Source organism: Dermacentor variabilis, chromosome 8 (genome assembly GCF_050947875.1).
Source record: "Dermacentor variabilis isolate Ectoservices chromosome 8, ASM5094787v1, whole genome shotgun sequence".
Classification (NCBI taxonomy): Eukaryota; Metazoa; Arthropoda; class Arachnida; order Ixodida; family Ixodidae; genus Dermacentor; species Dermacentor variabilis.
The window spans coordinates 79,305,375-79,377,240 of record NC_134575.1 but is presented as its reverse complement, the minus strand read 5'-3'; the positions used below and the strand labels follow the sequence as shown (position 1 = coordinate 79,377,240).

Here is a 71,866-nt window from a genome sequence, read left to right as displayed (position 1 = left end):
GCCATGCCCTGTACCTTGTACTTGTACCTTGTACTTGTACTTGTACTTGTACCTTGTACCTTGCCTTGTACTAGAAGGGCAGCAAGGCTAAGTACTTCAGTAAAATGGGGCACCAGTCTGATCAAAGTCACTTTCGTCACCTGCGTCTTAAGAGGTGGCCTGCCATTTCAATTAAAAGCGATCCTACAGAAACGATCGGTTCGGCTTATATATAGTGACCAATATATATATATATACCCACTTAATAAGCACCACTCGCTCACGAGGTTCTCGCTGCGGTTCACACTACCGTGCACGAGACAAAAGACCAGCAGAGAGGTAGCAGCATAAAAAAAAAGGATCTCCCCTCCGCCTCCCAGTGCGGTGTAGCCGCAGTTACTCCTCCGGGCCTCACTTTCTGTGCTGCTGACAAAATAGCACCCACCATGATGGCTTGACGGCTATGGCGTTGCGTTGCTAACCTTGAGGGCGCTGCTTCGAATTCCAGCCGCGACGACCGCATTTCGATGGCGACTTAGATTTAGGCGCGCGTTAATGAACCCCTGGTGGTTAACAATGACCCGAAGTCCCATACTAAGGTCTGCTTCATAATTATATTGTCCACCGACTATTCATACTCGGGGGCACATTAGGTCCATAGCATCGCACAAACGCATCGTCATCGCACAAACGAGCGTTACAGGTCCCCCGAAGATTTCAGGAAGCGAGCAATATTCCCGGAACCTATTGAGTAGAGTGTTCGTCTGTGGCAAGCTTACTCTAAGTGAATAATATGACCCGACTTTGTGCGACCTTTGTGCGAATCCAATGTATGTTTCCTTATGTGCCCTCACTTTTGTCTAGTTACATAAATTTCAAGTGGGCAGTGTGCAGATATACACCGTGTTGCTTTTATCTTAAGGTATCAAGTATGCATCCATCATTTCTCAGAACAGCACCCAGTTTTTCCAGGTTTGGCTACTTGCGCCAATGTTGCCACTTTTGTAGCCTTTTTAGCTTAGAAATCTGCAGCGCCCGCACTGCCTGGCTACATTGCAGCTCAATATCATGTATCGCTCAATGTCGCTTTTCACTCTCGTTGTCATCTACTACTACATAAAACTCCCGCTATGTCTCAATTTCACACTAATATTCAATTATTTCCCCGTATCTCCATTGCGCAACACCGACTGTAGTGATCAAGAGGACCAGTTCCTCACTATTTTTCTATCTTTCAATAAATTTTTCTGATCGACGACCTCGTTCAGATGATTTTTGGTTAATAAGAATAATTATGCGGCCGCTCTCCTTGTTAGGAATCAGGCATCCGTGGTTACACGGCAACGTTTACGCCAACAATTATCCTGCCTTCGTCTGCGATACTCCACCACGCATTCATTAACACTTCCCCTACCAACTTTAAATGCAAAGGCCTCGAACCCGGTAATGAAATCTTTTCAATGAATACTAACAAACGTTAATAAAACAATGATTCGGGTGCTACTTCCGCACGCTTCACAAACACCAGGAATATCACGACCATAGTACGAACGGGTTCTAAATTGCCATGTATATACGGGACCCAGCTAACGTTAGCCAGGAACACATCAACGAAAAGAAAAAGATCCTAAAACAATACAGTGCAAGATACGGTTTTAAGACATGGCCTATCTTTCTGTAATTTTTTTTTCGTTGAACAGCATGGCTAACGTCAGATGGGGACACACGGTATATAGAGCTTCTCACTGCGTAGCGCTAGTATATAACACAGAAAGTGGAGGTACTATGCAACGTGAGAGCGTACTTTATTGGTCGGTAGTATACTCGTTTACTCGAGGCTACACTCATGCTGGGCACTGATCTTCGCGGACACAGTTGTTTTGGGCATTGCGGTAGAATCCCTGGGCGCAGTAGCAGCCACGCTGGCAGTCGAGGGTGCATTCGGGACCGATGGTCTTTTTCTCGCATGTGGCCTCCGCGCAGGAGCTGCTTACGCATACCTTCCACTCCTCGTTCTCACGGCATGGCTGTCCAGGTCTTCCTGCACAGCGGAAGGAGAAGTCATTGCGCTCATGTGGCTCCGAATACTAAAGAGAGAGAGAGAGAGAGAGAGAGAGAGAGAGAGAGAGAGGCAAAACAAGGACAGGGAGGTTAAGCAGAGAACATATATGGATGGCCACCCTGTACCAGGGAACGGGTAAATATATGTGATAGATGAGAGAAACAGGGCAGGGAAAGAAAAGCAAATAAACGCGCACAACAATACCGAACTATTTCTGCGGGCACTGTCACACACTTTGGCAAGGCGTTACATAGCCATAGTCTACAGAGGACGTGTGTTCGTAATACTATTTCTATACCCTATACGTGTTCAGACAACTACCTTTTTGTTTAGAAAACGTGTTTAGAATGCTGCCTTTACAGCAAACAGTTTTTTGTAATACTTATTTTAAACAAATAAAGACGCTGCGGAATACCATGTTCAAGAATATAGCTGTTCGGAAGACCGCACGTATGCTTGAGACAGCACATTTCAAAATTAATAACCGTCGAACGTCGCTCTACAGTTGCGCAATGAACGCTACCTGGTGTTTGTTTTCTTCCAGAACATGGAAACATGGCGATACGGACGATATTAGCCGCATTCTAAAGACACTCGAACCCTGCCCAAGCGTTCCGTACGGCCGAGTTAGTCCTGCAGCTCGTAAGGCACCGCTAAGTTTGGCGTCGCGATGGAGCAGACATCGGCGCGGCTCGCGTTGCTTCTCAGCGGAGATCTCGGAGGCTCACGCATGTAAGTACACGTCGTGCTGTACTCGCTAGATACTATCGCAGCACAAGAACGCGCGTGTTGCGAGAAAAAAAGAGTCAATTCTATGCACGGATCGCTGCAAAACGCGCCGACGAGCTCCCTATGCCTTTGTGCCTTCTCTTTGTTATAACAAAGTGGCATTCTTTTTACACGGTTTTATTTTATTTATGTTTGCTTTTGACATGCAGCTGCGTCTATGCTGCGGACTTGGAGTTCGATTTGCTGCAAGGAGACAGTTCCAGCCAAGGGTTCTACGACGCTCACTCGCGCATACTATCGCATTTTTGACATAAAATATTTGTACAATCGGATAGAGGGGGGGGGGAGGGGGTCGTTTCTTAAAAGCGCATGTAACGACAACATCTTGTATCGTTATTTCTTATATATTTGCTAAATTATCCCCCAGGCGCTTTACTTTGTGTACAGGAAAGACGCCATTAATCAATTGTGCATACGCCGCGTGAGCAGACAGCGTCACTGTCGCGCTCCGTATGACGTAATCGGAGCTAAGTTTAGCCTTTAATTCGGAGTTCAGATAGGCAAAGCTCGGCAGTACGTTTGTTGATCCCAACTCGATTGGTTGCGTTTGGGACATAATTCACTCAGCCACACTAAGTATAGACCATCTAACTGAACCCAGTGCTCATCAGGAGTCACAAGGCCCCACACGGGTGCGCTTCGTTGTAGAAATTTCGAGCTTGCTCAACTATGACCATACCCATTACATATACTGAAACATACGCACTCTTTTTGACCACGACGAAACGTGTCCATTTTTCGAAGGGAGCGTAAGGCCAAGTGATTGAGGCAAGCTCACGAAGTCCCAACCAACTTCTAGTGCGACGGGCTTAGGTGCCGCAGGGCAGTCTCGCACGCCACCAATATGGCGGTCATTCCTTTACCATAGTGCCCAAACACAGTCCGCAGAACTAATGAGCCCACTACGAACAGGCAGCAAGAACGATTGCAAAATTAAACCCTAGCACACCAACCAATTGTTGCATAAGTCAGGCATGTAACCTTCCTAATACTTAAATTTGGTTACGTCTAGCCATTTCTCTACCCGGGTGCTAATATAGCCTGAAGCACGCGCAAGCTATTTCACGCTATGGCCACCACTCGTGGCTTGGCTTGCGAATGGGTTCCAATAGCGGGAGTCAACACAACGACGAGAGACCCCAGATGCACGGAAAATTGTTCATTTACAGTTCAAGCTTCATTCATCTTTCTCTTTTTCTCTCTGGCTCGCGGCTGATATTGATTACACCAAAAGCCTTCCTTCTTTCGAGCCGTCGAGATCAGCTCAACAGCAGCCCATGGCAAACTTCCAGCATAAAAGAAAAACTAAACATCAGGCTCAGTGTTTCTCAGTTAACGAAATTAAACCACTGAACCATCATTTGCGATGAAATACCGCTTGTCTCTGCTTCTGCTACCTCTATGTAGGACGTCTTTTTCCACTTTTTTTTCAACAAGTTCCTTTTATAAGTTGTGCGAGGACAACTATATAGCTCAACAGTTCGTCCATCATTTCATAAGCCCATGTAAGGACGGCAACAAGGTATGGACTAAACAGATGAACCTTCCATTTCTGTGCTGTGTTTTGGGGTCCTCAATTTGCTGTTAAGTTATGGATATAGAAGGCCAACCTTAAACTTAATTTTGGATGCCTGATGCAGCGATCCTGCGTCAATATTTCGTCGCTGCGCAATCGCGTTTACGCCAACGTTTCCATGCTCGGCAATCACAATTTCACCAATGAAGTGATGACTATAGATTTCGCCACAACCTCCCAGATAACGCCGCCTCTATCCACTGATATCAAAATACACGCGCATGAAACTATAGTCCTCCAGGCTACTGTCAGCTGCACCAGGAACTTGAAGGGTTCAATGTCCTCTAATTATGTCTTTAAATTCAGACTCGATAGGGAAGTGCTCGAATTCTTTTGCTGAACCCTATTTGGCAGCAGACGTCACAAAAAAGTAGTTCGCGTAGTTTCTAAAACCAAACACTAAAGCATGCACCAAACGCTATTCGATGCACCGTGGAAACTACCGGCATCAGGGTGTTAACACACTCAGGCGTTGTATTATGAGAGATAGCCCAAATACCATCGTGCTATGTAAATGTGCCTCTCTAAGTCGGGGTATGTATTCTACAAGGGAAGCATTCTTGGCATTAGTCAGATAAATGTACAGTACCGAATGGCAAGAACAGATTTTAGGTGCCGCCTTTCATGCAGACTCGGCGAGGCACCTCACTGGTTATGGCGTTGTGATGCTGAGCACGAAGACCTTGGTTCGTGTCCTGGTCACTGCGGCCCGATTTAAACGGGGTGGAATGCAAAACCTTCCAATTACCACGCTTTTAGCCCACGTAAAGTGATTCTAAAATTGTGGAATAAATATTACTTTGAATTAATTACATTTTAGAACGCCTCAAATGTTTTGCATGAGCGGCGGCTTGTTGAGCCAGAAAGTACAGGCAGAGACTAATGACAGGCGGCGACGCCCAAATGAGCACTCGGCACCAACTTCTCGCAACGCCATGAATTCTCACAGCGTCCTTTATGCTTTACGTTATTGTCGAGTGGTAAAAACGAGTCCCATTGTACGTCAAATAAACGAAGGCCAACTTTTTTTGCCTTAACAACAACCAAGATTCCAAAACATAATTCAAAAGTTGTGACGTCATAACGACGTACTCGCGTGGCGGTTTCGGCCTGAAACTGACAAAGCGAAAATGGTCTTTCATTCACTCCGCTATATTAATAACATTGCACCACGCTGAGCTGGTTCAGTGCTTTTCATTAGCGTCAAAACTTATTTGGAACCCTTTACTACGACAACTCTCACAGCGCACATGCGATTACTAGAGACGTTACGCTCCACAGAAGCACTCTTTCATGTGGAGTTGTTGCTTTTTATTTTCCTACTGCTGCTCGATTACCCGGCGTTTGCGGCAGACGCACGATAGGTGGCGCCACCACAGACGTCAACTGCAAACCCTGCAGTTGAGGGTAGCTCCTAATGAGTAATCAAGTGCGCCTAATCACTGCTGTTGCTCGCCTCCCATTTCTTCAATAAAGGGCACCCGTTTCGACTTTCTTTGCGTCGTGGAGCGTGACGTACTTCCCCTTCCTTGTTGCGGGCACTCGTCCAGCCGCACGCAGTTTCGTTCGCTGTTGCGGTAGAATCCATCGGCGCAGTAGCATCCGTAGCGGCAGTCGGCCGTGCAGGCGGGCCCGATGACGGGCCGGCTGCAGGAGGCCTCGGCGCAGCTGCTACTCACGCACTGCTTCCACACCTCGTTGAGGCCACAATCTTCAACGGCCGGCAGGAACTTGGGCAGCAGCGTAACCACTTCGCTGTCTGCACAAGAGCGACGCATTTGGGGACACGGAGAAACGGTCATCTCTATCATCATCATTTAAGTTTAGTGCGGAACAATAACCACTCCCAAAGATTGTCAATGGTGCGATCTGGCAATTGGCAACTTCACGCACTTTTCGGCATGATGTCCGTTTCTAACTTCTCTCATGTCAACTTGGGCGACTCAGTATGTGACAATGGGTATGTGCCCGCACGGACAATTTGAGAATGGATGACTACAAATACAAAGGAGGCAAAGTTGCATTGAAGCGTTCGCGAATGTTAGTTAGGCAAATGAGTCTTTATGTCGTAGTCACAATGCTCGACACGGGCTTTCGAGAACAAATAAAAAATGTAACTGAAGAATAGTTCCATGATCCGATAACGGCATTTTCTTACAGAAAAGACCCATGTGCTGAGGCGTTTATTCATCTTAAAGAATAAGGCATTAGGAAAGCTCCGCCTGCAAGTATTACTTCTAAACTATCCACGAGTCATAAAGTTGAAGGTGGCGACATATTCCTTAATGTTCGCACCATGGATTTAAGCTAGAAATAGCTGAGTCATGCTATGCATGTAGCTATTTTCTTATAGCTAAATGTAGAGCATGACTTAGCTATTAGCTTAGCTTAACTGTGTGTCGATCCTTGGCATAAAATTATATCCTAAATTGAAGTTTACTTATCATAAAGCGTTTGTAAAACAAAAAACAGCTTTCGGCATAAGAACTCTTGTTAAATCACGTGCATTCTTTTCAGAACACGAATTCTTATCTTTATACTTTGCGTTCATTCATAGTCATATCACCTATGGTATTGCTTCCTGGGGAAACACAAATAACTGCCACCTCTCGTCTATTCAAGACATACAGAACCAGGCTATCCGCACAATCGCCAACAGTTCCTTTTACTCAAATGCTCTCTCGCTACTACAGGCTAACTTTACACTACCTGTATCTGGCTTTTTGAAGTACCATTAAGGTATTCTCTTTTTTAAGTTACTTAACAAACAGCTTGCTTACGAATTTGTAAACTACATATTACTCACTAACTTAGCATCACTTAGCACAGCACAGTTCTCAAATTAAGGTGGCTGCAAGTTGCCTTGGCATGTGTGCGCGTACGTCTTACCAGAACTCGGAGCGCAGGTCGCCAACGCGGCCGTCAGCAGCAAGAGAAAGCACTTCATCCTTGAAGCTCGTCGACGTCTAAGCTCGGAACTTTAGGGCACGAGTGGTGATCGCTGGAACGGTTGCGCCCCTTTTTGTTCCCTCCTCAATATATCGCGGATGCAGTCATTACAGGGTACGCGGTGCTAAATATTGAAATCTCTTCTCTCAATCTTGCGCTGTGGCTGCTGCGGTTCCGAAGGGAAGTCCGCCGTGTATCTTCGCTTGCACACTCGCGGTAGGCGCCGGACCGTTCGTTTATTCTGCTTCCTGCTTATGCCCTTGTACGAGGTTTCGAAGTGCTGTTTCAGTCAGAGTAATTGGCCGCTCAGATATAGCCGTTCCGCCGGCTGCGATCTAGCGACTAGACAATACAATTGTCCACGTGTCTTGAAAATGAGCTATATCTAAGGCACTTGCACGGTCAAAACATAAAAAGAACAGGCCGGTGACCCGACGGAGGAAGTCACTAATAGGAAGCCTCAACCGCCCATCGGTTCGAAGCCTGTCATCAGGAGATTAAAACTGTGCTTCATATATTTGTTGCTCCTTTTCTTTTGTTGTTTTGTTATTTATCTGCGTGGCACTGTATAATAGAAAAACACGACGTATTTTCTCTTTCACCGTAACGACGGTAACTTCTACTGCACTTTCAGGACAGCACCAAACAGACAGTGGCTCGGCGGCAGTAGCGTTCTCCTGATGCGCACAAGGTCACGGGTTCCATCTCCAGACACAGCGGCCGCACGTCAAGGAGGCCAGAATGCAAAAACACAATGGCTCGCATGTGCGTCAAAGAAAACCAGTCTGTTGAAACTGCTCCAGAACCTTCCACTAGATGGGGTTTCTAGTAGCCTGTCCCTTGCTTGCGGGACGCTCGCGGTGTCCTTTTCGAGTTGTCGCCGTTGTCAGGGCTGATTTCAAGTATACAATAATTCCAACTACCCTGTAACCTTATACCATAAGGGAAGGAGCCACGCAACTGCCACACGGGGCATGTAGGGCGCGTGGTATTTCGGCGTATCTGGTACACCTTTAGTGTTTGGCTGGTTTGAACCGGAAAGCGGAAACCGGAAACCGGATGCTCAACGGTTCTTTGGCCGGACGGTTCTTCCACCAACTCCTTGGGACATACATGTTACTCGGTCGGTCCAGTCTGGTGATTGTATTGGGGCGTTTACAGTTACATGCTGTTTCAGGTGTGCGGCAATCTGCATTTAGCCTTAGGGTAACCTGGTTAGTCAGAGAATGGGTTTTTTTAACTTTGGTCATGCGAGTCAGTATATAAAGTACCAAGTTCTGTTTGCCTTCGCCGTGAGTACATCAATCATTACTTCCGTTTAAGAAGCGTATAGCCGTGGAAAATCGTACGTTCTTTAGGCTTCTCAGCACGGAGTGACACACCGTACGAGACTGCGTAGTTTTCTGCTTGTAGTACAACGAACATCAGGAAAGGGAATTAGATGTCGCGAAGCTGTGGTGGGTGCGCAGTGGTCATATTCTTGCCTAACGCCACCAATTATCTAATTCTATGTGGTGTTGGCATGACATGCCGTCGCAAGCACTCTATTCAATTGGCTGCAGAGAGAATATAACGCATTCCGTAGACTGTACATTTTACACAACGACAAACACTATAATGAACATTACCGCCCACGCGTCGTGAATGCAGATCTTTCAGAAAAAGTTTACGTACGACGCCGTGAATATACTGGTCCGTGGATTACCACGTTTAGATGGCAAATAAGAAACGTGCATCAGTTATAAGGAACTCCGCACAATGACTGTCGTTTTAGGCAAAGTACTACCCCCACACTGACCAAAACAAGCGCGCGCCTCGTGATCGACTGCGTACCAATTTAGCCCTTCGATAATATAGAATATAGCGCTCTGATTGTCTTAAAGCCACCTTCCGCTGCTAACTAGGATTGTAAGCGATTGTCGAGTACAAAGGAGAAAGTTCGTGGAGAAAAATACAATGAGTGAAAACACGGCTCCATGCAAGCCACGCGAGCGCTATCAAGGCGAAGTGACGCCGCAGTTTTCCACTTTTGACTGAACAACGTCACAGTGCCAGCGTTTCCAGTTGTGACTCCAGTTACGCTTCTAGTAAGGACCGACGTTATTTCTAATGGCATCGCCTTTGAATCGGGGCAGCAACAGATGACCGCCTAGCTTGCTCGAGCTAATCAAATTTTACTACACCAATCGCTGTCTAGTATGTTGCCTAATTTTACGTTATATTTATTTTCTTTATTAAAATATCGATTTCTATCATGTATAGCGTACCCTCGACGCTAAAGACTCCGGTTCAATCACTCTCTCCTCTGCCTTCTTTTCAAGCAATACTCGAAATGTATCTCCCTAATCTCGACCGACGGCCAGTTAACGCTTCAGTCAACTGTGCTTCTGTATATGATTCTCCAATCTCATAACATGGTTCTTTAATTTTGCGGGCACAGCCTAGTCCCCGAAGATGAATAATCATGTTCTTAAATTCAAGCTCCTACTCGTGCAGAAGAGGCGACACGACCCTGTCATGGACAATAAAATCTCTTTGAACGGACATAGTATTCTCCTTACCTCAACCATCAAGATTCTCGACATGCGCCTTCCAAGGAAACCGCAAAAACAACCGGCTCATCCAAAGAATAGATGCAACAACCTTCCAAATAGTAACAATGCACCGAATCATTGCCAATCAGAAACACGGCATGAAATAACAACACATGATACGCCTGGCACAAGCCTTCATCGTTTCTCGGATAACCGACGTCACCCCTTAGGCCATCCTTCAGGATGGGTAAAGGCAAGACAAACACAATCATCCGAAAGGCGTACACACAATCGCCAGTTCTACCTGCGCCTGCACTCAACTACCCATTCGCTAGCACTCAGCATGTATAACATCCTAGAAGAATAGATCGAAGCCAACCTCACTGTGCAGATAGCGCGCCTATCCACCACTACCACTGAATACCACGTACTGCGACGTCTAGGCTATGCACCCCCACAAGCCACTGACACAACGGTGCAGATTCCACTGGACATTCGATCACTACTACCAACTCCGCCCCTTTCTGGGAACATGAACCACAGGCAGCCCAAGCAGAGAAGACACACCAGAGCCCAAACTCTAGAAAAACAATACGGTGGTACAAGCACCAGGGTGCATACGGACACTGCCGACTACACGCGTGCATGCACCGAAACCATCGCTACCCGCACATCCATCCTTAAGAGCATCCCTTTAACAAAATCCACTAGTCCCAATGCGGAAGAAGCTGCGATCGCGTTAGCCATCACTCTTATAAAAGCTGAGACCATAATCACTGACTCTCAAGGGGCGTGCCGTACGTATATGACCGGAAAAATCCCCAAGACTGCAATGCATATCATAGCAGAGAACACACCCCCCCGCTACATAAACCTATCAATAATCCGAACGCCTGTGCATTTCTTACTCCTCGGTAATCGAGTGGCCCAAGCCTACGTCCGAAATCTTGCAAATCGGGCACCACTGCAGGTTGACGACCGAGCGGAACTACGCTCTGATTACTTTCAAGGACATCGCTATGCAATTCATGCTGTCCCGACTGGCATAACGGCCGGGAACCGGCACGCTGTCAAAGAACAAGAGGTCATTTTCCGTCAACTACAGACAAACACGTTCATACACCACCACGAAGCTATACCCCATCCACCCCACATTCTACAGCCCCCTGTGCAGACACTGCAGCCAATTCACTAAACTATATCACATGGTCTGGGAATGCCAGAACAACCCAAACCTGGATCCAGTACCTAATCCTACCAACGAGCAACGGGAATGTGAACTTGCCAGCAGTATCCTAAATAGTCAGCTATGGCTGACAGAAAGCACGAAAACGACGGGTAGAACTAGCGGAGCCTGGACTAGGGACTCCGCCCACCAGCGAGATCTTTATTCAAAGAACTTTTCCTTTTCTTTCATTTCGTTGGGTGTTCACTAGGACAATCTATGACTGGGCACTACGTAGTGAAAGGATGGGGGAGGGCAGGATAATTTATAATAGTTTGGCCTGCCCCTTTAGTCCCCTTTAGCAGCCAGCCTTGCCACCGCTAAGGAGTATGTAGTGTGACAGCGATGTATTTTTCTCCTTCCTATTCTTGGAGTTTTAGCGGCCGCGGGCAATGACCACATTTTGAGGAGTCTCGGTCTCGGCCAATCACGATTTATTTGGTCAGTCAAAGCCCCATCAAAAGTTCTGTTGTTTCCCTTTTCTTATTGTTCTTGTTCATGTTTCCCAAAAATGGTTCATACCAACTACGGGGACTAGCCAATAAGCAGGCCAATCCCACATGTTCTCGACTGCTCTCATTGTCGCTTTCAAGATATGGCACGTGCCCATGACGGGGGATTGCCCAAAAAGCAGGCCATTCCCACTTGTTCTAGATTGTGTTTGTCGCTTTAAACATATGACACGTGTCCATTACGGGGGATTGGCTAAGAAGCAGGCCAGTCCCACAAGTTCTTGACTGTTGTTTTTGTCGCTTTCAAGACATGGCAAGTGCCCATGACGGAGCATTGGCCAAGAAGCAGGCCATTCCCACTTGTTCTCGATTGTCGTTTGTGTCGCTTTCAACATCTCGCACGTGCCCATAACGGGGGATTCGCCAAGAAGCAGGCCAGTCCCACATGTTCTTGATTGTTGTTTTTGTCGCTTTCAACATTAGGGCACGTGCCCATGACGGGGGATTGGCCAAGAAGCAGGCCAGTACCACATGTTCTCGATTGTTGTTTTTGTAGCTTTCAAGGTATGGCACGTGCCCATGATGGGGGATTGGCCAAGAAGCAGACCAATCCCACATGTCCTTGATTGCTGTTTTTGTCGCTTTCAAGATATGGCACGTGCCCTGAAGGTTGATTCGCCAAGAAGCAGGCCAATCCCACATGTTCTTGATTGTTGTTTTTGTCGCTTTCAAAATATGGCACGTGCCCATGACGAAGGATTGACCAAGAAGCAGGCCAATCTCGCATGTTCTTGATTGTTATTTTGTCGCTTTCAAGATATGGCACGTGCCCATGACAGGGGATTGGCCAAGAAGCAGGCCAATCCCACATGTTCTTGATTGTTGAGGTTTTTGTCATCTTCAACATATATCACATACCCACGACGGAGCATAAGACAAGAAGCAAGCCACTCCCACATGTTCTCGATTTTTGTTATTGTCACTTTCAACATATCCCGCATGTAAGTAGGCGACATTTATTTAATTTAAATTATAGCTTTATGGAAAACTTGGTTTGCAGCTGTTTGGCAGAATGCTTGCGCTAAGCTTCATTTCTTCAAGGGGGTTGAACGCTTTGCCATCTGAATATACTTGATTCAGACAATCTTGTTGTTGCATGTTTATTTTCCTTGTTTTGTGTGTTACCATGGCCAGGTGGCGTTGCAGCGAGTTCAAAGTTTTCTTGACCCTGCAAAGAAGTCATATTCTTTTTATTCCCTTATTCAGTATGACAACTACCAAGCACCCATACCTGGCCGATGTTCTGGCAGCGTGGCATAAGAGATGGCCTTAAGATAATAAGAATTCCTTACATCATTATTTAAATAGTTTGCATATATTATCGTTTAGACCCCCGAGAATGAAGTTGCTATGTCAAAGGCTTCTTGCTTCTCATGCTTCAAGAACATTTCTGAAGACGCCGTCTGAGGTTAATGAACTCTGGGGCCAGTACTTCCGCCCCAAGGTTCTGACTGGTGTTGCAGAAATAGCAAGGCGTGGTAACGATGAACTTAGCGGCAGAACTTGGCGGCTGGGCGCGCTTATATTTCTACTCTGCCTTTTTTTTATTTACTAGTTGTAACAAAGTATCATTATTTCCTATGCTGGCGGTGCCTTCTGGACACCAAAGTGGCAGCGGAGGCACCAAAACTGAAACCCGCACTAGTCCGTGGGTTGGGGCTGGCCGAGGATTGCGCGTTCCTGTGTTGTACAAGATCGGCTGGCCGCTGTCGCCGGCGACAGCCAATCTTGTATGCAGGCACCCCCTGGCACGCTCCAGCTATGGCGGCCCCAACCCACGTTGGCCCGTTGCATATGCCTTCCTGGAGCAGTACTTGTTAAAATTGAATTTAGCCACGCGAAGTGAGCACCCCGCGACTTCTGTGACACCAGTGAGAACCTTGCTACTTGTACTGGAGCTGACACCACGAGTGAAATTTTGCAGGGCCACCTACGAGGTTTGAGGTATTTTAAAGCGAGGCTTTCTTTGAGGCTTGCTTCAACTTTTCCGACGCCACCACCACTGCTGCTGCTGTTATCCTGCCGAATAAATCATGCCGTTGGTCCTACTACATGTAATCTCATAACGCCGTCGTCGTCGTGCCATTGTCATACCTGCTGGCTCCTGGCTACAGTTCCGGACGATTGGCTGGTAGAAGGGTTATCGAAAACAAATACCCTATATAATGCTAACTGAGGCTGCCCCGGCCCTCAGTCCCCAGCAGCTGCGAAACAACTGACCACAGCGGCGGTCAGACCTGCGACGCAGCAGAGGGTGCAAAGAATCACTGGCTCCGGACAGGCCGCCATTAGAATATGAACCTGGCAACGTTTAACGCTAGAACGTTATCTAGTGAGGCGAGTCTAGCAATGCTATTGGAGGAATCAGAGGGCAGTAAATGGGATATAATAGGGCTCAGTGAAGTTAGGAGGCCGAAAGAAGCCTATACAGTGCTAAAAAGCGGGCACGTCCTGTGCTACCGGGGGTTAGCGGAGAGAAGAGAACTAGGAGTCGGATTCCTGATTAATGAGAATATAGCTGGTAACATACAGGAATTCTATAGCATTAACGAGAGGGTGGCCGGTCTTGTTGTGAAACTTAATAAGAGGTACAAAATGAAGATTGTACAGGTCTACGCCCCTACATCCAGTCATGATGACCAGGAAGTCGAAAGCTTCTATGAAGACGTGGAATCGGCGATGGATGGAGTGAAAATTAAATACACTATACTAATGGGCGACTTTAATGCCAAGGTAGGCAAGGAGCAGGCTGGAGACAAGGCAGTGGGGGAATATGGCCTAGGCACTAGGAATAGCAGGGGAGAGTTATTAGTAGAGTTTGCGAAACAGAATAATATGAGGATAATGAATACCTTCTTCAGCAAGCAGGACAGCCGAAAGTGGACCTGGAGGAGCCCGAACGGCGAGACTAGAAAGGAAATAGACTTCATACTCTGCGCTAACCCTGGCATCATACAAGATGTGGACGTGCTCGGCAAGGTGCGCTGCAGTGACCACAGGATGTTAAGAACTCGAATTAGCCTAGACCTGAGGAGGGAACGGAAGAAACTGGTACATAAGAAGCCGATTAATGAGTTAGCGGTAAGAGGGAAAATAGAGGAATTCCAGATCAAGCTACAGAACAGGCATTCGGCTTTAACTCCGGAAGAGGATCTTAGTGTTGAAGCAATGAACGACAATCTTGTGGGCATCATTAAGGAGTGTGCAATGGAAGTCGGTGGTAACTCCGTTAGGCAGGATACCAGCAAACTATCGCAGGAGACGAAAGATCTGATCAAGAAACGCCAATGTATGAAAGCATCTAACCCTACAGCTAGAATAGAACTGGCAGAACTTTCGAAGTTAATCAACAAGCGTAAGACAGCTGACATGAGGAAGTATAATATGGATAGAAGTGAACATGCTCTCAGGAACGGAGGAAGCCTAAAAACAGTGAAGAAGAAACTAGGAATTGGCAAGAATCAGATGTATGCGTTAAGAGACAAAGCCGGCAATATCATTACTAATATGGATGAGATAGTTCAAGTGGCTGAGGAGTTCTATACAGATTTATACAGTATCACTGGTACCCACGACGATTATAGAAGAGGGAATAGTCTGGAGAAATTTGAAATCACACAAGTAACGTCGGAAGAAGTCAAGAACGCCGTGGGAGCTATGCAAAGTTGGAAGGTAGCTGGGGAGGATCAGGTTACAGTACCAGTGGCACCCTCGACGATAATGGAAGAGAAATTAGTCCAGAGGAATTCTAAATACCAAAGGTAACGCCGGAAGATGTAAAGAAAGCCTTGAGAGATATGCAAAGGGGGAAGGCTGTTGGGGAGGATCAGGTAACAACAGATTTGTTGAAGGATGGTGGACAGATTGTTCTAGAGAAACTGGCCACCCTGTATACGCAATGCCTCATGACCTCGAGCGTACCGGAATCTTGGAAGAACGCTAACATAATCCTAATCCATAAGAAAGGGGACGCCAAAGACTTGAAAAATTATAGACCGATCAGCTTACTGTCGGTTGCCTACAAACTATTTACTAAGGTAATCGCAAATAGAATCAGGAACACCCTAGACTTCTGTCAAGCAAAGGACCAGGCAGGATTCCGTAAAGGCTACTCAACAATAGATCATATTCACACTATCAATCAGGTGATAGAGAAATGTGCGGAATGTAACCAACCTTTATATATAGCTTTCATTGATTACGAGAAAGCGTTTGATTCTGCAGAAACCACAGCAGTCATAGAGGCATTACGGAATCAGGGTGTAGACGAGCCGTATGTAAAAATACTGAAAGATATCTATAGCGGCTCCACAGCCACCGCAGTCCTCCATAAAGCAAGCAACAAAATCGCAATAAAGAAAGGCCTCAGGCAGGGAGATACGATATCTCCAATGCTATTCACAGCGTGTTTACAGGAGGTATTCAGAGACCTGGATTGGGAAGAATTGGGGATAAAAGTTAATGGAGAATACCTTAGTAACTTGCGATTCGCTGATGATATTGCCTTGCTTAGTAACTCAGGGGACCAATTGAAATGCATGCTCACTGACCTGGAGAGGCAAAGCAGAAGAGTGGGTCTAAAAATTAATCTGCAGAAAACTAAAGTAATGCTTAACAGTCTCGGAAGAGAACAGCAATTTACAATAGGCAGCGAGGCACTGGAAGTCGTAAGGGAATACATCTACTTAGGGCAGGTAGTGACGGCTGATCCGGATCATGAGACGGAAATAATCAGAAGAATAAGAATGGGCTGGGGTGCGTTTGGCAGGCATTCTCAGATCATGAACAGCAGGTTGCCATTATCCCTCAAGAGAAAAGTATATAAAAGCTGTGTCTTACCAGTACTCACCTAGGGGGCAGAAACCTGGAGGCTTACGAAAAGGGTTTTACTCAAATTGAGGACGACGCAACGAGCTATGGAAAGAAGAATGATAGGTGTAACGTTAAGGGATAAGAAAAGAACAGATTGGGTGACGGAACAAACGCGAGTTAATGACATCTTAGTTGAAATCAAGAAAAAGAAATGGACATGCGCAGGACATGTAATGAGGAGGGAAGATAACCGATGGTCATTATGGGTTACAGACTGGATCCCAAGGGAAGGGAAGCGTAGCAGGGGGCGGCAGAAAGTTAGGTGGGCGGATGAGATTAAGAAGTTTGCAGGCATGGCATGGCCACAATTAGTACATGACCGGGGTTGTTGGAGAAGTATGGGAGAGGCCTTTGCCCTGCAGTGGGCGTAAGCAGGCTGATGATGATGATGATGATGATGATGAGGCTGCCCCCGGCTGCAGATGACGCACGTGAGCGCCTACATGAGCTCGCACACCAACCCGCCGTCGTTGTCATGCAGTCGTCATTATTTCATAATTGCCATGCGGTCGTGGTAGGTGCTTCGTCGTCAGCTTCTCATAGTGACTGCACTGTCGTCATCCCAGTATCGTCATAATATTGTCGTCATGCCGTCGTCGTCATACTATAGTAATTATTTTGGCATCGTTCACCTATTGTCGCCATGCGGTCGTCGCCATACGAGCTACGTCATTCTCTTTGTCACACCGTCGTCATCACACCATCATACCATAATTTCACTATCAGCATCACGTTCTCATCACGATTTTGTCATAATCCCTTCGTGGTCGCTCCAGCGCCATCATCCAATGGTCGTCATGTCTTCGGCATCACTTTGTCATCGTCGTACAGTAGTAGTAATGCAATTGTCGCCAGCGCATTGCCGTCATACTGTCGTCCTAATGCCGTCGCCGTTGTTTCATTGTCATTTTACCGAAGTGATTCCCATCGTCATCATGCCATTCGTTGTCACTACAGCATCGTCATACCAATGTCTTTATGCTATTGTCGTCATGCCGCCGACGTCATACTATCGCCATCATTCTAAAGATCGCATCACGTTGTCAACACGCCGTCGTTCTCATCCCATGGTCACATTGCCATCTTCGTCACAGAGTGGTGATTGTTCTTTAGTCTTAATTTTGTCGTGGATATTCTAGGTCGAGATTAAGAAGTTTGCAGGGACGGCATGGCCACAATTAGTACATGACCGGGGTTGTTGGAGAAGTATGGGAGAGGCCTTTGCCCTGCAGTGGGCGTTACTAGGCTGATGATGATGATGATTCTAGGGTCGTCGTGCCATTTTCGTCATGCCGTCGTCGCCATTTCATCGCTGTCCTTTCATCATCCAGTTACCTTCATGCCTTCGTGGTAATTCCATCGTCTTCATGGCTCCGTCGTCATGCGTGCCATGTGCATCATCGATCGCAATAAGTTTATGTCAAGCAAGGTGATTTATGTAAAAATACCTCCAACTGGGTCGGGATATTTCTACGTCCAAATGATCCAAAAGTCGGAACATGAAACATGAACATGAAATCTTCCTCGCTTAAACCAATTGCTACAGCGCGAGGGATAGCCAGATTTTTATCCCTGTACATTTGCCGGTTGCGCCTTAAAACCACGGCGCTGCAAGTTTGCTTTCTTTTCCTTCCCTCTTCTCCGCCCTTAAACTGGCTCTCTTAACTACTACACGCAGAGGCAAGAAACAGCGCGCGCTTTAGATCCTATAGATGAGATGAATATTTACAATTATTATTAGGGTTATAATTATATTCGAGTGCTGATTGCCGTGTTATAGTTTGTTAACGAAACTACCCCTCAATTCTAAATATTGTAAGGCAGTTTGTCGTGTGCGTATCATGGCCACGCATGCTTATATCGCCTTTCCGTTTCTCTACCACGGTTGCGCTTTAAAACCACGGCGCTGCAAGTTTGCTTTCCTTTCCTTCCCTCTTCTCCGCCCTTAAACTGGCTCTCTTAACTACTACACGCAGAGACAAAGAAACAGCACGCGCATGCGATCGCATAGATGAGATGAATACATATATATAGAAAAGCATCAGTCATAGCTCTCGAAGTATAATATAATATAATATAGAATAGCTCTCGAAGATAGCTATTCCGGCGGCTAGCTTCCCACGCTATGCGTGCCGTCCTCGCACCTGTTAAAGCTTTTCCTAGACGCTAGAACTATACTATTCCTACGCAACCTTGAGCGATCGGAAAGCGCGTTTTCCACGCCTGACCGGCGGAGAGGGGAGGCTTCGTTCCGGCCGCGAAGCTCTCCACATCCCCGTAAGGAGCCTGGTGGTGGTCTCGCGCTGACGATGCCCTCTCGGTGAGCGCATATTTCCCCCCTCATCTTTTAAGAGATGCAATACATACAAGCATTTGTCTCGCAAACCAGATTTATTTCAAGGGAATTTTCCACGTCTCAATTATTTCTCTCGTCGTATTCGAGTGCTCATTGCCGTGTTATAGTTTGTTAACGAAGCTTCCCCTCAAGTCTAAATATTGTAAGGCAGTTTGTCGTGTGCGTATCATGGCCACGCATGCTTATATCGCCTTTCCGTTTCTCTACCACGGTTGCGCCTTAAAACCACGGCACTGCAAGTTTGCTTTCTTTTCCTTCCCTCTTCTCCGCCCTTAAACTGGCTCTCTTAACTACTACACGCAGAGGCAAGAAACAGCGCGCGCTTTAGATCCTATAGATGAGATGAATATTTACAATTATTATTAGGGTTATAATTATATTCGAGTGCTGATTGCCGTGTTATAGTTTGTTAACGAAACTACCCCTCAATTCTAAATATTGTAAGGCAGTTTGTCGTGTGCGTTTCATGGCCACGCATGCTTATATCGCCTTTCCGTTTCTCTACCACGGTTGCGCTTTAAAACCACGGCGCTGCAAGTTTGCTTTCCTTTCCTTCCCTCTTCTCCGCCCTTAAACTGGCTCTCTTAACTACTACACGCAGAGACAAAGAAACAGCACGCGCGTGCGATCGCATAGATGAGATGAATACATATATATAGAAAAGCATCAGTCATAGCTCTCGAAGTATAATATAATATAATATAGAATAGCTCTCGAAGATAGCTATTCCGGCGGCTAGCTTCCCACGCTATGCGTGCCGTCCTCGCACCTGTTAAAGCTTTTCCTAGACGCTAGAACTATACTATTCCTACGCAACCTTGAGCGATCGGAAAGCGCGTTTTCCACGCCTGACCGGCGGAGAGGGGAGGCTTCGTTCCGGCCGCCAAGCTCTCCACATCCCCGTAAGGAGCCTGGTGGTGGTCTCGCGCTGACGATGCCCTCTCGGTGAGCACATATTTCCCCCCTCATCTTTTAAGAGATTCAATACATACAAGCATTTGTCTCGCAAACCAGATTTATTTCAAGGGAATTTTCCACGTCTCAATTATTTCTCTCGTCGTATTCTAGTGCTCATTGCCGTGTTATAGTTTGTTAACGAAGCTTCCCCTCAAGTCTAAATATTGTAAGGCAGTTTGTCGTGTGGGTATCATGGCCACGCATGCTTATATCGCCTTTCCGTTTCTCTACCACGGTTGCGCCTTAATACCACGGCGCTGCAAGTTTGCTTTCTTTTCCTTCCCTCTTCTCCGCCCATAAACTGGCTCTCTTAACTACTACACGCAGAGGCAAGAAACAGCGCGCGCTTTAGATCCTATAGATGAGATGAATATTTACAATTATTATTAGGGTTATAATTATATTCGAGTGCTGATTGCCGTGTTATAGTTTGTTAACGAAACTACCCCTCAATTCTAAATATTGTAAGGCAGTTTGTCGTGTGCGTATCATGGCCACGCATGCTTATATCGCCTTTCCGTTTCTCTACCACGGTTGCGCTTTAAAACCACGGCGCTGCAAGTTTGCTTTCCTTTCCTTCCCTCTTCTCCGCCCTTAAACTGGCTCTCTTAACTACTACACGCAGAGACAAGAAACAGCGCGCGCTTTAGATCCTATAGATGAGATGAATATTTACAATTATTATTAGGGTTATAATTATATTCGAGTGCTGATTGCCGTGTTAAAGTTTGTTAACGAAGCTTCCCCTTAAGTCTAAATACTTTAAGGCAGTTTTCCTAGTCTCTAAAGCCGCTCGAGTTCACGCTGCTCCTCTGGCGGCCATTTTTCCAAGAAATTATGCCTTCCAACCACTCGACTGTCGCGGACAACACCAGCCCCTTTCCACAAAAGTATGAGGCTCGGAGCAGGAGCTATAGCGCTTGAAAGTAACCGCTGGCTTGACGAACCAACCGACTGAGCTACCTTTCCGGGCAACATTGAAGGATCACGAGTTCAAATCACAAGTTATGTTCCTTTTTTTTCCTTTCTTTTTTTTAATGTCTTTCCCTTCATTTTATCACTGTACGGAAACCCTCCTAAAAGAAAAAATTATATATCCTCAATTATGTGTGGCCACACATGTGCAGGTCATAAATACCAGGTTCTCTAGCCGAGTGCCATCCATGCGGTATAACCGAGCTCAGATTGGCCCACCTTGACTGATCAAATTGGGCACCACTGTAGGTTAAATGAGGCGTACAACTCCTGCGGGACCCGCCGTGGTTGCTCAGTGGTCATGGTGTTAGACTGCTGAGCACGAGGTCGCGGGATCGGACCCCGGCCACGGCGGCCGCATTTCGATGGGGGCGAAATGCGAAAACACCCGTGTACTTAGAATTTGGTGCACGTTAAAGAACCCCAGGTGGTCGAAATTTTCGGAGTCCTCCACTAAGGCGTGCATAATCAGAAAGTGGTTTTGTCACGCAAATCCCCATTCTCCAATTTTTAATTTAACTCCTGCGGGGACGGTAGAGTATCCGTCTCCAGTGCAAAAGGACCGTGATTCAAATCCCGGTGCAGCGCAATTCTCCATCGGAAAATACAAAAAAAACGTGTGTTGAGAAAATTGCACAAACAGGCCTGGAGTGCGGCCTGATCCCGGTGACCAGAACCGGTAACGCACTCTCTCACCAGAGCAGGATTGACCACCCTGGTGCAGTACTGGGCCACAACCTCCTATATGAATACAACAATCAAACCCCGGCCCTCAGTCCCCAGCAGCCGCGAAGCAACTGACCACGGCGGCGGTCAGATCTGTGACGCTGCAGAGGGTGCTAAGAATACCTGGCTCCGGACAGGCCGCCATTGGAATCTGAACCTGGCAACGTTTAACGTTAGAACGCTATCTAGCGAGGCGAGTCTAGCAGTCTTATTGGAGGAATTAGAGGGTAGTAAATGGGATACAATAGGGCTCAGTGAGGTTAGGAGGACAAAAGAAGCATATACAGTGCTAAAAAGCGGGCATGTACTGTGTTACCGGGGCTTAGCAGAGAGACGAGAACTAGGAGTCGGATTCCTGATTAATAAGGAAATAGCTGGTAACATACAGGAATTCTATAGCATTAACGAGAGGGTGGCAGGTCTTGTTGTGAAGCTTAATAAGAGGTACAAATTGAAGGTGGTACAAGTCTATGCCCCTACATGCAGTCATGATGACCAGGAAGTCGAAAGCTTTTATGAAGACGTGGAATCGGCGATGGGTAAAGTCAAAACAAAATACACTATACTGATGGGCGACTTCAATGCCAGGGTAGGCAAGAAGCAGGCTGGAGACAAGTCAGTGGGGGAATATGGCATAGGCTCTAGGAATAGCAGAGGAGAATTATTAGTAGAGTTTGCAGAACAGAATAATATGCGGATAATGAACACCTTTTTCCGCAAGCGGGTTAGTCGAAAGTGGACGTGGAGGAGCCCGAATGGTGAGACTAGAAATGAAATCGACTTCATACTCTGCGCGAACCCTGGCATCATACAAGATGTAGACGTCCTCGGCAAGGTGCGCTGCAGTGACCATAGAATGGTAAGAACTCGAATTAGCCTAGACTTGAGGAGGGAACGGAAGAAACTGGTACACAAGAAGCCAATCAATGAGTTAGCGGTAAGAGGGAAACTAGAGGAATTCCGGATCAAGCTACAGAACAGGTACTCGGCTTTAACTCAGGAAGAGGTCCTTAGTGTTGCAGCAATGCACGACTATCTCATGGGAACCATTAAGGAGTGCGCAATAGAAGTCGGTGGTAACGCCGTTATACAGGAAACCAGTAAGCTATCGCAGGAGACGAAAGATCTGATCAAGAAACGCCAATGTATGAAAGCCTCTAACCCTACAGCTAGAATAGAACTGGCAGAACTTTCTAAGTTAATCAACAAGCGTAAGACAGCGGACATCAGAAACTATAATATGGATAGAATTGAACAGGCTCTCAGGAACGGAGGAAGCCTAAAAACAGTGAAGAAGAAACTAGGAATAGGCAAGAATCAGACGTGTGCGTTAAGAGACAAAGCCGGCAATATCGTTACCAATATGGATGAGATAGTTCAAGTGGCTGAGGAGTTCTATAGAGATTTATACAGTACCAGTGGTACCCACGACGATAGTGGAAGAGAGAATAGCCTAGAGGAATTCGAAATCCCACAGGTAACGCCAGAAGAAGTAAAGAAAGCCTTAGGAGCTATGCAAAGGGGGAAGGCAGCTAGGGAGGATCAGGTAACAGCAGATTTGTTGAAGGATGGTGGTCAGATTGTTCTAGAGAAACTGGCCACCCTGTATACGCAATGCCTCATAACCTCGAGCGTACCGGAATCTTGGAAGAACGCTAACATAATCCTAATCCATAAGAAAGGGGACGCCAAAGACTTGAAAAATTATAGACCGATCAGCTTACTGTCCGTTGCCTACAAAGTATTTACTAAGGTAATCGCAAATAGAATCAGGAACACCTTAGACTTCTGTCAACCAAAGGACCAGGCAGGATTCCGTAAAGGCTACTCAACAATAAACCATATTCACACTGTCAATCAAGTGATAGAGAAATGTGCAGAATATAACCAACCCTTATATATAGCTTTCATTGATTACGAGAAAGCGTTTGATTCAGTCGAAACCTCAGCAGTCATGGAGGCATTACGGAATCAGGGTGTAGATGAGCCATATGTAAAAATACTGGAAGATATCTATAGCGGCTCCACAGCCACCGTAGTCCTCCACAAAGAAAGTAACAAAATCCCTATAAAGAAAGGCGTCAGACAGGGAGATACGATATCTCCAATGCTATTCACAGCATGTTTACAGGAGGTATTCAGAGGCCTGGAGTGGGAAGAATTGGGGATAAAAGTTGATGGAGAATACCTTAGCAACTTGCGATTCGCTGATGATATTGCCTTGCTTAGTAACTCAGGAGACCAATTGCAATGCATGCTCACTGACCTGGAGAGGCAAAGCAGAAGGGTGGGTCTGAAAATTAATTTGCAGAAAACTAAAGTATTGTTTAACAGTCTCGGAAGAGAACAGCAGTTTACGATAGGTAGCGAAGCACTGGAAGTGGTAAGGGAATACATCTACTTAGGGCAGGTAGTGACCACGGATCCGGATCATGAGACTGAAATAACCAGAAGAATAAGAATGGCCTGGGGTGCGTTTGGCAGGCATTCTCAAATCATGAACAGCAGGTTGCCACTATCCCTCAAAAGGAAAGTGTATAACAGCTGTGTGTTACCAGTACTCACATATGGGGCAGAAACCTGGAGGCTTACGAAAAGGGTTCTGCTGAAATTGAGGACGACGCAACGAGCTATGGAAAGAAGAATGATGGGTGTAACGTTAAGGGATAAGAAAAGAGCAGATTGGGTGAGGCAACAAACGCGGGTAAACGACATCTTAGTTGAAATCAAGAAAAAGAAATGGGCATGGGCAGGACATGTAATGAGGAGGGAATATAACCGATGGTCATTAAGGATTACGGACTGGATTCCAAGGGAAGGGAAGCGTAGCAGGGGGCGGCAGAAAGTTAGGTGGGCGGATGAAATTAAGATGTTTGCAGGGACAACATGGCCACAATTAGTCCATGACCGGGGTAGTTGGAGAAGTATGGGAGAGGCCTTTGCCCTGCAGTGGGCGTAACTAGGCTGATGATGATGATGATGACATTTGCCGTGCTGGGCAGTTGACTGCTATGAATCATGTGCGATACTGTGTAAATTAGGTGACGTTATCCCTGCAACGTCGTCGTTCACGCTGAAACCATCGACGTATTATTTGTTCCTTTCCACGAACCGCCAGGTTCTTGGCGCACACTCTTTTTTGTGTATTGTAGAAATACTGGATACACATTTCGCTAAGCACCCCACTATTCGAGTACATGTCTACTGGACCCTGGGTACTCGGTATACGAGGTAACGAGATGACACGCACCATTTCCCGCGTTATTTTTTCGCGTCCGTCCCTGTGATAGTCGTATTGGCTGAACCGCACGTACTGGCGTGGTTTTATCGTCGCAAACGATTCATCCAAATGAATTACAGCTACATTGTTTATTTCATCCACCGTGCACATCAAAGCGTCAAGGCGCGATTTTCATCAGGTGGGCCTACATCCACTCACTGGTATCACCTTATATACTGCACGTCCTAACTGTCGCGACAGCGTCTCCTACCTGCGGTATAGGCGCGGTGGCTTCCCTGGCACTCCTCACACCTTGTGGACTGCCCGGGAGTCTACGTGACTGTACCGGACAGTCTTTCTCAGCTTCCTACACCTCACAGACACCCAGCCCTAGATGACGTAGTTGGTGGATTCGTCCCCTCGCACCATGCGGGTCCTGCATGCGGCCTTGCATTGTGGCTAAGCCTGCGTTTCCTCCGTGGCGCTTGAGCCGTCCACAAGTACATATAATGATTCCAGGAATACAGAAGTCAGATCTACCGGCCCCTGCTCTAAAATAACTGAGCTTACTCCTGTTGCATGAAAAGTACACCAAACACGTGCACATCTATACCGAAGAATTGACTACGTCGTCCAGTTCTGGTGGTGCGATGGTTATACCAACGTGAGGAACAACACTGTGGTTTGAGAAGTCGCATGTCAGGACCTCAACGGCGGCAGAACTAACGGCTCTGCGTCATGCACTGTAATTCATTGATTCTGAAAGACGTAGAGAATGGGCTGTGTTCTCTGTCTTAAAATCGGCATTACAGTGCACACAGTCAGTTCTCCGACGCGGATGTCATGAACAGCTGACATACGAAATCGTAAAACTTCACCATCACGTCCAACAAAAAGGTCACGAGGTTGTCTTTCAATGGGTTACCTGGCCATTGTGGAATCAGTGGCAATAATTCTGCCGATAACGCTGCTCGCACATCACATAAAGAAGAGCACAGCGTTCCAACTCCGCTTTCGAGGACAGACGCCGCAAGGCAGCTTCGACACCTGGCAGGCAGTCTCTCACTGACCGAGTGGAACTCGCCAAACTTAAGACTTACACGACTGTATCGATTAAATCCCTAACTGCAACTCCGACCTCCATTCGGACTTCTTCGACGTGAAGCTACGCTTCTCTGTCGCCTTTAGTAAGGAGTTGCCCTCCCACAGGCATACTCTACATTAATTGGAGTGACCGACAGTGCAGCATGCGAGGTCTGCGGCGCCAAAGAAAATATCGACCACCTGCTGCGCCGCTGTCCACGATATGCCCCGGAAATACAAGAACTTGCTAACGTTTTCCAAAAACTGGACAATCGGCCGCTTTCCGTGCAGGTTCTGCTGGAACACCGGCCCCACAGCTCGTCGGCCCATAAAGCGGAAAAGGCACTTTTGTGCTTCTTGAGGACGACGGGCTTGTGTGAACGTCTGTGACTATTAGTGCAGTTACTATTAGACCACACGCGTCAGCGAACTCACCGCTAATTTCCTTCTTCCTTCCCTCCTCTCTCTCTCCCTGTAATCATTGTTTTCCCCTTTCCTATTCTCCCGGTGTGAGGCAGCCAACCGGACGTTATTCTCGTTAACCTCCCTGCTTTCTGCTTTTCTCTTTCGTTCTTTCCTGGGCCTTGCATGTACTCAAGGCATGTTCCATCCCTTTTCCTCTTCCCTCCCCTGCCAGCCAGCCTGAACTTGGATTTTGGAACAGTCATGTTTATCTCTCTCTCTCTCTCTTTTTCTCCCTATTGTGGATTTGTGCCATGTTTGAGGCTGACAATCATCATTTTCATGTGCACGTCCTTTGTGCCACTGAAGCTGTTTTCACGACCATGACAACAAACAAACTCACGTTAACAAACCGGGATCCTTCCAAGAACAATGTCTATCCTATGAACATCATGTCATCCTCGTCCCATACAGTATTGCTCGTCATGATATCCGAAATACATGCACAAATGCCACTGCTCTGAGAGATTGTGTGGAGCGCTACACCTTGCAGTAATTGCCCAGCGCTGCTGTAACGTCATTGCAACATTTGATCCCGCAGCTGAAAGGCTTCCCCTGCTGGATGCTAATATTCGTTTGCCAAATATTTGAAGTTTCATTGGGCCCATGTTTTCGTGGATAACAGAGTATATTACAGGAAAATCATAGTCGCACTTAGCGACCTGCTCTCACGTGTATACGTTTCGATTTCTCAAGGTTGCTGTCCGTGAAAGGTACTACACACTGCATCCATGCCCTTAGAAAGCAGGTACGTTAGGCATATACAGAGGTTCTCTTACTTTTATCAATGCTGGATTGAAATGACGCCTCAGGAGTAGCACTTTATCAACATGGATGGATGGATGGAGTAACTTTATAGAAAGGTCCTGCGAGCTACGGGGCGCAAAGTCCCATAGAGCGGGCTACTCCCATGTTGGGACCGGGAGTTGTAACTCCCTGGCCGCATCGTGGGCTCGCTGGACGGCCCAGAGCTGCTCCGCCAGGTCCGTGCTGCGTAATGCGTCTTGTAGCCTGGCGGAGTCTTGATCCTTGTTTGCGTGGGTCCGACCACACGGCCAGAGCAAGTGATGTACGTCTAGTGTTCTATGGCAATTTTCGCAATATGATGTTTTGTATAGGTCAGGCATGTAGTGGTGTAGTCTGTTCTGCGTGCGCTACGTGTTTGTTTGAAGCATTCTGAACGTCAGGGCTTGAGGCCTGGTGAGCTTATTGTGAGGTGTGCTGTATATTCTGCGGTCTAGATAAAAGTGCTTTATGATCTCGTTATATGTGGAGGGAGGGTCCCGATTCTCGCTGGGATGGTCACGACCAGAATAGGGGCGTCGCGGAAGGTTAGGTCTCGCGCGCTCCTGTGAGCCATCTCATTGAGATTGCGAGGGGCGTCCTCGATCTCTCCGAGGTGTGCCGGGAACCAGCAGATGGTGTTATGCTGCAGCGGTGCGGATCTATTGATTATTTGTAGTGCTTGTCTTGCAACTGCTCCTTTCTGAAAGGCTTTGACGGCCGAGCGTGAATCGCTGTAGACGTGGGTGGTAGTCGGGTCTGTGAGCGCGAGTGCAATGGCAACCTGTTCTGCTATCTCGGACTTGTGGGTCTTGACTGTGAGAGCGTTTCTCACTTGACCTTGCTTATTGATCGTGGTGGCAACGAAGGCTTTCCTGGTTGGGTACTGTGCCGCGTCAACGAAACAGGCTAGGATCTTCTTATCACGTATTTCGCGTAGGATGAACGGTCCGCGTGCCAGCCTTCTGGGTTGATGGTGCGCCGGGTTCATGTTCCGCGGCAGTGGGCGAACCGTGTAAAAGTTGCGTGTGTCCGTCGGAACGCTTTGATATAGATTCTCGATTACTGTGGTGTCATGACCTAGTTTTGCTAGGATGTCTCTACCCGGTTTGGTTCCAGAGAGTCTTGTCCATTGAGCCCGTTCTTGAGCTTCGGCGATTTCTTCAAGTGTGTTGTGTACCCCCAGTTGCAGCAGGAGCTCTGTCTCGGTGTTCTTGGGGATTCCCAGCGCTAGTTTGACTAGCTTCCTCAGTTGTACATTGAGTTTGTCCTTCTCCGCTACCTTCCATCTGTGCATGGCCGCCTCGTAGGTGAAGTGGCATAGCGCAAAGGCGTGTGTTAGCTTGAGAAGATTTTCTTCCTTAAGGCCGTGTTGTCTGTTGGCTACGCGTCGTATGAGGTTCAATGCATTATTCGACTTTGTCACGATCTTCTCCACTGTAGCGGCGTTAGAGCCGTTGCTCTCAATGAACATCCCAAGGACTCTGATTTTGCTGACGTGTGGAATGGTTTCTCCGTCTTTTGTTCTGAGAGTAATGACGTGTGTGTCTCTGATTTCGTTCTTTGGTTTGGGACCGCTCCTCGATGGTTTGTAGACGAGGAGCTCCGACTTCGCAGGCGAACATCGCAGGCCGGTGGGAGCGAGGTATTCCTCGATCACGTCGATCGCTTCCTGCAGAGCGCTTTCAATTGATCCCAGGCTACCTCCGGGGAGCCAGAGCGTTACGTCATCGGCGTATATCGTGTATTTGACGTTCTCGATTTGATCCAGTTTCTTGCCTAGGCCAGCTAGCGCAAGGTTAAAAAGCGTCGGAGAGATGACAGAACCTTGCGGGGTGCCCCTGCCTCCGAGTTTGTATATCTGGGACTTGATTTCCCCTAGACGGAGGGTGGCCGTTTTGTCGCTCAGGAACAATTTTGCATAAGCGTAGAGTCTTGTGCCGAGGTCGAGGTTGGAGATCGTGTCGAGTATGTAGTCGTGTGATAAATTATCGAATGCCTTTTCGAGGTCTAGCCCTAGAATTACTCTCGCGTCTCTCGTGTCTGCGTCAATGATCTGATGCTTGAGGAGCTTCATGGCGTCTTGGGTGGATAGCCCGGGTCTAAAGCCGATCATTGCTGCGGGGTAGACATCTCTATCTTCGAGATGTTTCGAGAGCCTGTTTAGGACCGCGTGCTCGGCTACCTTGCCGACGCAAAACGTCAGCGAGATAGGTCTGAGGTTATTGATGTTGGGCGCCTTGCCAGGCTTTGGGATGAGCACGATAAGGGCCGTTTTCCAGTCTTCTGGTAGTGCTACATTCCTCCAGATTTTGTTGATTTCCTCTGTGAGGGTTTCGATTGAGGTTTCGTCGAGGTTACTAAGTGCCTTGTTAGTTACGCCATCCGGCCCCGGCGCGGACTTGCTGTTTAGGTTCTGAAGCGCCGTGCGCACCTCTTCGGTTGAGAAGTCCCGATCAAGCTCTGGGTTGGCTTTGCCGCGATATGCATCGGCGGTCGTGCCTCTAGCATTTTTGGCCAGCGGGAGGTACTTGTCGGCAAGACGGTCAATGAGCTCATTTTCCGTAGATTATGTAGCGAAAAATCGCTCCATCACGGCGATATTCACCCACAGACGTGCACCTTAAGAGGAAGCTTCAGCTCGGGTGCTCCTATCTAAATACATGTAAAAGGAGAATTCGTTTTTCTCGACAACCACTGCACCAAATTTGGCGAAGTTGGTTGCATTTAAAAGAAAAACTTAAAATCTAGTCACTGTTGGTTTCCAATTTTCGATTTACGTCGTCCATGTTTTATTAAAAATTGGCAACATCAAAAATTTTCAGAAAACGAAACTATCAAGTTTACAACTGTGTAACTCCGCGACAAAACATCATAATACGATTCTGGGAATTGCATCTAATAGTACATCTAAAGCGGAAAAAATTGATATGTTACATATGACTCTCAAAAAATTGAGTAATATCCAAATACACCTTTTGCAGAACCTTTGTAAACGATGTAAAAAAATCACATAAGATGTAAAATGACATATCGTAATTGTTCGCTTTGAATGATCTAACGGATGCCGTTTACAGAACCGCGATATCTCTTCTTGATGCAGAGCTATGAATTTGTAAACTACGTTCTTCTATTTTCTTCAAGCTTCGGAAATTTTGAAAATTCTTTTAACAAAATTCAGGACCTAACTCGAAATTCCGCTTCCAACAGTCACTAGAATTTAACTTTCTCTCTCAAATGCAACAAATTTCATTAGAATTGGTCCAGGGATTATCTCAGAAAAACGTTTTTGCGTTTTACATGTATTTGAACAGGCTGCGTCGGAGTTGGGTCCGAGCTAAAGTCGCGTGGTAAACGCCTCCATGGTCGCGTGGCCTCTTGGATGGGAGACGGTGGGTGAAGCTGAATGTATAAAAAGACTCTTTGGTACCAGTGTATTGCATTCGCGCCTTTGCCATGATACCGAAGTGCATTCTCAACGCCAAGAAGCCCCTTGCCGGGCAAGCACGTATTAGCTACACCGAAAAACCCAGTGCAGGGCATGAACTTCCATGCGCATTACCCCAAAGTAAGCTTCGCTAAGCTTGGTGACGTGCTGCCAACCTGTTTCAAAGATGATGCTCATATCACCATCAGCTCTAGCAGCAGCTGTGGGCTCACGCACCGACACAGAATCACCCTTCTCAACTTATGCTTACGCTGTGTGCGAAATGGCACGCCGGTACCAGTAAGCTATCTGATTCGCAAGAACCAGCTAGTACTTGCCTTGACTGTGCACATTACGAGACTGTGAAACACTTGCTCCTTCGTTGCCCGGCGTATTCTGCGGCGCTCTGCCAGTTGCCGGAACCTGGGCCTTGTCGTAAACGCCGATGGCGCGCAGCGCATTCCCAAGGGCACAGCAAATCCTGTGAGGGCGCCCAAGCTAGCCTGGAGATTCTTCTGCAGTCGGCATTGCTAGCGGGGTGCATCACAACGGTTAGTGGTTGAGCACTGCCTTCGGAGGGCCTGCTGAGTTCCCAGTGCCTTGCGTGAGTACATGATGTTGAGGGAATTCTCAACCGAACACACTTGGAACAGATGGTATCTGTCACTGCTCAAGCTCTACCTTTGAAATCAAGGAAAGGTAATACACACATAGAGACGACACACATCCGTAATACCGTCGAGGTGACCCTTTCTGTAAAAAAAAAAACGAACGGCGCGGTACATATCTCCCTTCTTCTCAGCCCGGAACACCGTTCCGAGCTGGGGGGTTTGTGCTCCGGCAGCAACTGCGCATTTCACGACAGGGCGCAAGGGCACTCGCGATCGCGGCTCAATCTGGCGCGCCATATACGAAGGAAAGCGGGGAGGCAGTGCGGGTGGGAGGGGCGGCGACTTCAACTCCGCCAACAAGTGCGTACGTTGTACTGCCGCGCGCGGAAGCGCGCGCGCCCTATCTTAAGTGATCTGCAGACGGCTCATACCTTTGTGCGCTGTGTGTTCTCGCCGCTCTTGCATTGAAGCGATGGATGGCATGAAGGTCACTTCGCTCGCTGCTGCTGCCGCGCCTACTCGCACCATCATTTGGATAGCGTGTCCACGCTCATCGAGTGTGATGTGTTCATGTTGGCTCGTGCACGCTGGCAGCATGCTTGTTAATTCATTTAGTAAGCGAACGTTTCCAAGTTCATACGGTCGATAAAACTGCTATCCTTACTTCGTATAGCTGTGCATTAATTTGCTATCGCAATCGATGCTTCGCCTTGCTGGTGAAGCTGCAACTTTTTTTGTTGTTTCCGATTGATTACAATAAACGAGTACAAAAATGAAGAATCTTTGCTAAGGCATATACGTCAATCACATTGTATCTACGATAACGAATGGTAGAAGAACAGACTGATTAATTTATTGATCGTTGGATTGATTGACTGATTGATCGATTTCTGGGTTCCACGTCGAGAATCAACAAACACTTGGGCTATAAAGTGCTGCGTAGTGAGGGCTATCTGTTAACATTACCTCGGGTTCATAACTGGGCACTTAAAGCGCGATACACAAACTTTTTTTTTCATTCCACTCCCTTCGCAATGCGGCCGTGGCTACCGGTAATCGAACCTGCACCATCGGTCTCAGCAGAAAAATGTCCTATCCAGCAAGCAATCACGGCGGGTGAATGCATGTTACCGTAGGTGTCACTATACGAAGCCCGGCTTTGGCCGTGGCGCTGATATCGTGGCACTATCTTTACAGCGTACTCAGCGCCACGGCCGGCAATCCCATTTCCACACTCTTAAACAAATGTACACCCTTTGGGGTGTATAGTTGCCACACAACGATAATCGTCATCTGTCTTGCTTGCGTTTCCTTTCATGAAAACGCTGCGCTCGCTACTTTCCTGTCGAGAATGCTCGATTATGCTGATAACGCACATGCCGTTGGTGACTTGGAAGTACCGCGCTCACCGCGTTAAAAAAAGGAAACGCGGGCAAGACAGATGACGAGTATTGTTGTGTGGCAAGATACGACTCAACGGATGTAATTTTGTTTAAGAGTGCATGCCGAAGCGGATGTTGAACGCAATGTGTCGCGCTATATGTTCATATATGTACATTCAACACACTTGACGTTTTGTGCATTTATTGGTTACATAACCACGGTTCGTTGTTCCATGGTCTCGTTGTCCGATGAAGCAGTGGCACGATGCTTTCGAAGGTGTTCTCGTGCGCAGAACTCCTGGACAAGAATGACAAGCACACAAAATAAGTTCCGCGACAACGTAAAAAGAAAAAAAAAGATGCAGATTCAGCGCACACTTGTTGGAATCTATGTGAGTCGAAGCTACCGTGAAGCGGTTATTCAAGTGCTGTAGACCTAAGTGCGATATGGGTCAACTGTCCTTATTGTCAACCTGCGCGACGTGTAATCTCCCACAACGTTCCCGTTTGCGCATCGCGTAGGTCGCAGTTTTGATGTCATGCGGTGTTTATGTTTAAGGTCCACACCGTTCGCAAGCGATGTGCCAAAAAAAAATGCTGGAAGCAGTTTCTGCGGATGCACACTGTGAGACGACGACGCAGTGACGTCACGGGGACGAAAGTGTCGAGGAACTAATGGCGAGAAGATGCACAGGGATGTACGACGCCCAAAGACAGGTTGAGTGTTGTTCGCCCGCTTCACGCCAACGTTTCCGGCCAAATGGAAACTGGCTCTCGCGCTCGTTGTTTTGCGTGAACGCGCTCTTACTAGCGCTAGCTGCGCGACGTCGTTTGAGAGAGCTACTTGGCTTAGGCGCGAGTGAAGTGCGTGGACGAATACGTGGGGGAGTGTGTGTGTGTGCGCGCGTGCCGCACATCTATGTGCACGGAAAAAAATAAGAGTAATCATATCCTCATGTTTCTTGCCGTAAGAAACAGTTTTCTTAAATACACAAAGAAGACGATGTGACATCGCGTCCTTGCTCGCTGTGTTGATGGTACGCCTTTGGCTCTCTTCCTGCCATCGCGCGGTGTTCGGAACACACTTCGCTGGCTCTCATCGTCGTCTTGGAAGGCGCGCCCCCACGGCGACGCCGGCGTTATGAGAGATGCCGTGGCGGTGTGCTGAGGCTTAATTTAGAGAGCGTGATGTTCTATAACCTGCTCCAGATGTTCGGCCCACATGAGAGTTTTGCCATTGCGCCCCGATCGGGCCGCGCGACCCCGAATCGAAACACGCGTCCTCGTGCTCCCAGGCAGAATGGCGTAGCCACTGAGCTACCGAGGCCTGTGCGAAGGATCCAGTTACTTAATTAGATTTATTCAAAGTATCTGAGAACGTTAGAGGAAGGAGCAGTAGAGTATGAACATTTACAGATATGAAAGCAGAAAATGCAAATACAGAGACGGGAAAAGTTTAGAAAGAAAACAGGCCTTTGTACAGTATGGGGAGCAGAAATGGGCAACAGCAAACAACCTATTTATGTATTTGTTTTACAGCCAAGCTTTTAAGGGCTAGTTCCCCCAGGATCGTGCCCTTTTGTAGACGCAAAATCCCGAAGATAGTGCAATGCCGGGCCGACCCGCGCCGGAGGTGCAGTTCACCATTAAGGGGCCCACATACGCACCTTCCCTGGTCATCCTTTTTCACAGACAGGGATGGCACTGAGCTTTTTTTTCTAGCACAGCCACTCAACTTCCCGTTGTGCCTTATTTTTTACAGACTGGAAGGGCACTGAGTTTTTTTTCTAGCACCACCACTCAACTTCCAGTTGTAGCAACGCAAGATACTAGTCTAACAAGGATACGTTGGCTGAACTAGTTGACGTCTGCTTTTCTGCCCCCTTTCTACATAAGCTGCCAAAAGCTATAAAATTTCGTGGCATCTCTGGTCTAGACTTTTGCTCGCGACGGTATACAGAGTGAAAAACCACCCACCCCAACGCATGTCCTTTTTTCACATGCTCAATTTGACGCCCCGGAACTTATTTATGGGCTGGAATGCTAATGAAAATGTTATAGTGACGTTTGGAACAAACTTCAAGTAGTGTGTAGTTCCCATGACCAATTGCTAATAAATGAAAGGTATGTCGAATCGTTTTCTTTTTGATCACTAACGTCTGTACTCTTATGGCTAGATGTAAATGTGTATAAATTCCTATACAATCTTGCTCCACGCGCAACTGTGTTTCAGGCCTTTCGTGGATGTGGACACGCCGCTTACCGATCAAGCGGTGCGTCAAAGCGACGACGCACACTACACCGGCGGGCACTGGTCCTCGGTGACGCACTTCTTCTCCGCGTTTCGGTGGAAGCCCTCGGAACAGTAGCAGCCGCGGTTGCAGTCTGCCGTGCAGGCGGGGCCCAGGGTCCTCTTCTCGCACGTGGTCTCGGCACACGAGCTGCTCACGCACACTTTCCACTCCTCGTTGGGGCCGCACGTTGGGTGATCCTCCGCTGCACGAAACGTTACCCGTGTTACCTTTGAAAAAAAATTGGAAGGGCGGGGAGGGGGAGCGAGGGGTCTGACTCTCGTTCGGGAACGGAAGTCAACGGCAGGGGTGCGCGATCGGCAATCTTTCAGGCCGAATCAAATGTGAATCAAGTCGGATTGAGTATCGAATAACTTTACAGTAATTAACAGGCGTGTGCACTATCATTGAACAAACATCCGGGCATTTATAGCGTTAGAAATCTTTACAGCAGTTTTTTTCAGCTAATGAAACGACTGACATTACTTTGTATGGCTAATAGTTTTCATTACACAGAAACCCCTCATGATCGACAGAATGTTTTGATTTTTCGGTTTTCTCTTTCTACATAGTGCATGTTACAGTCACTATATAGAGGTCTTTGTAGCTCTCGTGCGCACCTTTTTTGCTTGTTTATGGTGGCACATCCAGTTCTGAGAGTATGCCGCGTCACTGAAGCAGTTAATTCGTAGCTCCTTTGGCATTTCTGAAAAGGAGAACTCAACGAATGACACGAAAACGAAATTTTTATGACAGCCGCTAGGCGCAAGGGTGCTAAACCACGCAGGGGCCTCTCCCGGACATTTGTGCGTTTCCGAGTGCACGCTATCGATAGACTCGCGGCGGATAAAAAAAAACGACTTCAGACTGAAAGCCGCAGCAAAACAGCAATGAAAGGACCGGAAAAAGAAAGAGAAATAATACAGTAATATTCATTACGAAAATCGGCAATCCTGTGATATGTTGATAAATTAAGCAGTTTGAGAGCACTTTATGTGCGTTTTTGTTAGAACATATTTTCGGACACTTTGCATAGAAAGGTGCTTGGTGTATGTAAACTAAATTTTGTGAACATATCAGTGCTTCCAGTAAGTTTGTAACTTGAATGAATATCCGCAAGCTAACGAGAGTTTAGCAAACAAATGCCCATGTAATAGTGAAGTTGCACTAGGTGAAACAGAAAAAAAATTATTCTCCTAAGTGTTTCGCCTATCTACACATTTTTAGCTCAATTTGTGCAGTAGACTAGCCTCCGACTTTTGCAAGATTTGAAGGCTCTGCGACTAATAGTCGTGACAGGAAGGTACACTTATGAAAAATAAAAAGAATTATTTAGAATGAAATGTTTTTTTTTAAGAATCTCTGCTTTATAGACAGCTCAACTGTAACTGATACCACTAAGAATATTCAAAAAGCACAACCATTATCATGACTCCTCTGCTTGCAGTTCTTTCATGCCGCCTTTTAAAGTCTCCCTCCACTTTAAAGATACCCACATGAGAGAGCAGAAAGTTGGGCTAGTTGGTTGAAATGCATACTGAAAAGTTTGCACGGAGACATGGGAACAAGCCAAGAAATAAGTCCGAGAGCTCGTCCTTGTTTTTTCTCGGCTTGTCCTCGTGTCGTCGCGCAAATTTTTTTCGGTAGACCCACATGCCCTATAAACCGTTATCTATTAGCATCGTATGATCATATGCCATTATTGATTGGCCTCCGCAAGTGCCACGCCGGCAGACGCTGACTTCTGTTCTGGTAGGCACTGGCAGGAAAACAGAGTGCGAAAGTATTAATTTGACCATACTGCTTGACCGCACAGTAGCGACAACAGCTACAAGGGCTGTTCTGGACTATTTGAAAAGCGCCGGACTACATTCGAGCCTTTAAGGAAATTACTGTGTTACGTGGCTAGTGTATATATGCATCCCCTCCTCCTGTCCTCATTACCATATTTCATCACTTTGTCTGCTTTCATTATTCATCTGTGCACAGTAGCAAGCCAGAGTCTAATAGCTCAGGCCGACCTGCCTGCTTTTCCTATAATATTCTCTCTCTCTCTCTCTCTCTCTCTCTCTCTCTCTCTCTCTCTCTCTCTCTCTCTCTATCGATCTATCTATCTATCTATCTATCTATCTATCTATCTCTCTCTCTGTCTCTTGGCTATCAAAGTTGCGAGCTACCGAGTGGTTTTACATAGATCGCTTCCCTCATTAAGCGACTTGCTCTTCAGAAGAGTGCAGAACTCAACCACTCTCGACACTCAACATGGCCCACGTCGAGCTGTCGCCTGAACTTGATACCTTTATTATGCGGTAAGTATCCCCGAACTAGCAGGCCAACCACTTCTTAATTGCAGCAGTCCTGCCCAAAATAACAGACAAAAGATTAACCAAGTGTCGACGCTGAAGAAGACAAGGCGAATGGGCATGGCCGTTCAAGAACGTAATTCTAAATGTAACTGTTCTCATGGAGAACAATTACCGCCACTATGGTGAAAAATAATGTTCTCTCATAAAGGCATTTTGATAGTTCTTTTCAAGTTCGCATGACACTCTAAAGTAAGAAATTTCCGCTTTTGTTAAGAGGCTACAAGATAGTCATGTCCCAGATGCGCCAAATCCGTGTGAATTCCGCTAAGATTACCTTGCCTTCAAAAACACAAGCAAACCACGACAGCACACGGCACGGCCTTACCGGGCTCTGGCTCCTCCGGCCCGCACTGGTCGACCGTGACGCACTTCTGCTCGGCGTTGCGATAGAACCCTTCGGCGCAGTAGCACCCGTAGCGGCAGTCGTACGTGCAGCCGGGGCCTAGGATGCGCTTCTTGCACGACGTCTCGGAGCACGTGCTGCTCACGCACTCCTTCCACACCTCGTTGGGGCCGCAGTCCTCGGGGTCGGGAGGGAACTTGAGCAACGGCGCGACGCCTTCGCCGTCTGCGTACATGTGCCAAGGGTCAGTGATTATAAGGTCTTTTTCTCGTTTTATTGATTTGTTGATTGATTGTGACGTCATAATGCAACACAGTGGCTTTAGGAAATCTGTAACGGACAGCTCCGGATGAGCTGCAGTGACCTCGTACCGACTCCCACTGTGCGTGCGATCTTCGGGATTTTTATAGCGATGCTTTCTTTGCAGATCCTCCCAGACTTTGCTGACCGTGGCTGCTGGGTGATGCTGCTCTCTTGTAGAATAGCCTATACTTTTAAGAAAATCATACCATTACGTGCCCAATGGTGGCATCGAACCTTGGGCCGCCAACGCAGCAAGACCCCCATGCTCTAAACATTAGGCCACAATCGTACAAATACCAACGCCAACTAGCCTCTTTGAGCTGGGCGTGTCACATTCGAAACAAGGGCGAACGAGACCAAACCAAGCAAACCAAACGAGCGAGACCTGACGCGAGCACACGGTAGTACGAAACGAGCGGCCTGGCTGAGACCAGATACGATTGCATGAAACCATTAAAACCAGATACATCCGCATGAAACCAGTTTCCCGCGTGCAGCTATCCACTGAAGGGACCGCTCTCATAGGTGTCTGCTGTTCGAAGCTCGCGCCTTTCATCTGTCGATCCGCGTTCGCTCTTTCATCTTACGCTCTTGTGCTCGTTCGCTCGGTTACGCCGCCGCCACCGACACCCACCGCAGGAATGGTCCCCTCCCCGGTTACGCCGCCACCACCGGCACCCACCGCAGGAATGGTCCCCCCCCCCCCCCCCCCATTTAGAACTTCGCTCTAAAAGAAGCATATAGCACTTGGCTATGGTCGATTTCATAACTGCTTAATTAATTCATTTTAGTTGTCTCGTTGACCGCAAAGCAGGCATGTCCCGTTGTTGAGTTTCAATTTCATATGTATATTTATTGCGATAGAAATTATAGGGATACTCCAGGCGAGTTTCCGTCGTCGGCGCCGCAGTGATGTTTCGTAAGATGTCAAAGTGCGATAATATTGCGGCCGCGCCTTGTATGCAGTGGGTGCGAGCCGAGCGAAATGGTGGCTTTATGCTGCGGTATCTTCTCCCGCGCGCAACAGCGCAGGGAGCGGGGAAATGTGGGCGCGCTGAGAGGGATGCGGGCAGGTTAGAGCGCGTCTCCTCTTCTACTCCAGCTGTGCCATGCGCATTCTAGATTGGAAGCGACCTGCGCTGCATTCGAAAGGAAGCACACCTGAGATAGATGATGGCTTCGTGGGCACTGTGTTCTCGCTTACCTAGTTCTTCGTGATTTTATTACGACGTTTTGTTTGCGAATCCTCCCAGACTTTCCTGGCCGTGGCTGCTTGGCGATGCTGCTCTCTTGTCGAATAGCGCATCACTTTACTTTTAAAAAATGGCTATTCCGCGCCGAATGGTGGGATCGAACCTTGACCCGCCAACACAGAAAGATATTACATTACATTAGGCCACAATAGCACAATGTACTGGCCGGGCCACGATGCCCGGCCAGTACATTAGGCCACAATAGCACGATTACTTCTACCGTGCCAACGCCAACTAGTCTTATTGAGCTGGGCGTGTCAGGTATCGTAGCATGGGTGTATGAGAGCACATGCGAGCGCGTATGTTTCTTTTAGCCAGAAGCCGCAGGAATGAAATGGGCAAACTTGTAGTATTTGACACCCACGAGAGAGAAAGCTTTGGTTCACATAGATGTCCTTTATATCTGCATCTTTAATTCAACGTTATTAGTGTCAAAGTGGAAAAAAGTGTGTCTGTGACGTGTCGGAAGCCTCTTACGTCGCAAAGGTACAGAGAGGATGGGGAAGCTTAGAAGCGCTGGTATAGAGTTATATATATACAGGGTGCCCAAAGTTAGACTTTCCGGCTTTTAAAAAATGCGAAGAGGAGTACATAAAAGCAATTTGTCTACCTAGGTTATGCGGCCAGGGGGTCCCAAACTGCGAGGATAATTGTCGTCGTAATGTCAGCACTTAAATTTGATAATTAACTTTTTGTATACTGCAGTTAGCATGTATGTTTATGTTGAAAACTCAGATGCGGTGCGATTTGGTGACCATTTTGTACAATTTTAGTAACGCACCTGTGCCCTGAGATATGCACGTCTGAAATTTCAGCCCAAGCCATCTAATTACGCATGCGATGCCCCTCCCTAGTATGACGCAGCTGTTGCGCATGGCGCTTTGTCCGACAAAAATGTGGGGCGATAGGCGACGGTGATTACTTTTCCTTCTCGGCCACCGTTTCCGTTCTGGGCCAGTGAAACCGAAGAATGACTGTGCGGACGACGCGAGACCAGCACTGTTTCTTTGAGCAATTGCTAGAGAGTGGGTGACGAGACGCCGTGCAGTTTTAAGACTTCTTGTGCACTCAGGTGCAGCGATACTGCTCTGCTTTTTTTATATAATAATGGAAGCTTTGTTTGCAGAATGATTGAAATTAATGCCATCTCACAACATAAAGCGACAGCGTCAGCTGCAATACAGCACATTATTAACCACTAACGTTTCCAGGGCGCCTTGCACATGGCGGAAAGAGAACTTATGACCCTGCATTGTCAGCGCTTAGGAAACGCGAGTTGATGGCCCGTATTCTCTATGTCGCCTATTTAAAACTAAAATGCATCTACCAGTTTTCATGACACAGCATGAAATTGTGTCAAGGTAGTCAAATTAAATTTATTTACGCACAGCTCCGATTCCGGCATTACTTCGGAAAAGTGGGAATAAAAGAACAACAAAAAATCAAGTACGGTGTAAATCCATGGCCTACACACAAACAAAACATACAAACATTTTAGAAATTTGCTTTAAATATACCATTGCTTACACAATATTAGTTTCGAGTGCTATGAAATCTTACTCAACTTGGAATTATGACAATCGCCATGAAACTAACGGTTTAAAAATGCTCGAAATGCTTGCCTTCCACCGCAACACCCCACGTGAACCGCTCTCGCGTGAAGTCGACAACTCTGCGCAGTATTTCCGGGTCGATGCTTCTACAGGCGGTAACTATTCTCATCTTCATGTCATTGACACCTGTGGGCTCAACTGCGTAAGCGCGATCTTTCACGTATCCCCACAAAAAGAAGTCCGGTGGAGAGAGATCAGGGGATCTCGGCGGCCAAAACGTCTCTCCTTCGCGTCCAATCCACTGCCATGGAAAGTTACAGTTTAACCAGTTCTTTGCAGTGGACAAGAAATGTTGTGGGGCCCCGTCATGCTGGAACCAAACTTGCCGTAGTTCGTTGAGAGGGAGACTCGAGGCAAATTTATCGACATCTGTCCCAGACTGATCCCTTAGGACCTAAATAAAGTTCTTCATACCATACCAGCAAGAATTTCGTGTGCATAATTCTTTCCATCGAGGTTCCCGTCGAAGAAGTAAGGGCCAATGATTCTGTCCCCAAGTATGCCACAACAAGTATGGCAACTTGCGCAACAGCACACACCACTGTGATACGATCTCGACAGGGCGAGGTGGGTCTTCACCGCAGGGACCGAGATACGACGACGAAGTCGGGCATCATCGTCGTTTCCCGATTCCTGTGGCGAAGACCCGGAGTACCCGGTGGAGATCATATCAGCTGGTTGTCAGTATTGGGATACTGCACCCTTCGTCCTGGCCCCCGTGATAATCAGAACCGCTCGAGACTCGGATGAGAGTCACAACCATGTACAAATGAAGTGAATACAATCTGTTCTACCTTTTTTTTCATCATCACGATGCCCGGCTTCGTCCTTGCTCCCCGATTACTGCGGTGAAGATCCACCTCATCCGGTCGAGGTCGTATCAACTGCTTGTGAGCCCCTTCTTTCCTTGGTTTTATTACATGCCAGTCCTTAAAACGCAGCGCAGTCCTGTAGAGACTGAGCTATGCCACACATGACTTTGAAACAAACATTTCAAGGAGTCCACGGAGTAAATGTACCAGTTGCGGTGCACGGACTGATAGCAGGGGAACTGTCCGCCATTGTTCGGCGCTGTCACAGAATAAACTGTTTTTTTTTTTTTGACTATACGCAACCTCTTCACGCTTTGCTGCTTCGCACGTTGGCCCTCGCAATAGAGCAACAAGCTCCAGATACGAGACCATCATCGAGATGCTATGGCGTGTTTTCAGCATCGTCTGGCCGATTGTATACGTTTGCTTTCTGCCGAAGTACGCTTTTTAGCAGATTTAGGAATCTCTGGCGGGCTTTAAAACAAAGCTGCTTCCACGGACCTTCCCGTTCATTGTTCATTTGCTGTTGCTTCTGCGGCGGCGGCTGTCTTCGCCGCTTCTTCTGTGGCGGCGGCGGGTGTCTTGTCTGCTACTGTTGGTGCTGCGGCGGCGGTGGCGCCAGTGGCGGTGGCTGTCTTGCCTGCTGCTGCTGCTGCTGGTACTGCTGGTGGTACTGCTGTAGCTGCTGCTGCTACTGCTGGCGGTACTGCTGTAGCTGTTGCTGCTACTGCTGGCGGTACTGCTGTAGCTGCTGCTGCTACTGCTGGTGGTACTGCTGCAGCTGCTGCTGCTGCGGCGGCGGCGGCGGCGGCGGCGGCGGCAACGGCGGCGGCAGCGACGGTGGCGGCGGCTTTCTTGCTTGCTGCTGCTGCTGCTGTCATCACTGCTCTGGCTGCTCTTGCGGCTGCGGCTCTCTTGCCTGCTGCTGCGGCGGCTGGTGCTGTCTTGCCTGCTGCTGCTGCTGCGGGGGCTGTCTTGCCTGCTGCTGCTGCTGCTGCGGGGGCTGTCTTGCCTGCTGCTGCTGCTGCTGCTGCGGGGGCTGTCTTGCCTGCTGCTGCTGCTGCTGCTGCTGCTGCGGGGGCTGTCTTGCCTGCTGCTGCTGCTGCGGCGGGGGCTGTCTTGCCTGCTGCTGCTGCTGCGGCGGGGGCTGTCTTGCCTGCTGCTGCTGCTGCTGCTGCGGCGGGGGCTGTCTTGCATGCTGCTGCTGCTGCGGCGGGGGCTGTCTTGCATGCTGCTGCTGCTGCGGCGGGGGCTGTCTTGCATGCTGCTGCTGCTGCGGCGGGGGCTGTCTTGCATGCTGCTGCTGCTGCGGCGGGGGCTGTCTTGCATGCTGCTGCTGCAGCGGCGGGGGCTGTCTTGCATGCTGCTGCTGCAGCGGCGGGGGCTGTCTTGCATGCTGCTGCTGCAGCGGCGGGGGCTGTCTTGCATGCTGCTGCTGCAGCGGCGGGGGCTGTCTTGCATGCTGCTGCTGCAGCGGCGGGGGATGTCTTGCATGCTGCTGCTGCGGAGACTGTCTTGCATGTTGCTGTTGCTGCGCCGGCAGCTGTCTTGCCTGCTGCTCTGCTGCTGCAGCGGCGACGGTCTTGTCTGCAACTGCTGTTGTGGCGGGGGCAGCGGCGGCTACTGTGGCCGATTAACTGCTTACACGTCACGTGGCATAGAACGTACATTTGTCTGCGTTCACCTATCTTCGCCACGTGTCTTCACAAACGCCATTTGAACATCACCCTCGCCCACGTGACATTACTGAGTCAAGTCTCAGAGTGCGCAGTTGCATGAAATTCTGTCACCTTTCCAGCATGACGCGTAAGCCGTGTAGCACAAACATAAACATTACATAACTAAGATAACCTGCCGTGGTGGATGTGCGGCTATGACGCTGTGGTGCTAACCACCAGGCGTCCGGATGAAATCCCGGCCGCGGCGGCCGCACTTCGATGGGGGCGAAATTGCGAAAACGCTCGTGCACCGTGCATTGGGCGCACGTTAAAGATAAGGTGGTAAAAATTTCCGGAGTCCCCTACTGTGGATAGTGGTTCTGGCGCGTTACACGCCAGCATAGATTGTCACGCTGTAGTGACGGTGAGGAACAACACAGTAGCGAAGCTGTGAATAAGAAAAAATATTTCTGTGACGAAACTGTGCCCACAAGAACTGGCTGTTTTAAGGACACGACGACAGCGTCGAACACAGTTGGCGATCGTCAAAATATGGTCCGCGGAACGCGCGTCGGCCTTTATGCATAATCGAAAGTTCCAGCATAATCGCTGGTGCCCGCGTGTCTCGTAGAAAATACTACACCATGCTCGTCGCGCATACAATCACATTACACAATGTGCGGTGACAACAAAGTATAGGACCATCGATAACATTCGAGAAACTTCCGATACATGCAGGCGCTTCCTGCGCTGAGCGATAACATTTAACATTTGCTACCCGGCGAAAAGCGATCTGCCAAGAAAGATAAACAAGTACATCTGTCAATATATATAAGCATCATCGAAATTTTTACTGGTGCGTTTTATCGCGCAAACACATTTCGCACTGTCTTCACGGTTGACAAGATTACTCCAGCGTGTGGTACGTATAAAGCATACAACCGCGCATTGGACATGGTGTACATAGTGGGTTCTTGTGCCATATCATAATCACCTGGCACCTACCTTTCCCTGTCTCTCCCACTTCCCCTTACTCCAGTGAGAAGCAGCAGGCTAGAGACACGCTCTCCAGGCCAACCCCTCCTCCTTTCTCTTCACTGAAATCTACTCCTCGTCCTCCCTCATCTGAAGAATACATTGTTGCGCCAAAAAAAGGAAAAATAAAGACTTCGGAAGGAAGAGTACGAAAAGACAGATTGAGCGCTGAACTTCAACTGATTTTATTCTTACAGCAGGGCAGGGAGAATGAACAAGTGCGCATGCGTACATCAGTGTTGCCTAGAGCGAATCCAGTGACGTTTTTAACAGTTGCAACTCATTTTCAAACAAAAAAACAGACGTGTCACTAATACAACTCGTGCCTCTCTTTTTAATGTGATATGCCTCCAAAAGTTCTCTTGCTAACGTATCACCACTCCTGCCAAGTATCTTTATCTCACGCAGCAGTGGCTGGCATCTGCCTTCCATGCAAACCGTGCAATGCGCAGGTAAATGCGCATTACCGTTATTGATTACAGACAATTCAATGTCTTTTCGTACTCTTCCTTCCGAAGTCTTTATTTTTCCTTTTTTTGGCGCAACAATGTATTCTTCAGATCCCAACCAACTCGCCCAGCAACAAGTTCTACTCCCTCATCTGTTTTGCCATAAACATTGCGTGGCAAACATTGCACGTTGCATGAGCTGAAAATTAAGGCAATTGTAGACACGTACCGTGTCCAGTTTTGTAGAATTTTATTATCCGCCTCACGTAGATTCAAACATGCGCGTTGGATCTGCATAATTATTAATGCTATTTAGTGGGTAATGATTCTCACAGTGGAATATGGCTGAAATCAGCGGGTTTTCATAAGACATAGAACGCTACTCGCAAATAACTGAAAGTTCAGCGATGTATAAGTGCTCCTATCTGCTAGTCGGAAATGAACTACAGCTATATTGAGAGCCATTATTACGTCAATACTGCTCAGGGAAGCCTGTAAGCTCTTGCCACTTGGGCCTTTCATCAAAACCGTTGGAGGAGACAGCTGAAGTAACTGAAGTAAGTGAGAGCTGGATATCAAAGTTATTTTAAATCTCGCAGTCATGACATCAAGTTACGAGGCCGACTAAAATGTTTCAGCTCTAACAAACACTTCTACCGAAAACCTGTGCCAAGCTAATGTGACGTTTCCATTAGCATTATTTTCCTATCTTAGCGCTTTTTCAATGGTCCGAGCGCCGCTCCACCGTCATTGTCCCCGGAAGAGACAGGGAATATGGTCTGTGAGCGATAAACAAAGAATATAATCGAGCATAAGGAATCCTTGAATTACAGCAGCCAATTAGTTTAGTCAATGCCCCTGTCCGGTTTACCATCCGTACACTCCCTTCCGTCATGAAACATGGTGGATTATCAATAAATGTGTCAAGCTAAATAATTTTATTCAAAAGCGCTGGACACGCCGTTAAGAATAACGTCAAGAGGGTAGGACGATGCTACTTGTTTAGTTTACAGCGGGCCCTCACGATAGCGAGGTAATTAAAAATTGATTTTTGTAAAGTTAGACCTGTAGTGCTTTCTTCCTTTCTTTTTCTGATAGCAATTGTTTGGACAGTGCAGGCGCATTTTTGCGTTGGTCGTCGCCGTAATTTTCCGTATATAGTCCAAGGGCGATAATACCGTGACCGCACGCCGTATCCTGTATGCGCGAGTGAAAGGGTGCGAGGGTGAGCCGACGACCGCGGTCCAATCTCGCGCGAGCAAAGAAAAGGCGGAGAAAGCGCGACGTCTTGCGTCGCGCGCATGACATCGGGGTATACATAGAAGAGCGAAGAGGAGGCGTTGTACTTCGGCCCCTTCGGCAGCAACTGCGTACGGCGTAGTCGGCTGGTAGCTTTGCGTGTGCTGTGTGCTCGCCGCTCAGTTTGCGTTGAAGCGATAGACAGCCTGAAGGTCACTTCGAACCGACTGTGGTTGCTTAGTGACTATGGTGTTGGACTGCTAAGCACGAGGTCGCGGAATTGAATCCCGGCCACAGCGGCTGCATTTCTATGGGAGCGAAATGCGAAAACACCCGTGTACTTAGATTTAGCTGCACGTTAAAGAACCCCAGGTGGTCCAAATTTCCGGAGCCTCTCACTACGGTGTGCCTCATAGTCAGATCGTGGTTGTGGAACGTAAAAGTCCATAATTGAATTTATTTAGGGTCACTTCGCTCGGGTGCTACTGCCACGCGGTGCTACTGCAGCAAGTGTCCGCGGTCATCGAGTGTAATGTGTTCATGTTTTCCTGTGCGCGCATGGCACCATGCTTTCTTAATTTAGTTAAGAAGGAAATGTTTGCAAGTTTATACGGCCGATAAATATACTATCGTTGCGTGGTGTTGCTGTCTACTAATTTGCTATCGCAATCGATGCTACGCCTTTCGGACACAACTGCGACATTTTTCATGAAAATAATGTAACCACTAGCTCAAGGCTCATGCACGGCATGGCACGATTTAAAACCGTGCACCGGAAGAATTGTCGTGTCATATGTCGTTTATACATTTAGGAAAGGCGAGTCAATAGCGTTTGACACCCACGAAAGGTTCTGAACGCATTAGTGTACCACGTGGCTTGTTGCTTAAACTGCACTACCTTCGAGATCGGCCCACGTATTTTTACTGGACTACCTGAGGGATTGGCCCATATTCTTCGTCGAATAAATCCAAACTTCCGCTTCTGCTTCTGAGCGCGTGTGTTGAACGAACTAATCTCGGTGTCATTTTGGTATTATTTCGCTAATTAACCGATACAACTACTCCGTACATACCCTTACGCTGATTTGGTGCGTGTTTTACTTTCGAGGCTTCATTGTGGTAACTTGTTGTTGTTTTTGTGGTAACTTGTTGTTGTTGTTGTTGTTGTTGTTGTTGTTGTTGTTGTTGTTGTTGTCGTCGTCGTCGTCGTCGTCGTCGTCGTCGTCGTCGTCTTACGTGCACTAGAAGTCCTAAAATCGCGTAACTGGCAGAGACGAAAGTGGTTGAATACCCAGATCCCCCGAATCCCAACTCGACCTGCACCCGCCATGCAAGTCTTGTCTACAAGCTCATTCTTTCGTCATTGCCAACAGAAAGCGACAGGTCGAGGATTCAGTCAAAAACGGTAGTGCCTTCAGCCAAGTGGACGTGTGTCTGAATGCTGAACTCGCTGAAGTGAAATGATGGTCGTTGAATACTCAGTACGCAGAGTATTCTATTTTTGTTATTTTTTACTTAACATGCGTTACTTCTTTTTTACCACCGCAATCGGAACACGTGTAAAGAGGTTGCGTACAAAAATGTCTGCACATCGGCAGTGTCATGTTCTGATAGCGGTGTGCGAATAGTTATTTTCGAGGTCGAATCGAATACGCATCGAATAGTGCCAGAAGAGAATCGAATCCAATATCGAATACGTTTCAAATAGTTTTCGAGTAACTAACAGCCATGATCCCAATTAATACAAAACGATGTTCACATCGCAGTATTCTTAAAGTCGGCAAGCTTCTGTCGTAACCCGCCGTGGTTGCTCAGTGGCTATGGTGTTGAGCTGCTGAGCACGAGATCGCGGGATCGAATCCCGGCCACGGCGACCGCACTTCGATGGGGGCGAAATGCGAAAACACCCGTGTACTTAGATTTAGGTGCACGTTAAAGAACCCCAGGTGGTCGAAATTTCCGGAGTCCTCCACTACGGCGTGCCTCATAATCAGAAAGTGGTTTTGGCACGTAAAACCGCATAATTTAATTTTTTTTCTGTCCTTGCATAGTACGTCATGAAGCGTTCTTTAATATAAGCGCCAATGCAGCGTTAGACGCAAACAAGTAGTTTCTGCGCATGCACAGGGCTCTTCAGAGGGTGATAATGATCGCTGCACTGCTTGTAGACTATGGCTACCTAAGTGACCTAGTATGCTCCACTACGCAAGTTCTCATTTTTTGTGTCTCTAATGTGCCCGCGTGGGTGAAAATTTAGCTTACTTTCTTGCCAATATTATGTTTATTTGGACCCCGTTGACATTCAGAAATATTCGAAAGGTATTCTGAAAATACTCACATTTACGAATACTGACTATTCGATTCATTATAGGAGAGTTTCTAATATTCGCCCACCCCTAGATTCTGAAGACGCATCCCCGATCATGGAGAAAGCACTGTCGGGGTGATGTTTCAGCGATCGCCACAGACAGCTTGAGGTTAAATATCGGAGGATCCGAGTAGACTTTTTGTGATTCCTTGAGTTAATACAGGAAGGTGTAAGCAAATTGCCTTCAAGAGGCTGCAGTGACTAAACACATACGTTCCGGACTAACGACTAGCTAATATTAGAAGATAAAGTTGCGTGTCACAGCGTAACATCTCACGTTCAAATCGACAGATCACGATTAATCGTTGCCTGTGAACGAATTCTGTGTTCCCTTTCAACTCGGTCATAACTGTACATACTAACGAGAGCGTGGTAAAATGTCAAATCTCGTAATTGGTATTTCAAGTACCGCAATCAGCCATGGTAAAGTGGGCGGTCGCCGCAGTAGCCGGCGAAGGGCTTTTTCGCTAAAACTTTCTGACGGTTCCATGTAAGCTTCTTTGGACACAAGTGATATCGCTGATAACTTTAGCATCAGCTAAAGGTTGCGCACGAAAATATTGGCGGGCTTCTAAAGGTTTGCGCTTAGGTTACACTGTTCATGATGTATGCCTACAAGGAGTGTGGCATTATTATCATCATCAGCTTACTTTATGTCAAGTGCAGAAGAAAGACTCCTTCCAGCTGTTTCCTAGTATACCGCTGTATTGGGTCAGCTGAATCCATCCAATGCCTGCGAATTTCCTCATTTCACTGCGTCACCAAATTCTCTGGTGTCTTCGACTGCGCTTCCCTTCTCTTGGGGCCCATTGTGGAACTCTGATACACCACCGGCTATCCTTTCTCCGCCATTACGTGGCCTGCCCAGTTCCATTTCTTCCCTTCAATGCCAACTAGATCATAGGCTAACCCCGGTTGCTTGCCAATCATTACCGCGGTCTTCCTTGTCTCCGAAAATTACGCCTACCGTTTTCCGTTACATCGTTTCTTGCACGGTTTTCCACACGTTTCGTTAACCTCCAAGCCTCTGCATAATAAATTAATGGCAGTAGTATGCACTGGCTGTGTGCTTTCCTGTTCAAGGGAACAGTGAGTGTTGAGAGGAGGGAATGTAGATCTGCCAAAGCGTTTTTCTGGGCACACGCTTACGTAAAGAACGTAGTGACGAGAACGTGATCCTGAAAGCATGCTTTACGCCCCTGTCAGAACTGAGCAGCACTGCTGAGCCTGTAGCTTTTACCTGTGTCAGCGACGCAAGCCGCTACAGCCACCGCCAGCAGGACCACGAGGCACTTCATTGCCGACGTTCGCATTCGCCTTCCTTCCTACAACAATTGTTGCGACTAGACCGCTGTTCGCGCTTTTTATTCGGCCACCGAAGCCCAACGGATGTAGCAGATCCGCCACGCAGTGATTAAAAAACACAAAATGCCAAATCTTTTTCGCGCAGACGCTATTACAAGGATTGCGAACGGAAGTCCCTCGTATCTCCCTAAGCACACCCTTATGCGGCTGCAAAACGTTTCTCTCGGTGCTGCCCTATCAAGCGTTATCTTACGACACATTTTGTCGTGCAGTAATGAGTTACGCCGGCAATGAACTGCTGAGATACGGCAGTCTCAAGTTTTTGGCTGCCCTCTTCTAGAACGAGGTGATCTCGCTCCAGCACTCGGCGCCGGACGCGGCGTTCTGATGCCGACGAAGGAAGCCGCAAATTGAAACACGCCGAGTTGCGAGATAGCTCCGAACGCGAATAAAAGCAAATGGGTCTTACACGAACCATTGTTACTCTTTTTCGCTTTGTTTCGCTTTTTGTTTTGTTTTTTCTTCATCGCATCGTGAGCAAGGCACGCGTATGGGCCCCAGAATGTCGGATCAATATTATATGTTATATCTATTTGTTATGGTATTCTTTTCTACTTCAATGTCAACTGAAATAATAGCACCGTTCAATTCCAATTAATGTCAATCAATAATTTATTGTCTATTCAACACCGGATATATTGACATACACTCGATAAGAAGTGAAACTCCTTACAGCTTCACATAAATTCATGGCAACTCAATAAATGGTTCATATACACATGAAATTCATTTTTTGTATGAGTCGGGACTATCGCTAGTTCATAAATGTGCGGGTATAGTGATCGTCAATATACGGCAGTAAGTGATCCCTGAACGTAGAATGAAGTTTTACACAGATGTCCATCTTGCGAATGTTAAGTGTATACTATGTGCATTTTTTTACCAGTGTTTGTTGTTTGCGAGCCTTACCTTCACGCACTTTCCCAGTGCATTGTACTCTAATGACAATTACCTCTGAAGAACGCTCTGAGACACGGCATCTAAGGGGTTAGTGTATACTGCCCTGCCCGCTGCCTCTCTGCAATGATGCCTGCCTTCCGCGCGCAACGCGGCCGAAGTACGATGTTTTTTTATTATTCGAAGTACTCATTTGATAGACATTCTTATCATGAACTTCACGCCATTTCCGGGGGCCTTGTGCCTTGCCTATTGATCTCTGTCTCAGACCGCTTTTCGCGCCAACCTGGAACACAAAGTCCAATGGATAGCGCATCAGGCTGCTGCGCCGAGTGAACTAGGTTAGAAACGAACCGTCAGACCAAATTGGGCCACTCGGCATGCGTAGCTGTGCACTCCATGTGTCGCTGTTCACCGAACCTGTCTCGGATCGACATGTGTCTCCGGGGTTTGCCGGCCTGGGTGTGTGACACGTGAGTACGTGCAGATCCTCAATAGATCCGGTTCACGCTTACTTGGAGTGTCTGTGTGCCATTCGCAGTGGCGTAGCTAGGTCGTCTGGCACCCGGGGCCCATAGGTATTCACTCCCCCTCCCCCCCCCTGAGTGTAGCCGGCGGAAAGAGGGGTGTCTTCAGACGTATATGAGCCCCCCCCCCCCTGGTCCCTTGCATCCAGGACCCGCGGCGCCTTCCGGGCGCCCTTCCGGTTGTGTGTGCTCCATCCACGTCTGTACTGTGCCGCTTATGGTTATGCGAAAGCATCAAATGGCCCACTGAGCGTATGGCGACGAGCGACCACGTAGATCGGTAAGGTCTCGGACTCTCGCAGGAGAGGAAGAACCGATACTCGATCTCTTAGCGTAGCATTCTTTTAAATAATCTCCTTCGGAACGCCAGCCCGTGCCGGAGCGTGCCAGCCGCTCGTGCCTCGTGTAGACGCGAACGTCTACGTCATCTCTCGTGCGACGCCGATGCTGCTGCCGCTACAGAGGGCTCGCCCCCTAGAGAGGAGGAAAGTTCGACGAACGATGGAAAGTCTATGTGACGCGGCGTGTCTTGGCGTTGGTCTTGGGTGTCACGTGCGCAGGTGGCGTCGAAGGATGCAGCAGGGTCGCGTCGCATACTGGTGGAGCTGATGGCGCGGGTGCTTCGATGTAGGCGGGTTTGAGACGTTCCAGGGCAATCGTGTCTGATCGGCCGTTGACACTCACAACAAAACAAATGTCGTCGGGCGACGCTCTAGAACACAATATGGCCCGGAGTAGTGTGTTTGCAGAGGCTTCCGCACGGCACAGTTATGCACGAAAACGTGGGTAGCAGAGGTGAGTGGGGGAGAAACGTACGGGGACCTTGCTTCTTGTGAACGTGTAGGCACGGGGCGTATCTGGCTGAAGAAGGCTTGCATTTCGGCAACGTATTCGGCAGGTGATGGCATTGGCGTTTTGGGGGTGGCGACAAAGAAATCGCACGGAAGGCGCAGGTGAGTGCCGTAAACTAGCTCAGCACAGGAGCAACGTAGGTCGTTCTTGAGTGCGGCTCTGATGCCAAGTAAGACGAGGGGCAAATGCAGGCCCCACTTCTCCGGCGATTCATGTGCCATAAGGGAGGCCTTGAGATGCCGGTGAAAACGTTCAACTAGTCCGTTGGACTTCGGGTGGTAAGCAGTTGTGCGAAAACGTGTCGTTCCGAGTAGTTTGAGTAGCTCGTTGAAGAGTGCTGAGTCAAACTGCCGACCGCGATCGGTGATTATTGTAGATGGGCAGCCGAACCTTGCGATCCACGTAGACACGAAAGCTGCTCCAACAGTGGGCGCTCAGATGTCAGATATAGGTGTAGCTTCTAGCCACCGTGTATAACGGTCGATGCACGTCAGTATGTAGCAGTAACCTTTCGAAGGTGGGAGAGGGCCGACGAGGTCCAGGTGTACGGTGTCAAAACGAGCATCCGGTGGAAGAAAAGACTTGGCAGGCGGAATGGGGTGACGCTGGATCTTAGAGCGTTGACACGACAAACAGCAGCGAACCCAATCGCGAACTTGCGCGTTTAGCCGAGGCCAAACGAAACGACTGGAAAGAAGCTTCTGTGTCGCGCGTATGCCAAGGTGCGACAGGTTGTGCACGGTTTCGAATAGACGTCTGCGAAGGGATGCCGGAATGTATGGTCTAGGTTTGTCGGTAGAAGTGTCGCAGACGACGGACGTACCATCTGGGGTCACAACGACGTATTCCAATTTCAGGGACGTTGACGAATTCCGGAGTGTACGAAGTTCAGTGTCTTCACGTGTTGACTGGCGAGTAAGTCGGCCTCGATGATGAAAGGTTCCGATGTCAAAGTGGAAACGACATTGACACGACTCAGAACGTCGGCTGGAACGTTGTCGGTGCCCTTGATGTGGCTGAACGTTGTTGTAAACTCGGAGATGTAGGAAAGGTGTCGAATCTCGCGGGGCGAGTAACAGGACGCCGAGCGATTCGTTGCATGCACAAGGGGCTTGTGGTCAGTCAAGACAGTGAATGCACGGCCTTCGAGGAAATGGCGAAAATGCTTGATAGCCAGGTAAACAGCGAGTAATTCACGGCCGAACACGCTGTAGCGGGACTGCGCAGGCTTCAGTTTCGTGGAGAAAAAAGCGAGTGGATGTCATGCATTGTCGATGAATTGCTGCAGAACGGCACCAACGGCGGTGTTTGAAGCGTCGGTCATCATGGCAGTGGGTGCGTCTGGCTTTGGGTGTCTAAGCAGCGTGGCGTCGGCGAGGGCGGACTCGACTCTTGTGAAAGCATCGGTGGCCTCTTCAGTCCACTGAAGCACTTGTTTGCGTTTGTTTAGCAGGAGAGCGTCTAGCGGAGCCATAAGTCGTGCGCACTCGGGAATGAATCAGCGGTAGAAATTGACGAATCCGAGAAACTGGCGAAGCTTGGTGAGTGTGGTCGGTCGGGGAAGGTTTTCGATGACGCGAATCTTGGACGGCAGAGGTCGAATGCCGTTAGTGTCGACGATATGACCGAGGAACTCGAGTTCAGGTTGACCGAATTCACTCTTGGCGGCGTTGATGACAATTCCTTTACTGGCAAGGCGTGAAAACAACAACCGCAAGTGGTGAAGATGTTCTTCTGCCGAAAAGCGTGCGACGAGAAGGTCGTCAATGTATGCAAAAACCAAAGGCAAACCTCGGGTGACGGAATCGATGAAACGCTGAAAGGATTGGCCCGCGTTCCGTAAACCGAAAGGCATGCGGAGAAATTCGAAAAGACCGAAGGGTGTGGTGATGGCGGTCTTGGGAATGTCTTCTTCAGCGACCGGTAGTTGATGGTAGGCGCGAACGAGATCGATTTTAGAAAAGATCGTCGCACCGTGCAACGCTACCGTGAAGTCCTGAATGTTCGGTAGAGGGTAGCGATCAGGAACTGTGACGTTGTTTAGTGCCCGGTAATCGCCGCATGGGCGCCAGTCTCCCGCCTTCTTAGGCACCATGTGAAGTGGTGATGCCCAGTTACTGGAGGAAGGGCGGATGATGCCAAGTTGCAGCATGTGTTTATATGTTTATATGTCATATGTTTACGCGCGAGCGATCTTGAGTTTCTCCGGGGACAAACTCCGGGGTCGGAAATAGACCGGTGGGCCGGAGGTGACGACGTGATGGCACACGTCATGTTGCACCGGTTGCGTCCAGTCCGGCAGGCGCGTCAAAGTGGGAAACTCGCGTAGGAGCGCGGCGAAAGGTTCGTCCAACATGGCAGAAATAGGCGCTATGGGCGATGTGCCTGGTGATGGGACGCCGGGAACGGATAGCTGGGTCATGGAGTCGATGAGACGGCGTCGTTGGACGTCTACAAGGAGTCCGAAGTTATGCAAGAAGTCTGCTCCAATGACTGCACGACGGACGTCTGCAACCAGGAATATCCAGCGGAACGCTCGTCGAAGGCAAAGGTTTAGCATGACGGAGCGTGACGAGAAAACTGGAATCCTGGTGCCGTTGACGGCTTGCAAAAATGACACAGGTGTCGCTTTTTGGTTGGAGTGCTGGGCGGGAAGAATACTGACGTCAGCACCTGTGTCGACTAAGAATCGTTGTCCCGTAACTCTGTCCGTCACGTAGAAAAGGTGAATTGTGTGTTGGGCCAGACCACTCCTCGCTGTTAGAGGTCGGCCGGCCTGTTTCCCTGCCAAGCGCAGGGACGCCGACAGTGACGAGCGTCGTTTCCATAACGGCGGTGGTAGTAGCAAACGCCAGGCGTTGTAGTTGAGGTTTCATTGCGGGTGCCCGTGAGTCTTGATCTGCTGGAAATACGGCTGCGTGGGAGACGAGATGTGCGGCGATGTTCCGCTCCACAGATGATGCGTTCCAGGCGCTCACACAAGGAGTTGTTACGACTTTGAGGTGGTCCCGTAGCGCTCGTCACCCGTTTCGTGACAGAGCGTTGGTAGCGAAGACTCCGAGTCAGGCGTCGGTGAGAATAACAAAAGGGACTTTATACACTATATACAGGTCATTATACAGGACATGAAGGGATCGGCACTGGGGCCGAGAGCTCACAGCAAACGCGACTGTTCTCGCACGGCGACGTCCGGCGAAAACGCGTGACACATCTCACCCCAGTCGAGAGCGGCACTCTGCTCCCGGTGGGTCGGCGGATCCGGTTTTCCAGGCGGCGCGCCGCGGCTTATAAGCCCCCAGAAACCATTGTCACTCAAACGGCCCAATACAAAGTGAGCACTCGACGGTCGTCGGAAGGGGTCGAATCAGCGACCACGCTGGCCACCCCGTTCAAAACTGGCGGGCGCGGTGACCTCCAGGGAAGGGGATGTACGGCGCCGGGCTGTCTGGCACTTCGCGACACGTTTGAACATGTTGCCCGCCGATGCTTCTCCGGAGGACACCACTGCCTGACGGCTCAGCATCTTGACTTGTCAAGGGAGAATTAGGGCGCTGTGCCTTTCGGCGCAGCCCCGGGTTTGTCCAAAGGGCGCTCGCAGGAAAATTCTCCATCTTGCAGATTCGGAATCCGGGCTTGTGGTAATGGCACAACAGAGTCGAGCGGAGATTGCACTGCGGAAGAGTAGGGAAGAGTTTGCAGAGCAGTTGTATTGTCACCCGGAGACGGTGCCGTGGCTGCGATGGTTGGGGTGGCTACTTCCATGACTTTGTCGGCCAAAGCAGCAAGTCCGGTATGGTCCATGGTAGAGGCTGTCGCTAGGACCATCTGCACGTTAGCCGGGAGTCGTTGCAAAAACAATTCGCGCAACAGCTTGTCGTCGATGGATCTCGCGTTGTTTCCGAGCAGCTGGCTCATTCGGCGAAGAAGTTGACTAGGGCGTCGGTCGCCAAGTTCTTCAGCGGACAGAAGCTGCTGGATGCGAGAACGTTGTGAAGCTACTGTGCGCTGTAGCAGTGCTGCCTTGAGATCGTCATAGGCGGCGGCAGACAATGGGGAGTTCAGCAAATCTGCTACCTCGTCATTGGCGGCGGGCGAGAGCGCTGCGACGGCGTAATGGAACTTCGAGGCTTGAGAGCGGATACCAGCGACTTGAAATTGCGCTTCGGCCTGAAGAAACCACGCCGAAGGATGCTGGTCCCAGTACTGTGGGAGGCGGACAGCGATGGCGGAACAGGAGGGCTCACCGCGTTCCTCGGAGAGGTTCCGGCCTTGAGCTCTCGTAGCGTTGGTCTAGTCCATGGTCGTCTCTACCACAGGAGCGTATGACAGTATCACGTCCGGGGTCACCAAACTGTGGCAACGAGCGACCACGTAGACCAGTAAAGTCTCGGACTCTCGCAGGAGAGGTAGAACTGACACTCGATCTCTTAGTGTAGCATTCTTTGAAATAATCTCCTTCGGAACGCTAGCCCGTGCCGGAGCGTGCCAGCCGCTCGTGCCTCGTGTAGACGCGAGTGTCTACGTCATCTCTCGTGCGACGCCGATGCTGCTGCCGCTACAAGCGAAACAGCCACTGTCCTCTGTATCAGTGAAACGGCTCCTAAATTCGCATTGGCTGCGACGCCTCGTCTCGAGCGCCCCTCGATGGAGCAGAGTGGGCGAATCGGAACACCTCCACCCGCGATAGTGAGCCAGGTGTTCCGTGAGGGGAGAGGGCGTCGCCGCGACGCCACGTCACCAGCGCGCCTCGACGGAGCAGATACGGCAACGCGATGCACAACGTCGCCTATATGCAGCGAAGCGTGGCTCACAACGCGAGCATCTGTTGGCTCGAAAATGCGTAGTGGAGGGGCATTGTGGGGCGACAATGAGCTCTGAAGAACGCAGTGAAAATTTAGCACAGAAACGCAAAGTGCAGATGAGTCGATCCGTTGGAGTGAGACAGCAGGGGATCTGTAAAACTCGATAACATGCCCGCAGCAAACATCAAAAACATTATTCGCAGCGCAATAGTTGAAGAACCGCTCAGCGGCGTTCAATTGGAGATTAATGCCTTCACACTGACGACTCATAAGTGGTTAGGTGTCTTCGGATTTTTTCTTCCAATATCACGCACCAAGCAGCTCAAACCAAGGTTCTGCTTGCCTATGTAAGAGCTTGAAAGCGTTGCGCAGTCACTATACGCAACATTTCCCAGTGCCCTGGGGCATTAAACCTTCCACAGAGATCACATTTGGTGGAAATATTATAATATGTGTTCGTTTGTGCTCGACCTTTTCGACCTGCCTCATTAAAAAAGAAGGCGCATTTTCGCCCGAAAAGCGAAGCATCGATTGCGGCAGCAAATGAGCACAGCTATACGAAGTATAGTTGCTTTATCAGCCGTATATACTCGTAAACATTCACTTACTAACTAAATTAACGAGCACAGTGTCACGTGTGCGCCGGCAAGCGACAATGCATCTGACTCGATGAGCGCGGACACTCGCTTACAAAACGCTGGCATGAGGAAGAGCGACAGCAGCAGCGAGCAAATTGACCTTTGTGTGTCTCTCGCTTCAACGTGAACTAAGCGGCGAGAACACAGCGTACACGAAGTTATCGGCCCTCGATGCCCTAGACTCTGTACTCATCGCAGATCGCTTTCAAGATATGGCCCGCGCGGCCACGCTCAGCCGCGCCGTACACAGCCGCCACCGGAGTAGAAGACACCCCTGCCCCCGAGGTGCCTTGTGCGCGTGTGGAAGATGGCCCTTCCTCCCCGCCTTCTTCCCTTGCGAGCGCGAGATCAAGCCACCGTTATCGGCTCCCGTCGCACGCTTTCAGTCACATGAACAGCATACAGCGGGCAACCAACCACAACGTTATCGCAATTGGACTTTACGAAATATCAAGGCGAGGACGACGACGAAAATGTGCCTGGAGTGTGCGTATGATTCCTGTCGCAATAAAATTTAATCTTGGGGTTTTACGTGCCATAAATACGATCCGATTACGTGGCACGCCGTAGCTGGGATTACGGATTAATTTTGACCATCTGAGGTTCTCTTATGTGCACCTTAATCTAATTGCTCGAGCGTTTCTTTTTTATTTCATTTCTTTTCTGTCTTTCTCTTTTTCTTTTTTCTTTTTTTGCACTTAGACCCCATCCAAATGCGGTGTCCGCGGCCTGGTTTGAACTCGCGACTTCGAGCTCAACGGCGCCGCGCCACAGTCACGGCATTAGCACGGCGGCTTCTGCATCAAGTACTGTCTGGACAACAACAAAAAAAGATGTGACGGCGTTCTTACTACGAGGTCCTTCCGTCTGATTCACCGCCGAAGGAGGGCACTGTTCGTGTGGGACGCAGGTGCCGTTCGGATGCCGGTAGTGCTCGTCATGGCAGTAGCAGTCGCTCGGGCAATCGGACATGCAGCGCTTGACGTGGCCGCGCACGTCCCCGCAGATCCATTCGGCGCAACTGCTCTGGCACTCCTTGAACTCCTCGTTGACACCGCACGGCTTGTGATGCTCGTGGGCACCACCTACCGAGAAGTAGTCACGTTACAATGCTTTTTTTTAACCTTTCGAGAGAGAGAGAGAGAAAGAGAGACATTAATGGTGCAGAGTCAGCCTGAAAGCCGTGCTTTTGCCGTGAGTGACCAGGGAAAAGAAACCACGAGGTCAAGCTTTTTAAGTGCGTAAGCATTTCTATGCTTGCCCAACAAGAAAACCGTCCCTCCGTCCGTCCCGTAAGACGACCGCGTTCTATAAACAGTACCCGCGCAGCAGCGAGTGGATACACCTTCGTGCAGCCTGGCGCTTCAACGCCAACGATGCGGCGAGGACACCGCGCTCGCAGAGCTCTCAGCGCACGCCTCACTGTGACACATTCGCAAATTGCTTCCAGACCCGTGCGTCTCTCTTCAACGATGAGTAAGCGGCGAGAACGCAGCGCGGGAGGCTGTCAGCAGCCGGCACTCTGTCAGCATCGCAGATTGGTTTCAAAGCGCGACCCGCATTCCGGTGCCACACGGCGGTGCCACACGAAGCCGCCGCCCGAGTACGTTTGGTCAACGGCTCGATGCGGATGGATAAGCTGCTTAAGAGGGAAAGTGTCTCATAATGTTCGGAACGTCGTCAGCGCACCTGGCACCGCCGTCCGCACCCGTTCGTGTCGCCACAGCGCTGTCGTTTGTGCTGGCCTGATCAAGTTTCGTAACATTGATAATGACGCCCAGCTGCGTTGAGATGCGCAAGTGGCACAATGCTTGCGCATGCTTAGACAACTCCCAGAGGAGCCTCTGCGTGAATTTTTGCGGCGGAGCTGTCTTGGGCGAGTTTCCAGCGTTTCGTGATGTGGGTAGGCAAAAACGGTGGCGGTATCTATAGAGCTAAAGTAGCTTAAATTCAAGACAAAATCATATCAGCGTATGTGTCCCAGCTGCGTCTGAGGCCAGATGTGTCAAAACTGGTGATGGATGATTGTTTTATACGTTGCGATCTACGCGAATGACTGCGTGGCCGTTACGCCCTGTGCCTTACCGACGACGGGCGATAGCCTTGCCGTAGACTGTGCCGACGTGTGCGCCCTACAGACTGGGGATGGACTCGTTGTCGCCACCGTATACGTTCATCCCGGAACGTCAAATAGGGACCGTCAAGACCTTATGAACGACACATTTCGGTGAATCCTCCCAGTGGACCCCAATCCCATCGTCACTGTGGGTGGCTTTAACGTCGATGTGTCTCGTCCCGGCGGAAAGTAGGTCTGGGCGTTTCTCTTCGAAAGGTTCGGCCTAGCTTCCATGTTACACCAAGACCAATGTCTCCACGACGCGCCATCGGACGTGCATGAACCTAACGTCGGCTAAGAACACCTCGAGTGTCGCCACAGAGCCTATGGCCGCCTATCAAGGCGACCATAAGGCCGTAATTACTGTGGTCACGAAATAAACGCAAATACTAATAAATATGACGTGCATATCTGTGTCGTATTGTTTTGTTATATTATTTTGTTTTTTTTTATAGTTATATACAGCTCCGCTGGTAATCCACCTTCACAGAGTGGAATGGCTCTGAATTTTCCTTAAATGCGTAAGCATTTCAATGCTTACCCAATGAAGAAAACCATCCTCGGTCCCTCCGTTCATTCGTCCCGTAAGACGACCACTTTCAAGGTAGCGCCCGCAGCAGTGAGCGAATTCACCTTCGTGCTCCCTCTCGCTTCAGTGCCAACGATTGCTGCTAGAACACAGGGCGTACGGAGCTCTCCGCACACGCCGCACTCAGCCACTTTCGCAGATCGCTTTCAAGATGCGGGCCCGCGTGTCTCGCTTCAACGCTAAGTAAGCGGCGAGCACGCAGCGCGCGAAGCTATCAGCAGTCGGCGCACTTTGTCGGCAACGCAGATAGCTTCCAAGGCACGGTCCACGCGGTGGTGCCGCAGGCCGAATATGTTTGGTCACTGTTCATGTAACGGTTTGAGGCGGATATTTCGTGCAGGATAAATCGCAATGTGCACGTTTAAATCGACAAGTTCCTCTCATTAACTTTCTCATTATTCCCTTTAGGACACACGTTGAAATTACCAAACCGAAGCCGAACAGCAACGATGTCGGCCTGTAGCAGAAATTCAAGGCTGTGCGGATAGCGAAATTTTTGAATTGCATCAAATACGAATATTCTTGCGGAAAAAAAAACTTGGAATATCAAATCGAATTTCGCATATCTACTCACAAGAATGTGAATTATGACACTTGTGTGGAGTCCATTTGGCAAAAGAAACCCGTATTATTTCCACCGTCTAAAGCAGGCACGTGCACGTGATATCGTTCGCAACGGCAAATCCGATCAGCTAAGGAGTAACAAATTAGAAATTGTCGATTATCTGGCGCACCACGACAACGGCATCCCCGAAACAAGGAAACAGCACGCCACCAGGTGCAAGCTTAGTGCTGCGTCCGTAGTGGGTTAAAAGTGGGATACTACAGCATCGCGCGAACATATTTGTTCGGGATACAAATTCGGCGAGGCTGGTCGAGCGACAAATTGCTTTGCCTAAATCGGAACAACTAATTGCGTACAGGCTGCCTAAATCTCAGGCATCCTTCTTGAACGACTGGACGCTGTTGAGCGGAGGCCGTGTTAACCGCGAGTTCGCTCAGCTGGAACCGGCCCGGTGTGCAGTTACCCAGCCTCTCACGCATCCAAATCACACGGAACAGGCCGCACTTGTATCGATCTTTCTCTCTCGAGGCAACAGTAAGCGCTGATATTGCTCACATGCGAACAGAAAAGAATATTTCACGAATTCAAATTGTGAATTCGTGAACCGATTACGAATGAAACAGCAAGCACGATTGGCCTCGCATTGGAAATTTCGAATACTTGCCCACCCGTCCATGAGTCATAAGACTAGCACCACTTGAGAGATCTCAGTCCATCAAGAGAAAGAAAATGAGTTATGAAAGGCAGAGAATTTACCCATATTAACTGTCCGGTTGGCTACTCTGCTCAGGGAGGGGGGGGGGAGAGACAAAGGGTAAAAATATGAGAAAAAAAGAGATAATATGAACAAAATCCGTCTGCACAAGCATGAGGAAGACAACTGACAGTGACGACAGTTTTTCGTTCCATCCCGATACTTTTAAAACATTCCAGCACATTTAGAGCAAGTCGGTCCGACGTCTGCTGGTGTCAGGGTCCGAGAATTCTCTTTTCCGTAGGCGTACGATTGTCATACTTCTCATGCATGATGCAGAACGCTTTTCTTTGAGCACCGAAACCGTGCACAATCATTTCTTTGCACTAAAGAACTTCCCGCTCGGGGCTTCTGGCCATTGCAGAAGAAGTAGGCATTAGTGAATTTTACTCCAAGGCAGAAACCACGACTGAGAATTACGTCCGCAGCCTTTTAAGTTGCTGTGTACACAACTTTGTACGCCGAGACAGTGCATCAACAGCGAAAGCATTGATGTAAGCAACGATATTTAAAATGTGTCTCATACATCGTGAAACACATTTGATTGGAATTCTGCTGTAATATTGATTAGCGTGCCCAAAATATTTTAGTAAAATGAGTGGGAGAGTAGACGGCTTGATATTGTTGCTCGATTTGAGTATGTCGTTGCATGTAGTGGTTTCCCCTCATTCATTGTTTTCCACGAGGTGTTGCACCAGGCATAATTTTCAAGTAGCTGGATAGGCTGCGTTTCAAGTCCGCTGGACACGAAGTAATTGATATTCTCATGCCTGATGTTCCTGCAGAGAATTTTCTCAAGGAGTCTACGTTCTGTAAGCTTGACAAAACTCACTAAATAGTTGCAAATTATTAAGCCGTCCTGCAGCTGTACACTTTTTTATTGTGCTCAGGAAGCGAGAAATGCTGTGAAAGTAAGATATTATAAAAAAAAGAATAACTGACTTCTCAAAGGCTTCTCTTGACTTCTGTTTTGCCCGATACATTGGAGTTCCAGTTGACTGTTTCTCAGAAGCCGCACTCTACCAGTTTGGAGCGATAATGATTGCAATGGCAATATACCTTTCAGCAGAATTCAAGGATGGATATCTGAAGAATGGTGCGAGTATTAGGACTACTGCTACGCAGTTTTGCAATTTCGACAAGTGGGCTAAAGTGAATCATTGAAAAGCCAATTAGTGAATCATTACAGCTCGATACCTAGACATTACGATTTCTCATGCTGGTATAACCACAGCGTCTTCAAAAGTCCACCTAAAAAGGAAGAACAACGTTGTCTCCCATTGAAAACGCGGGGAATGCGGGAGATGAAGATTGAGGATGATGAGCAATCGAGAACAACGTGAAAGCAGGAGCCACCGTTTCGACAAGTGGACTCGCCTTTTTCAAGGCCCACGATAGATGCTCTCCTCGGCACAGTATACATAGGTAAGGTTCATCTAAAGGGGAGAGAGGGTAAGGCGAGTGGGCGAGCCAACAACCGAGGTTGTGTTAGCGGCGAGGGTGTAAAATTGAAAAAAAAAATTATGTGCTACTCAATTCTGAGGAGAAATGCGAGGCACCGCCATGTGGCAGCCGATTGGCGTGTACTGCAGGTTCACCAAGGCCTTGAAAAAGGCAAGCCTCTTATCGAAATGTTGGCTACTGTTTTCATTTTGTTCTCGCTTAGCTCACTGTCTCTAATATGTGATTTTAAAAAGCGCAAAACAGAAATAGAATGGGTGGTAACAACAAGTACGTGATTCTACGAAGCCTTGTGTAATATAATGAAACGATTCTTTAGGCACAGCGTTCTGGCAGAAAAAAGAAATTTAGAAGATTACTGATGCGGCGAAGTGAAATGACCGCTGAAATATTTGAACGCTCCTGACATAGTAGTTACACTGCAGCAGCGAATTTAGAGAGAAGTCCCGCAAGGAAGGTTACATCACAAAGAGTGCATTATGTCATGTTCATCAAGAGCTACAGAGGAGAAATGAACAAAGTCCCAGTTACCGAACTGAGCAGCTTAGCGGAGTCTTAGAACGGCCGAAAAGTAAGCGAGTTAGTAAATGCTTATCTGTGGGCGAGAGGATGATCGGAAAACAAGAGGTCCTATTACGTTTATACATATGGCTTCATTATGTTTCTAGTGGCTCCTTGAATAAACCCCTTACAGAATGCATCGAAATCAGCACATCTTTCGTGCATACATGGCTTTAACCTTTGTGTTCATTCCTTTCTCCCGACCTTACTTCTCGGTTCTGCTTCGCTTAAGCTTCCCCAGGGCTAGGTGTTCAACACTTGAAGACCCAATTAACTGTGCAAGGTGTGCTGCTCTAACTTCTACAGTAGACATTCATCACCTATTGAGCCTTTGCTCAGGAACGATGGATAATCGAGAAAAGATTTTAGAGCTGCCAAGCTACGAAGAAATCAGACAGTGAGTTATACGTGTTGATTTATGGACATGTTGGCTAAGCCACTATCGCAATTTCAGCATGAGAAGGGAATCTATGCTTTTATTTAAACAAACATCTATGCTGCAGTGTTAAAGTTCACAAAAAAAAAGTATGGGCCTACCTAACAAAACGAAAAAGAGTGTCAACGCAGTGGTTACGAGAGAGAGAGGAGGGATTTAAGAAAGGCAGGGATAAGGAAACCTGTCTAGAGTCTGGTTGGATCCCCTACCCTGAGTAAAGGGAGAAGGGGAAGAGAAAGAAGAGAGAGAGAGACGTGCACGGGCAGTATTACGGAGTCAAAGGCGGTCGTAGAAACCAGACGTTCTCAGGAAGCACAAAAGTGCCTTCACTGCCTTGTGCGCCGATAATCGGTGGAGACGGTGTTCTAGTATTGTCTGTTCACTCAGAGGACGGTCATCTAGTTTCCTGAATGCGTTGGACATACATTGCATTTGCGCTTCGAATTGAGGACAGCGGCACAATAACTGGTCGACGCAGTGTTTAACAGAACCAGAAAACTCACCGGCTTCTTCGTCAGCCCTGGTGACAGCCAGGCAAATAAAGCCGAAGACCACGACCAACACCAAGAACTTCATGTCTGGGCGTGGAGTAGCTCCCTTGTCTATCCTTATATATACGAAGGCGACTGGTTAGACTATCATCCGATGAATGCGATCCTGTCTCAGCGAAGTCAACGCCAACTCTGCGGTATCCCAGCGCGCACTCGCTTGCCTATGTCTTATACGGGACGATACACCTCGGGTGCACCGTGGACACGGCGAGTGCTGCCAAGAAAGCTGTCGCACGTTGATGCCACCTTTGACTTTGAGGAAGGCGCAATGAGGAAGAGGCGTGTCCCATTGCGTCCTTTTATTTTTCATCACAGCCATGACTTCGCCGCTCGTTAGTCCGTCTGGCACGAGCCAGCATAAAAAAAACCGTCGAGCCTACGCGGCGCCAGTACCTATAGAACTGTGGGCTGGGCCCGTCTCGCGGTAGCCGACGGCGTTCAGACAATTCTCGTGCGAGGCACCGAGTGGAACTTGTTTTTATGCCGCCAGACGAAGTCGTTTGAGTGTCTGTTATACGAATGGCGCACTTATGCATGGCGTGTACATACTACGCTCTTGAAATTTGTTTATAATATCGCAAGGACGTCAACCGCAAGGCGCGTCAGCGGCCCTGTAGCGACGAGGGTATGCGTGGTTGTGCTAGGCGATTTCCAGTTCAAGCGTATTCTGATGCTTTGTTCGCTTCAGCAGCGCCCCTGGCCGCTACAATTTAGAATTCTCACACGCCGCGCGGTCGACGCTTGCGCGGTATTATTCAATACTGACACGTGTACTTTATCTTTATCGGGCGACCACTTCTCACCACCTAACAAATGTCATCGCACAGCGCAGGACGCGCCTGCATGTAAAAGAAGTTTCTGGAATGTTATCGATGGTTCCATCGGCTGTCTTTCCCGCAACTTGTGTAATCTGATAGCATGTATGCGCGACGCGAATAGTGTAGAACTTTGTGGAAGACACGCGGGTCCCAGCGGTTACTCTGGAACATTCGAGGACTGATATATAAAAGCCGACGCGCTTGACCCACTGATCATATTTTCGACGATCGCCGACTTTGTTCGCCGCTGTCATTGTGCTTTAAGTGTAGCCTGTCTTTGTGGGCACAGGTTCGCCCAATAAAAGCTAGTTTTGTCTTTCACAGTATTGCTACTGTCTTCTTTAACGTCACTACCCCGTGACAATACTTTCACGGGTGTACACCTGTGTGTGACTGTGTGTGCGAGTTCGCTGCACTTGCAGGGGTACAACTAGGTTACATACTTTAGCACGAAGTCTCTATAGTTCTCATTGCACATGTGTGTGCGTGCGTGCGTGCGTGCGTGCGTGTGTGTGTGTGTGTGTGTGTGTGTGTGTGTGTGTGTGTGTGTGTGTGTGTGTGTGTGTGTGTGTGTGTGTGTGTGTGTGTGTGTGTGAGTGTGTGTGTGTGTGTGTGTGTGTGTGTGTGTGTGTGTGTGTGTGTGTGTGTGTGTGTGTGTGTGTGTGTGTGTGTGTGTGTGTGTGTGTGTGTGTGTGTGTGTGTGTGTTTGTGTGGCTTTCTCTCTTTCTCTTCGTCTGTTTCTGTTTACTCCTTCGCGAGATCACTGCCACCCGCAGTTATTTCACGGCAAGTATTTGTCTGTAAATGGTGGTAAAAACAGGAAAGCAAAATGCATATAACTCACCTACACTGCTTTTGTTGCGCCTTCTGGATGCAGAAAATGGCGCACCTATCTCCACTTATACCGGCTCATTTGCTCCCAAGAGTCACCCTACAGACAAGTATAGTACAGACGCGAACAAAAGCTTTCGCGTATCCGGCTCAAAAGGATGGGAGAAAGCGCCGCACATGTAGCATAAATCCAACCACGGACGTTGGCGTCTGTCTATAAATACAGACACCCGAACAGCGCCTCGCGCGAGAGGCAAGAAACAAACAGAAAACAAGGAGAACGACTGCCGCCACAGCAGGAATTGTGCCGAAGCAGCTGAATCTATTACGTTCGACATGGGGCCAAGGTCCCCGCCTGTCCAACGCGAAGGGCGCCCGTTTGAAAACATACAACACGTGCTTGGCGGCGCTGGCGAGCAAACAGCACTGCGACTTTTTTCACTTCCAAGGACACTTCCCGCTACATTAGACAAGGCGAAACACGGCAGCGAGATTCACCGCAGCGTTCACGTAGAGTATAAAAAGGGAAATCCTTTATTCCGTTCTTGTGTCAGCCTCGTTCGATTTTTTACGTGGCGTATACCTATAACTTATGAGCAATTTCCTATTCGCCTTATCAAATGTACAATATTTCGACAAGCGCCTCTACGGGAGCATACTCGGTGGTGCTTTCTTCCATTAAGTCGATGCTTTTCGACTATCATAAACTGAATCAAGCATCATTATCGCCGTATTGGCACGGCTCTCGCCGCTTTTCATTACGAGACGAAAGCGTTTGTTTTTTCCTTGTGGGTCATCCTGGCTACATCGCACAAGAGTTTTAGCAAACTTCTTTGCTAACACGCCAAGTCTTAAATGCTACCTGGATCTACGAATTAACGCAAAGCGACCCCCACGCTTGAGGCAGCTTCGGCCGACGTACCGTTCCTCATAAAATACCTAGAAGCACGAATCATCACCATTCAGCCATGTACTCAGTTAGAGTTATTTTTTATTAAATGTGTACATCAGAGACGGACGGACGGGCGGACAGGTTGACGGTCAAACAGACAGACAGACAGACAGACAGACAGACAGACAGACAGACAGACAGACAGACAGACATATAGATAGATAGATAGATAGATAGATAGATAGATAGATAGATAGATAGATAGATAGATAGATAGATAGATAGATAGATAGATAGATAGATAGATAGATAGATAGATAGATAGACAGACAGACAGACAGACAGACATATAGATAGATAGATAGATAGATAGATAGATAGATAGATAGATAGATAGATAGATAGATAGATAGATAGATAGATAGATAGATAGATAGATAGATAGATAGACAGACAGACAGACAGACAGACAGACATATAGATAGATAGATAGATAGATAGATAGATAGATAGATAGATAGATAGATAGATAGATAGATAGATAGATAGATAGATAGATAGATAGATAGATAGACAGACAGACAGACAGACAGACAGACAGACAGACAGACAGACAGACAGACAGACATATAGATAGATAGATAGATAGATAGATAGATAGATAGATAGATAGATAGATAGATAGATAGATAGATAGATAGATAGATAGATAGATAGATAGATAGATAGATAGATAGATAGATAGACAGACAGACAGACAGACAGACAGACAGACATATAGATAGATAGATAGATAGATAGATAGATAGATAGATAGATAGATAGATAGATAGATAGATAGATAGATAGATAGATAGATAGATAGATAGATAGATAGATAGACAGACAGACAGACAGACAGACAGACAGACAGACAGACAGATAGATAGATAGATAGATAGATAGATAGATAGATAGATAGATAGATAGATAGATAGATAGATAGATAGATAGATGAAGGCTGTGCCCTTTGCGCATTTCTTTGTGATGACAAGCAACCGTGTGCACGTTAGGCACAAAACTTCATTACACACCTGTATTTCTCCTTATTACGATGACACAAGAGGAATAATCATAATCAATTACAAACGAAGGGAACGAACGATCGCATTTCAATGAAACATATATTGCAAACAATGTGGCAACGATAATATAGTAAAGAAATAACAATAAAATAAGTCAAAATGCCAACAGTGAGCTATAACAAAAAAGTAATTCCCATTGCTGTACAACATTGACCAACACAAAAGATTGAGTTTACCACCAAGCTTGAAATCGCATCATTAGGTGCTATTCTGAATCATCTACAAAATATTCAAGCGTACGTAAGTAAATTGCCACCTAAATCACCTACGATAACCACCCACGAAACTGAAACACTAGCTTACTCAATGCTGAACTTCTTAAACGAAAATTTGACTATCTCATAGTAGTACAAAACGTCTCTATTGTGAGATGGCCTCGCAATAAAGACGTCTTTTAGTACTACAATGTGGTAAACAATTTGGCTACTGAAATATTGCGCATTTCTCAAGAAGTATGGTTCCAGATTTGTCACTTGAAATATATGTCATATATAGCGTGAAATCTATTTTAATGGAAAGGTATTTGTTTTAAATTGAATTTAACCGATTTAGTGATGCTTTTCTCTCTATTCGTTCTTTCAGCACGGCGGGGACTACATGGTCGAGTAGCCGACGGAAGCGCCAGTTACCATACCTAGATATGAAGTGATATCTCAACCACGTGCATCTAATTTCCTCGGTAGAGGCATTGCCCCTTTCGTCATGAACTAACTCCCCTTATCTATACTATATGAATTCACATGCAGCATAACGTATATTGAAGCACTCTTTCTGCAAATAGAATTCTCTGTTGTCGGTGTGATCTTCATCAGCCACCAAACACAGCCACTACCTGTTTTCTTGACAAACATGAGGAAATTCTTTCGGCCCTGTCAAGGACTGGCCGTACTCAGGTTGTAATTTTTGGCGATATAAATATTGATGTCTTCAGCGCTAGCCACAAAGAATATAGTTGCCTAATAAAATCGTATACCTTCGCAATTCAATCACTATGCCTACGGGGGTGACCGGCACATCAGAGACCATTTTAGATCATGTCCTCACTAATATTCCTACTGACATAAAAGCAGGCGTTTTTGACGAGCCTGTCATTGATCACATACCTACCTTTGTCACGTTAAAACAAGCGCCTATGGTATACCATGCTAGCCACAGAACATCTTGCAGAATTGATTGTTCAGACGTTTGTAACTTTTTTACTTTCAATAAGTTGGCACGAGGTTTATCACGACGACGTAGACCACGAATTTACTAACTTAATTAATGTTATGACAGAGTCCGTTAAAAGCTCCAAAACTATCATGAATATACGTACTTATGAGATACCAATTTGCCCCTGGATGACCAACAATTTATTAGATGCCTTTAGGGCAAAGGAATATTGGTATCATAAATGGAAACGTGATAAGCATAATGCCCAACTTTTTATTAAGTACGAAAGTGCCCGTAATAAATCTGTAGCTATGTCGCGTAAATGTAAAACGAATATTACTTACAAGCTGCTGGTAACTCTCGGAAAACATGACAAATAATCAACGAAGCAACTGGATATACTCGCAATGAAAGAAATTGTAACTAATAATGTTGCTAAGAATAGTGTCAATGGCTTCAACACTTACTTTACAAATGTTGGTCCCTCACTGGCTAAAACGTTGCCTCGTCCTAGCACAGCTTCTTATGAACCTATTTCCACGACCAGTAGTTTCGTCATGAATAATATGCAGCTTTATGAAATTCTGCCTATTGTGAGTAAGCTCGTAGTTACTATAGCGCCAGGCCTGGACGAGATTCTAGCGCACGCTAGAAAAGATAGTATTCCTATATTCGGACGCATATTATGCGGTCTATTCAACCGCCAACTACGTACTGGAAATTATCCATCGACGTTTCAAATGATCAAAGTTACGCCTGTTTATACAGAGGGGGACAGGTGTGGCCCTTCTTGCTACTGCCCGATATCTGTACTGAGTGTTCTTAACAATATTTTTGAAAAAAAATTATCGCCAAACGCACACATTTATTTTTGGACAAATATCACGTCTTGTGTTCACGTCAACACCAATTCCGACCAATGCGTTTCACAAACACAGCCGTGCTCGCACTGAGTCAGACTTTAAATACAGCCCTTCAAAACAACCAATTCGCTGTAGCGGTTTTTCTTGAACTCAACAAAAAAGCATTTGATACCACAGACCACAAAATCTTACTTTGCAAATTACGTAAATATGGCTTCCCCAACACTATAGGGTTTTCTTACAGAGTTGCCTTAAAGGTCGTCAGCAAATGGTAATTATTAAGAACATTACTTCTTCCCTTCTGTCAATACAAACAGGTGTGCCACAAGGTTCCGTATTAGGTCCGTTGCTTTGCTTGATATACATTAATGACTTACCACAAGTACTAACCACTGCCGAAATGAATGCTGACGACACCGCCCTAATCATTACCCGCGAAAATATTTCAGATATAGAAGGAAAAAATGAATACTCGACTAGCCAGACTTGCTGATTGGTTTCCTGCTAACAAGCTTACCAATAATCCAACTTACATGGAATACATGGTATTCCACTCCCGAACTATTACTACTCCTCGTAATGATATAATACTACTCATTAATAGTTGCCCGCTCGATCGTACTGACTATTTCTCTTACATTGATGTCCTTCTAGATAGCTGCTTCAATTGGCATTTTCGGCTAGATGCTGTCAGCTCTAAATTACCTTCAAGTTGTTATGCCCTCTTGCAAGCTCGTGAATACTTTGACGTTTCTATACTCCGCGTTCTATACTTTACTCTAGTGAACTGTCACCTTTTGTACTGTGTAGAATCCTGGGGTTTGACATATAACTCGTATACCTTGAACCAGTACGACGGTTGCAAAAGCGAATTATACGTATAACTTTCTCGCGATACTATGAACCAAGCAAACCCCTCTTTCCTAAGCTAAAAATCTTGCCTTTTGATTTCCTACGGGAATTAAGATTAGCCACATGTGTTAGCAATGCTATAAGATACAACGAGACATTCCCTATTTCGTTACTCTGCACCCACCCACCCCCCAACGCCACACTAGGAACCAAACTTTCGGTAACTTAGCCATCCCAGCAATAAAAAACGCCTATGGCAAACATCTACAAGAGTATGTTGGAGCGAAGGTCATCATCATCATCATCAGTTCACTGCAAGACGAAGGCCTCTCCCCGCGATCTCCAATTACCCCTGTCCTGCGCCAGCCGATTCCAACTAGCATCCGCAAATTTCCTCATTTCGTCACATCATCTAGTCTTCTGTCGTGCTCTACTGCACTTCCGTTCTCTCGGTTCCCATTCTGTCACCCTAATGGTCCAACGGTTATCTCTACTCTACGCATAGCATGACCTGCCCAACGCCATTTTTTTCTCTTTATGTCAATTAGAATATCGTCTATACCCGTCTGCTCTTTGATTGAAACTGCTCTGTTTCTGTCTCTTAAAGTTATGCCTAGCAATCTTCGTTCCATCGCTCTGTGCTCAGTCCTTAATTCGTTCTCAAGTTTCTTTGTCAGTTTTCAAGTCTCTGCCCCATATGACAGCACCGGTAAAATGCCCTGATTGTATACCTTCCTTTTCAATGATTCAATGAGCGAAGGTGTGGAATGGTGTTCTGCATTATACAAAGAATTCGCGGAACTTGCTGCCAACAATGAAAAGGGATTATTTCGAAGTTATTCTCTCTGCTCCTTGAACTGATAGTTATGTTATGTTTTTGTTAAACCAGATACAACTATTACTTCATCAGGTTTTTCTTGTGGTTATTGCGAAGTGTGGCAATTTTACTTCCTGTTCTCATTGCTAATTTTTCGAAAACACTAATAATTATACCTATACAATAAGTTTTC

The 71,866-nt window shown here is 47.8% G+C and overlaps 2 protein-coding genes across 3 annotated transcripts; both read right to left on the bottom strand.

Moving 5' to 3' along the window:
* Window positions 1-1,760: 1,760 nt before the first annotated feature.
* On the bottom strand, window positions 1,761-7,563 carry LOC142590370 (serine protease inhibitor swm-1-like). Its single transcript, XM_075702441.1, has 3 exons — window positions 7,296-7,563; window positions 5,926-6,165; window positions 1,761-2,020 (listed from the first exon to the last, which is right to left on the bottom strand). The coding sequence occupies exons 1-3, from the start codon at window positions 7,351-7,353 to the stop codon at window positions 1,824-1,826; spliced, it is 495 nt and encodes a 164-aa protein (XP_075558556.1). The 5' UTR covers window positions 7,354-7,563; the 3' UTR covers window positions 1,761-1,823.
* A 25,102-nt stretch (window positions 7,564-32,665) lies between these two features.
* LOC142590368 (serine protease inhibitor swm-1-like) lies at window positions 32,666-64,556 on the bottom strand. Of its 2 annotated transcripts, XM_075702437.1 has the most exons (5): window positions 64,277-64,556; window positions 58,143-58,376; window positions 37,463-37,705; window positions 34,744-34,976; window positions 32,666-32,778 (listed from the first exon to the last, which is right to left on the bottom strand). In XM_075702437.1, the coding sequence occupies exons 1-4, from the start codon at window positions 64,347-64,349 to the stop codon at window positions 34,777-34,779; spliced, it is 750 nt and encodes a 249-aa protein (XP_075558552.1). In that variant the 5' UTR covers window positions 64,350-64,556; the 3' UTR covers window positions 32,666-32,778; window positions 34,744-34,776. The 2 variants fall into 2 exon arrangements, with proteins under 2 accessions (XP_075558552.1, XP_075558553.1); XM_075702438.1 differs by lacking the exon at window positions 58,143-58,376 and having other exon boundaries at window positions 64,277-64,553.
* Between the last annotated feature and the right edge of the window lie 7,310 nt (window positions 64,557-71,866).

Excerpts from the sequence above, each read along its gene's own strand:
- LOC142590370 (XM_075702441.1), bottom strand. The coding sequence starts at position 7,353 with ATGAAGTGCTTTCTCTTGCTGCTGACGGCCGCGTTGGCGACCTGCGCT. Across the intron at positions 6,166-7,295 it reads GACCTGCGCTCCGAGTTCTG|ACAGCGAAGTGGTTACGCTG; the intron begins GTAAGACGTACG and ends GCTCTTGTGCAG. Across the intron at positions 2,021-5,925 it reads CCCGCAACAAGGAAGGGGAA|GAAGACCTGGACAGCCATGC; the intron begins GTACGTCACGCT and ends TCCGCTGTGCAG.
- LOC142590368 (XM_075702437.1), bottom strand. The coding sequence starts at position 64,349 with ATGAAGTTCTTGGTGTTGGTCGTGGTCTTCGGCTTTATTTGCCTGGCT. Across the intron at positions 37,706-58,142 it reads TCAGACGGAAGGACCTCGTA|ACGGCGAAGGCGTCGCGCCG; the intron begins GTAAGAACGCCG and ends ACATGTACGCAG. Across the intron at positions 34,977-37,462 it reads GCCGGAGGAGCCAGAGCCCG|CGGAGGATCACCCAACGTGC; the intron begins GTAAGGCCGTGC and ends CGTTTCGTGCAG.